Raw genomic sequence first — 59,326 nt, 5'->3', positions numbered from 1 at the left:
TACGTTTACAGACCAAATAATTTAATTTCACGCTCTTTCTTTTGGAAAGCACTCCCCTCCACCTCTGTTTGCTTGTTTTGTGGAAAGCATTCATCTGAAAACCTGATTTATTTATCTATTTATTTACTTTCTTTTGCAGATAAGTAGTTTTTGAAGGAAAACTTTGGTGCAATCCTTCAGTCAACCAACTGAAGGGGGAACGACTGCCCATACTACCATCCGACACAAGGTGGCACACGCGCTACGAGTTCTAACTTACCCAAAAAGAAGCAGTGGCATACAAAAGCTGAGGAAATATGCAACTGTTTAAACAGTGTGGTAATACTGACTTTACAAGGAAGTTAAGAGTGTATCAATTCTTACACATCGCTTATAAAACGCAGTTGGAAATGTCAGAAGTGACAGGAATCCAAATCCTAATAAAATTTATATTGTTTACCTAGATAACACCTGATGATATTCTTTGGATAGGAAAAGTCTTGGGAAAACACTGGCTGTCCGTGCCACTGCCAGAACAATCTCAAGCTTAGCATAAAGAATAGATTGAAGTTGCTGCTCCTGAGCATGAAATGTGCTTCGCCCACCCAAATCCTGGGAATTAGTTGAGCTGCCATTTAGGAAAAGCTCAGTAGTTTGGCTCGTCTTAAGGAAGAAGACAAATATTCTTAATACGAGCTTTGCAGCGTTGTGTTGAGAGGCTGGACCAGACTACATAACCTGCAAAGTTCGTGCCATGCACAGAGCAGGTCTGTGTTACCTGCTATGAGATCTCATTGGAAAGGGTCGGGATTTAATGTGATTCACCATCCAAGCCGGCGCTGGGACGGATTAGAGCGAAGAAGCGCTTTGATGCCAAAGCTGGGAGCTACACGGTGCGGAGGAGCTGCGATGTGGAGGGAGGCGATCCTCCCCTCAGCTCAGCGCTGGCAGCCCGCACCTGGAGCACCGGGCCCGGCTCTGTGCTCCCACTACACGGACACGCAGAGAGAGCCCAGCGCAGGGTGACGGAGGGGCCGCGGGGACTCCTCCCGGAGGACCTTCACAGCGCCTGGACGTGGGCCCTCGCGCCCAATTCCGGGCGTAGGGGCCGCCGCAGCGAGCCCAGAGGCGCCGTCCCGCCCCGCCGCCCCGCTGTACGCCCGTACGGCCGGCCGCTGCCGCGCGGTGCTCCCGGCCCGTCCCCTCCCGGAGGCGGGGGTGTTCCGGGGCCGGGGCGGCGCCGCGCCCGGCGGGGCCGGGAGCAGCGGGGCGGGGAGCGGCGCGGCCCCGACGGCGGAGCAGGGCCGTGCCCCATGGCGCTGGCGGCGGTCCGCGCGCGGGTGCTGCGCTCCTTGAGCCGCTCCCCGCTCGCCGCCCGGCGCTGCGGCGGCTCCGCTCATCTCCCCCCCGGCGTCTACGGCGCTTGGCAGGAACGGGCGGCCCGCGACCCCGCCGCTTTTTGGGCGGATGCGGCGCGGGGGGCTCTGCGCTGGGACAGCCCCTTCCACACGGCCCGCGAGGCCGCCCCGGCCGGCGCCGGAGCCCGCTGGTTCCTGGGCGGCCGCCTCAACGTGTCGGGTAAGGATCCCGCGGCCGCGCATCCCTGCCCCGGCGCCGCTGGGGCCGCCCTGGCGGCGGCGGCCGTCGGCCGTTCTCCGCCCGGTCTGTCCAAGTGCCCTCCGTGACGTTGGGCGCTCGAGCCTTTTTTGAGGGAGAAAACGAGGCGTCGGGGTCAGCGGCAGTGTTGATGGAGGGTGGAGTCCGGTGCTGCGTGGAGCGAGTCTTGGCGGCGTTGTGAAACAGTCGGAAATGAGAAAACTGCGTTCCCAGTCGGACGCGGTAACCCAGCGCTGGGCTGAGGGGCTGCAGCGCACCGCCGTTTCGTCAGGAACCCCTCCTGAGAGACCCCACTGCAGCTCATGCTGTGGTGTGAAGGGAACAGAAGGGGACGGTACGGGTCGTGCTGCTGTCACGTTCAAAGAACGCTCCTGAAGTACAAGGGACCAAAGCCAGCACCTAGAAACGGTTAAATTTCTTCAAGACCTGCTTCTTTTCAACCGTTTCAATGGAAGGCTGAATGTGAAGGGAGCTGGAGGCTGGTCTCTTTTTTTTCCTCGCACCTAGCTTGATGGTGGGGTCTTTCCATAGGGATGTGTATTTGTATATATATTTTTTTAACTTCGTTCCCTAGGAGAGTGCTTGAGTGAGTAGACTGTAGTTCAGTGGTGCAGAAAATTTAACACCGTCAGCCAGCCACCTTGCTTTAGAACAAAAGAGCAAACACTGGGCAGGAGGAGTCCACAGGGAGGGTTCTCAGCCATGGATCCCAAAGGAGTGGAGGGGTTGGCACAGCCCTGCTCCCAGCACCCAGTGGTGGAAGGGAAGTGAGTTTTTAGCCAGATATCTTTTCAGTGATTCCTTTTGCAAGGAAGGTCCTGGCTGAGCACTGAGACTTTTGGGGATTCGCTGTTTCCTCTATAGGATGCGGTCAGCAGCTTATTCTGGATCACATGTGAGTCGAGTCTGGTGATCGTACAGGTACAGAACTGGTTGGGCTGGAAAGGACCTTAAAGCCCAACCAGTCCCAACCCCTGCTATGAGTAGGGCTGCCCTCACCAGCTCAGGCTGCCCAGGGCTCCATCCAGTCTGGCCGGGAGCACCTCCAGGGATGGAGCACCATAGCTTCTCTCGGCAGCTGTGCCAGGGCCTCACCACCCTCTGAATGAAAAATTTCCCCCTAATTAAATCTCTCTTCTTTTAGTTTAAAGCCACCCTCCCTTGCTCCATCACTACCCATGTAAAAACTCTGTTCCCCTCCTGTTTATAAACTCCCCTCAAGTACTAGAAGGCCTCAATGTGGTCTCCCCAGAGCCTTCTCCAGGCTGACCAAGCCCAGCTTCCTCAGCCTGCCTTTACAGGAGAGGTGTTCCAGCTCTCTGAGCATCTTTGTGTTGCTCCTCTGGACCTGTTCCAGAAGGTTCACATCTTTCTTGTGCTGGGAGCCCCAGGCCTGAATGCAGTACTTCAAATAGGGGCCTCATGATCTCTTGATTTGAGCTGAGAAAATATGGCAGCACTGCAGGTCCCTGATTCAGAGCATCCTGCATTCCTGTCTCCAGGCATAGCTGGATTGCAGGTGGATACGTGTTCTGCTTTCTACTTGGCGGAGCTTGCAGTGAGAACTGGAAAAGTGTGAGATTCAGCCCTTCTGAGCTGAACTCCTGGCCTCCTGGCCAGGAAAAGACCCCAATAAGCTTTCGGACTCCCAAGCCTTTGTGTTCTCAGGAGCACATCTCATCAAAATGAGATGCTTCTGTGTTCTTTTCCACGCATTGTCAAGGGGGTGAGGAAATGTCTGGAGAAACCGTTAGAGGGTAGCAGCAGGAGGCAGGTCACAAAATTCTGTTTTCCAAAACAAGTGAAAGCACTTGTATGGTCAGGAAGGAAATAATAGCATTTGGCCCTGTTTCACCTGCCAGCTCTCGCTGAGCAAAGAGTTACAGCTCTCACTGGGCTCAGCTGGGGCTTGCTATAACACAAACACTCACTGAAAGCTCATAGTGCTGCTCACAGGTAGGAAATGCTGCTTGGGAAACGAATCCCTGTGAATGCATTTGACTGTAATGTGGTGCAGTACCTATGGGTATTGCTGCCATGGGAATGGAGGTGGGATTTACTAAAGGTCTCAGAACAACCTGCAGCAGAGCTGATTTCCTATGAATGCGTGACAGAGGAAAGCAGTGTATAAGTGCTGAAGGCATTCCTGACGAGAGCTTTTGTCCTCCTGTGTTATGAGCTGACATAAGGAATGATTTTATCTCCTTTGTTTCTTTGATATTGCTGCAGGAATTTATATTGAAAAGCAAAAGACTTCAAACAACGGAAGGGCTTTTTTTTTCATATTTTTGAGATAAGCAGTTGTTCTTGTAGTGAAATGTGCTGAATTCTGACAGCAGTGTATCTTCTGTTCACCTTCGGGGTCTCATTTTTGCAGGGCTGTAGATCAGTTCTGCTCTCAGAACAGCAGAAGCAGACTCCTGGGCTGCAGTTTGCCTATACTTTACAAATGTTGATAGAACAATAGGCAGCTTTCATTGCACGTAGTTCATCTGGAAAAATAAAATCCTTTCCCACCAGTATTAATATCTCCAGGAAATATGCTCTGAAACTCAGCATTTTCTTCAGGGCTTTCTCCGAGTTGCACAGCAGTGCGCCTGAGTGGTTTTTAATAATTGTCTCTTGAAATATCCTAACTGCCTTCATGAGAATATAATGAAGTACATAATTGTCACTTAAGCTTGGAATTAGTACTTTACAAGCCTAATCTGTAAACAGTGGGCATGTTGGTGCTGAACACACGGGCGAGTTTCCTGAGTGGGTTCTGTAGAAGTTTCCTTACGGTGGGTGCTGTCTGTCAGCTCACTCAAACATCTCTCATGAGGTTCAGAAGCCACTCTGCACTTCATATGGTAGCTGGTATAGCACACAGTTGGAGGTTTCCTAGAGGGATGGTGGTTGCCTCCTCCTGGAGACTTTCAAGGCAAGGCTGGCTCAGGCCCTGGGCAACCTGGTCTTCCCTGTTCACTGTAGGGGAATTGGACTAGATGACCCTTATAGCTTCTTTCCAACTCTTAAGGATTCTATGATTCTTAGATGTGTAGATGTCTGTACTCCACGAGTTTACACCAGTTCCTAAAGTTTTAGATACTTTCAGTTAATGGAAAATCAGCTCTTTCAATTATAAATGTTTTGCCTGAATAGTTTATAGAAAATTCAAACAATGCAATGCTACAAAAGGAAGCTGGGGAAGACAAGTCTGTGACGTTGATGCAGTGAATTGCTGCTCTGAGGAGGAAAACCATGAGAAGAGTTTCTTGTCTTTGTGCGTTGTTTAAACCTCTGCTTTCTTACAGTAAATTGCTTGGACCAGCATGTTGAAAAGTCTCCAGACAGAGTGGCTTTGATATGGGAGAGAGATGAACCTGGAACTGCAGTGCATGTCACATACAGGTACGGCACCTTCTCATGATGCTTTACAGTGCCTGGCAGTGTGATGGGATTGGGAGAAGAGTTGATTCTCTGAAACTGGACTTCTGTGAAACTCTGCATTCTTCCAGTATACTCCAGCATGCGGAACATGCAGCCAGGGCACTGCTGCCAGCTTGGTGTATCATGATGGGTTAGCTTATGAAAAAATGAGGCACGTTCCCAGCTAGAAATGATACTCTTCCTTGGTTTCTTCTTGGGAAGTGCTCCCTGTTCTTAGAGTCCTACATACTGAATAAACTTCTGGGAGGCTGAGGGGTACAGCAGATGCACATTAGTGAAAGTTACTGAAAAATTCAGATTCAGATCTGACATCATCTTCTGTTTGTTCTGTTAATCAGATGTAGATTCCCTCTCTCTGAGTGGGAGCTTGTAGAACAGAAAGACTTGTTCTTTTCCTTGGCTTTTGTCTCATCTTCATGTTTTCTTTTCCATGGGAAAAGTTCTGTGAGCAGCTTTCAGTTTCAGAGCAGCAGCAAGTGTGGTGGTGTGAAGAATTTCTTGTGTTGCTGGAGGGGATTTTAAGTTTTCTGTATTCCTCTTCCACATCCCCACGGCAGTTTAGAGTAATCTTGAGACTGCTATGAGTGGTATCGACTTGTAATTGCTGCTATAGTTTGTAAAGTTTGCTGGAAAATGTCAGAGTTGAAGCATATTTCTCTTCTTCCTGCTGTGTGACCTGAATTAGAGGAAATACCTGCCAGCAAAAATGCCTTTTACATCATCTGTCTCTACAGTCAGATGTTTCCCAGACTTGTATGTTGCTCAGTGCCTATTTCAGGCACCTAGATGTTTGATCTGTGGATCAGAAAGCAGAAGCAACATACAAAGTCCTAGCATCTGATTCCTCTACAAGATACTCTGCAGCATGTCAGTAGTTGGGATTTGTGGAACTTTTCAACTATAAATAGCTCCCCTTGTTTGTTTTCCCTTCAGAATTTATCAAAGCTCCTGAAAACATAATGCATTAGAGTGAAGAAGTTGGTCAGCAGAGAGAAACAGGTGTGCAAATAACTTTGAGAGATTAGTGCACCATACAACGTGTTATAACTAACTGGGTAGCTTTCCTAAACATTTGAGTTTTGTTTATGGCATTCTGGTTGTATGAAGTGAGATGGAATCTGGCGTTTCTCCTAGAGTGTGGGGTGGTATATGTACTTCTACAGCTGTCTTCATGTCTCATGTGTGCAAATGGGAGTATACTGGGTGGGAATTGGGTGTGTTGTGTTGTGATTAACTTAGAAGAGTGGCCCATCAGATAGTAGAGCCTCATTCAAGGCAATTCCAGCCTTCCTTCTAAGGCTGTGCTGCTTGAAATGTGTTGAGCTGCTCTAGATCTTCAAATGGTCTTTTCAGGATCCCCAGATGAATGAAAAACATTTTCTGAACAGTAACAGAACCATTTTTCTCTTGGCCCATGGCGTTCAAAAAATGAATTTGAAGGAAAGCATATTTTCAGCCTGTGAATTTGTGACTGCGGTGGCTTGAAGACAAGTATCCCACTTTTTGCAGTAACATCTTGGTTTCAGTAGAAGTTTTTTGAGGGAAAGCATGTCAGAAAATGAGTTGCCACTGTGGTGTCAATTCAGTAACCCCAAGTGAGCCTTCTGCGGCAAAGTGAGCTCTGCACATTAGCCCCAGCATGAAAAGGAAACTAAAGGAGTGCTAGGTATCAGTAGTTCCCAATTGCTCATATCTGTAGCAGAGAAATTATAGCCCTTTTGTTAGGATTTGGATGCACTATTAACGGGAGAACAGCCCTGAAGTCATGCATGGGGAAGGTAAAGACTTTAATTTTGGCCTGTCTTATACACCGGCTTTGGGGAAGGTCTCAGAATCTGAGGTGGGAGGTGCCCAGGAGTAAGTGTTGAAAAATGCAAGGCTCTAGTTTGTTGCTACCTGCTTTGCAAAGCTCGCTGTTATGAGCTTCTCCTCCTTATAGATACACCTTGGGAGGCCTAAGGAGAAGTGCAGCTCCTTGCATGGATGCTCATCCTTTTCTGTGGATGCTGCAGGAGTAAGAAAACAACTGAGTGTTGGCCCTGTTCCCAGCACAGGCAGTAAAGAAAGTAAGCTGCCGTGCAGGAAAAGGTCATGAACAGGCTTCCTCTTCTGCAATTAAGGGAAAGGCCTACACGAGCCAGGCCTTCTACATGCATTGGTGAGAAATGCAGCTAGGCTGCAGGGTGCTGTCCCAGCTCACTTATTATAAGGAGGGATAAAGGCCTCCATTTGCCTGTACATCCCCACGAACTGCCTTACACTCAGTGAGCAAAGAGCTCAAAGACCTGGGGCTGTGCTGTGAGTCACAATACATCTTTATGCATGGTTGTTGGCAAAGTGGGTTGTGTTTATGCAACTGAGTTGAAAGGCTCTTTGCTACAATTGGAATTCAAACATATCCTTATTGGCAAAGATACACAAAGCCTTGGGTAAAACATTGTAGTTTTATTGAAATGGTGATTGCTATTCCTACAAGCTCAGTTGCGATTAATCCATATCTTCTGTTTAAAGCCTCTGCTATAAAACGGAATTACTCCTTTGGAGTGCCCTTCTGACTCCTTGTCGTTTGCCAGATATATACCAGAGTGGCCCCAGAGGGCAAGGCTACCTGCTGGAGGGTTTCTGGCTCCCAGAGCAGCCTCAGCACCTCTCTCCTGCAGCAAGGAGGCTCAGCTAGCAGATTTCACCAACCACCAGTGCTTGATGCATCCCAGATCCCAGATGCTGAAGATGTGATTAAGTGGCATGAGAGCAGCAAGCTGCTTAGGTCACTGGCTCACACCATTATTGTAAATCATCTTTTTCCACTGGTGAGCTTTGCCCTGTCACTCCGGCTGCTGCAACTCAACTGTTTTTTCCTCTGTGGGTTTCATTTTCTACCCACTTGGAATCCATATAAGTTTCAGGTTCTGAATGGGAAGGTGGGAGATGATTTTTACAGCTTTGTGCCAACAGGGCATGTGTCTCTCCTGAGAGTGGTGGCTGCAGTCAGCAAACTGAAGACAAATCATGCCCTTTTTTATCAAGTGGTCTGGCTAACTAACCATAAATGCATTGCTAGGACACTGGCAAAGTAGCACTTAACCCACAGCATTGTGCTGCTGTGAGCAGAGAGCTGAACCGATTGGTGAAGGGTCCAACCTAGCTGGGAGTGTTTTGTCCTGCTCTGGGGATGTTGTCAGCACCCAGTAGCTTTGAAACCTTGCAGAGGAGTTCCTGAAGGCACTTCTGAGCCTGGGTTTTAAAGTGCACTATATTATCAAGTGAGTTATACAAGCAGGCAGAGTTCACTGCTGGAGCTGCTAAGTCATAGCCCCTGTAAGCTCAACATCAGGCAATGTTAAAAGACAGTAGCTGAAGCTATGCCAGGCATAACTTTATCAAGCTGTTCAAGGCAGTGCAGTGAGTTATGGAGGAACTGTAGTAGTGTGCAGAGAGAGATTTGCAGAGTTGGAGTGGGGGCACAGTGGTCTGAGCAAGATTTAACATTATGAGAATGGGTATTCCCAAAGGCAGCTGTGGAAACAAGTGAGCAGCACTATGCATTAGCCAGCCTGTTCTCACAAAGAGTTGCAGGCTGGGTCTCAACAGAAAGGTTCTTATTTACAAAAGGAGTTCACTCTGGTGCCAAAAATGTTGCAGGCAGAGGAAATGTTTGAGAAAGAATCACAGAATGGTTTGTGTTGGAAGGGACCATTAAGACCACCTCATGCTATAGGCAGGGACACCTCCCTCTAGACCAGGTTGCTCACAGCCCCATCCAGCCTGGCCTTGAACGCCTGCAGGGAGGGGCATCCACAGCCTCTGGGCAACAGCCTCTGTGCCAGGGTCTTACCACCCTCACAGTAAAGGATTTCTTCCTAGTATCTAGTCTAAATCTTCCTTCTTTCAGTTTAAAATAATTTCCCTTCATGTTCTCACTACCTGCCCTTATGAAAAGCCCCTCCCAAGCTTTCCTGTAGGCCCCTTCAGGTACGGGAAGGCTGCAATAAGGTCTTCTCAGAGCCTTCTCTTCTCCAGACGGAAGAGCCCCAGCTCTCTCAGCCTGTCCTCATAGAGGAAGTGCTCCAGCCCTTTGATCATCTTCCTATCCCTCCTCTGGACCCACTCCAAAAACTCCATGTTCTTCTTGTGTTGGGACCCCAGAACTGGACACAGTACTCCAGGTGGGGTCTCACAAGAGCAGAGTAGAGGCACAGAATCACCTCCCTTGACCTACTGGTCACACTTCCTTTGATGCATCCCAGGATACGGTTGGCACTGTGGGCTGCTAGTGCACCTTGCCAACTCATGTACAAATACAGAATGTAAAGTAGGGAGAAGAAAGCCAAAGCTGAGGTGCCAGAAATTAGGGTCTCAGGTAGCTTTTCAACATGCGAGAGGGAGGAATGATTGAATGTCTTTATTAGCTACATCCCTGCTATGCCTTTAATAGGCGCCAATATGGGGGTTCCTGAATTAGAGATGAAGTGGTTGAAACTGTATTAGAGATTACAGTGAGGATGGAGGTTGGAAGGCATGTGGGTATTACCAGGCAATGTAGTGCGGGAGGTGTTTCTCACTGGTAGCAAACTTTCCTTTCTTGCCAGTATTTCTTCGGCTTTCCAAGTTGAGCTTTCAGGTGAATCTTTTGGTGAAAAAATAAATATGTGTTTTCACTGTTTACCAAAAAGTGAGGAATATGGAGCATTAAACTGAGGTGCTGTTCACAGAAGTTGAGTGAGCAGTTAGTACACTTGTGTATTATCCTTTTGGCCAGAACACTGACCCAGGAGAAAGAGATGGGATTTTCTTACAGGGGAATTGAACCTACATCTCAAATGGCAGCATCTTTGGCACATGGATCATGAGGTATAGAGGCAGCTTTGAACTCAGCTGTTCCACAGTAATTCATAGAGAGCAATAAAAAAGAGGTGAGATTAGGCTGTTGGGATGAGAGGTATCCAGTTCTCCTTTTAACATTAAAAGCTGAATCTATTTGGTGCATTTGACCTGAGTTTTCATCTGATCAAACTATAGTTCCATGTAATAAACTGGTGACTCAAGAAGTACTCAACCCAGCCTTGGGACTGAGAAGCCAGAGAACGTGGCTTGTGCTAGATTTATTAACTTAAAAAGGCATTGTCAAAGCCCATATACAGCATTGGCTATATTGACTAGGAAGGTGTCTCGCATTATAGAATCACTGAATGGTTTGGGTTGGAACAGACCTTAAAGCCCACCCATTCCCAAGCCATAGGCAGGGCTGCCCCTCACCAGCTCACACTGCCCAGGGCCCCATCCAACCTTGCTTTGAATGCCTCCCGGGAATGGTGACTTACTGCCCTCTGAACAAGCATCTAATATCCTAAACCATCTCACCTAATCTAACCTAAATGTCCTAACATCTAGCCTAAATCTTTCCTCTTTTAGTTTAAAGCCATTCCGCCCTGTTCTATCGCTATCAGACCGTGTAAGAAGTCAGTCTCCCTCCTGTTTATAAGCTCCCTGTAAGTGCTGGAATGCCACAATGAGGACTTCTCAGAGCCTTCTCTTCTCCAGGGTAAACAAGCAGGAAGGCTGCTTCCCAAAGAAGGTCTTGATGCAATATTTTGGACATAAAAAGAACTAGCTTCCTTTGTTTAGAAAGCTGCAGGCTATTTTGCTGTACTGAAAGATACTATCAGAATTGTTGGAAAAAATGTTTCTGCCAGGCAGGCATCTCTAAAATGTGCCAGAGGACTGCCATGTGTCTGTTAGTGAAGGGTTTTTACTGGAGTCTTTGTTCCAGACATTGAGCAATGGGCTTTGGAAATACAGGCGCCACTGTATCTGGGGAAGGATGTAGGAGAAATGTAGTCTGGCATTCTCCAAACAGGGATATCATGAAGATCAGAGAGGAGTGCTGCATCTGTTAGGTGAAGCAGAGCTCCTGGCCTGAGCAGTGCTCTGCTGATGATGCTGGAGGGCCAGTCTTGCAGTCACTGTACTGAGAAGAGATGATGTGACAGCTGAGGAGCAAAATGTGATGAGTCTCTGGAAGAGGACAGTGTTAACACTCAAAATCTTGTCTGTGGACATAAAGAATCCTTATACACAGAGAGCTCAGAGTTTGTTCTTAGAATAATTGAAACAGTAACGGTCTGATTGTATTAGCCCAGAATTAATTACTTCAGAGAAAGATAGTGCTATGTGTTTTTCTGACACCACTTTTGCTCAGCTTCAGGTCTGCGTTTCTGCTGCTGATCATTTTGTTCCCAGCACTGCCAGCCTGCGCTCTGGCTTTTGCCACCCCATGCTTATCACATCAAATGTGCCCACTTCTCAAGGCCTCTGTTACCATACCAGCCCTCTATTTCTCTGCGTTAGTGTCATAAAACCATAAAAAGATAAAGAAACATAAATAAGTCATAGTTGCTTGGTAAACTAGAAGAGTTGCTGTTCAGCTAATTCACATGAAGCAAGGCTGCCAGAGCAGACCTGGCAAGCTTAATTCCTGAGGTCTTGCAAACCATGGGTCAGGAGGAGAGCAGCTCTGCAGCAGCGTGACCATTGCTGAGGGAGTTCTGTGCAACACAGCCTCTTCCTGACCTCATGTCCTGCTGGCACGTGCTCTGCAGAAGTCTTCTGCGTGTGCTTAAAGCCTGCATTGTATCTTCTGCACCTTGAGCATGTGTGTTGCTGAGTTAAGGCAGAATTTCCCTGTGATTTTGACTCATCTCTGTAGAGGCAAAGTAAGACCAGAGTTGATACAGATCTGTTTGACATACTGTTGCTTCCCAGTTTGTTTTGTACATCAGTTTTTTGTCTGGCTGCATTTATGTGACATTCATATTCAGCAGCTATTTACCTTTACACCTGCAGTACAATGAATAGGTTGAATTTGTCCACATTTTTAGGCGAAAAATACATTTTCTTTTTCTGAGAGCAAGCCCAGAATGCCCTCCATTTGTCATTATTTTCACCTTCCCTGCTCATGTTCATTAATGCATCTTCCATCTCCTGGCCTGTTGTCTATGCTTTGTCTTAAAAACTCCCTTTCTTGTTACATGTTCTCCCATGTAAGCAGCTGCCTCAGCTCCTGGCTCCAACTGGTTGCTGATTCCCCTGTCTCAGCTCACGCTGATGCTTTATCAACCAGTATATGCCTGTATATGGAGAGCCCTGTATATGGAAACCTGCTGCCCTTGCTCTTTCATGCAGAGGAGCAGTAGACATTGTGCATTAACTGACTTTACTGTTTCTCAGCTTTCTCTGCTCAAAGAGGCTGAGTACTTCCTTCTGTTGCAGCACATTTCCTTCTTCCAGCTGTTTGCTCTTTTAAGCCCCTCCCTATTGCACCTAGGCCTGTGTTCAGGCAGCTGGCCCTCCATGGGGCCCTGTGTTTGCCCAGCTGCTTGGTCAGCTTCCTGCGTCTCTCCTGTCTGCTCTGTGCAGAGAACTGAAATCCTTTTGAGAGCATTGCTTGGGATGTTGCCGTGCTTGCTTACCTCACGCTTTGAAGAAGTAGCACACATCTGTCCCGAGCTTTCTGACTACCTCTGTCCATCACTGGTGGCAAAGGCTGAGCCTTTTTAGAGTAGATGCTTTCACTCTAGAACTGTATTTGCTCTATCCTTCATTCCTACCCCATAAAATCATAGAATCGTTTGAGTTGGAAGGGACGTTCATCTTTGGTCATCTAGTCCAACTCCTCTGCAATGAACAGGGGCATGTAGCTGAAGCTAAGCAAGGATGCCTTGTTTTGCACTGTGCCATAGTTTCCAAGGTGACAGTGCCTAGCTCTGTTCAGCAGCTGGTGTGTGTTTTGGGTAGATGTCCCGTGCTTCCAACATGGCCATAGGGTTTGAGTGGGAGGCTACTCCTTTCTTGTATGCAGGCTGGCCATTCTGAATGGCATTGCCACTGCTTTTCTGCCAAAGGTGGGGCAGTGCTGGATGTCAGAATTGCTCTTGGCCTTTTGTGCGATGGAGAAATCTCAGCACCAAGTTGGGCAGCAGCAGCATATGAAGAGAATAGAGGCGAAGTTTCCTCCTGCTCAGTTCAGTTCTCTGGAAAAAGATGGGTCTCTTCCACCCAATTCTGCAGAGCACTGTCCATGCAGGGTGCTTGTTCCATCTTGAAATTTGCCTAGGATCAGTGCTGGAAAAGTCTAACCTGCTCACATTTAGTAATTGCCTGCCCTTGGAGAGGAAAAAGTGCATGAAGCAGTGAGGAATTCTAGGGTAGGATTCTTGGCACAGCATTTCTGCTCACTCCCATTGTTGAGCTGGAGGTGAAGTCAGGATTGCTGCTGGAGGAGCCAGAATACACAACTGATGTTCTGGGATTTGTTTCTGTGATGGAGGTTTTTGCTTTGCTGTCTCTTTGCCTTTGTGCCCACTCCTTCATGTGTTGTACCTCCAGAGGAGCAAAGAAAAACGTGACCTTCCTTTGTGCCTTTTAGAGCACAAAGGATGATGCAAAACAGATCTGGGGATAAGCACTTGACAATTATTGTCTATCAGCATGTTCATACACTCTCATTACCCAAATGTTAAATTTGGGTTAATAATTAAAAAATAAAAAGAGTTTCTGCTGTCATGATCACTAAGCCTTGAATAAACAAGTGAACCTCTGACTTGTTCAGAAAGGACAACCTACCCAGAGCTCTTTGGTTTTTCTGTTCATGAGAAAGAGGTTGCAGCTCTGAAAGCACTTCTTCGTGTTCCATTACAGATAAGTGTTTTTTGTTTTGCTTTCTCACAATTTCCTGTCTGGGGCTTATTGCACTTCCTGCTCCCTGCAGCAGAAGTAAATCTGTTCATGAACGTAGTAAAAGAAAGTAAAATAAATGCAGCTTAGCAGGCTGCCTCCTTAGGTAGTTAGTAGGGCTGTGCATGCTCAAGAAGCACTTGGAAAGAGATACTAAATGTGGTACTTCAGAGTTACATTGATCTCTAGTTGTAAAAGATGAGGATGAAACTCAGGGTAAAGCCACTCCATATCACCTTTCTATAGGGTTGCAGTCTCTCTGTTGTGGCAGCTGTTGCTAACTGCTGCCAGAGATCAGGTACTGCGAGGTGTGAACCCTAACATGGAGCATGTCTGCCACCTCTCTGAGATACTGTGCTTCAGGAGGGATCTATTTATGGAATGCTACAAGAATTGTCTTAAAATAAATAACACAAAGTGCTGTGGCTGGGATTCAAGGCTCGTTTTCCTCATCCTCTGAAGGACAATTGTGGGTGGTATCTCTTCAGCTGTCACTGTATCTGTCTTTGTACTTTGTTTATAGCTACGCTGCTTCGCTGCCCCTGCAATGTAACGGAGTTTTATCCTTAAGTTAGTCTCAGCCTTTGTTTTCGTTAATGACACTTCCAAAGTGGATCTCTTGAACTGCGTCCATTTCCTACATGCATTGATTTTAAAAAGGAAACAATTTTTGACTGACCAGAACAACATTTCGTTTTATTTCCAGCTTAGCCACCAGCTGAAAACTGTTTGTTTGCTTGCTTGTTTTTCACAGCTATGACCAGTTCTGGAAGATAAGGATACATTGGGAGGTTCATGCTTTGCTGTTTACTTGGGTGCGATGACCCCCAAATACGTTTACTTGCTACAGTTTGTACAGTCCCTGATGGAATTACTTGCAGACCCCCAAGCATCTGCAGGTGACAGGCTGTAGATGGTTGTGCTTAGGAGTAGAAGTTCTTTCTGTCCTCTGAACCTTAGTGCTCAGTGAGTTTCTAGACCCAGAAGACAGCTTTACCTGGCATACTCTGGGATTCTTCTTGGAGCTCTTGGCTGGCACCAGACAGTGCTCCTCACCTAGCACTGCACCCTGCCCTTCCCTGGCTTCTGGGGGTATTAACACACAGGGCTGTTCAGTTCATGACAGTGACTGCAGGTAAGCCTGCAATTGTGTTATCCTCCATGCAGACATCAGATGAAATGCACAAGAAATTTCTTGTTCACAAACTGCATTTTTGTTGCACAGAGGAATGTTTCTGCTGTTAAGTTAGTGGGCTGCAGTGGCAAACACTGAATTGAGCCTTTGTTCCTGTTCTCAGTGTTCTGAGTTTCTTTTTGTGAGAAGCCACCATGGTTTTACTGTTGAGAGGGCAATATCCAAGCTCTGCTAGGCAGTTCCACTTGGTGGTATGATGGGGTGAGACAACAAACTGGAAAATTCAAATTACTGACAATCCTGCTCTGATGAGTCTTGTGAAATCTACCACACTAAGGCTTATCTCAGGATTTAATTTCACTTCTCTTTTTCTTCCTTAGGCATGTAAAAGGATTGTTTACCCTTGTCGTTAAAAAGCTATGTGCTATGAAGCAATTTCTGGGAGTTCCTTCACACAAAGTAAACAGTGCTGGGAATCTTTTGACAGCATTTTCCATTTTGTCTTGCATTTATGTCAGCAGTACAGTACAAAAATGGCTATTAGGGTGCATCCAAAGGAGGGCTGCAAGGATGGAGAATGGTCTGTAGGACAAGGTGTGTGATGAGCACAGAGGCCAGTGGGGTTGCTCAGCCCAGAGCAGAGGAGCTGAGGGAGGCCTCATGGTGGCTGCAGCAAAAGTTTTGCCCCAGAGGGCAGTGGGCACAGCCCCACTGCTGGAGTCCCACTTTCTTCTTTCCCCAAGGAAGGAACAGTCTGGCTCCAACCAGATCCCAGGTCACTTCAAGGTGCAGAGGTTGGCATGCCTGGTACCACAGAGGTGACAATATTCAGAGGCACAACGCCTCTCTTAGCTCAGGTTCATCCTTTTTTTGTCTGCCTGTATAAAACAGGTGGTGCAGTCATGTAACAACATTGCTTCTGTGCTGCAGGGAACTTCTGGATCTGACGTGCCGTCTTGCCAACACCCTGAAAAAATATGGGATACAGAAGGGGGACAAGGTTGCCATCTATATGTCCGTGTCTCCCCTGTCTGTGGCAGCCATGCTGGCTTGTGCCAGGATTGGTGCTGTTCACACCGTGGTCTTCGCGGGATTCAGCGCAGAGTCCTTAGCTGGAAGGATCATGGACTGTAAGTAGCTGCAGACCAAGGGAAACAAACCCTTTGGTGCTGACGCCCTCCAAAACATACTTTTGTCCGAATTCCATGTTTTCTTGGCAGAAAAGATCAGGTTCTTTCTTAGCTGGCTGGATAGTTCACTTTCCTTTGCAAAGTACTGTGAAGAGCCTTTTCCTTAGTGGCAATATCTTTTGGCCTTACTTTATAATATAGTACTTAATAAATTGCTTAACATTCAGTCTGCTCTGGGTTACTTCCAGACAACAGTGAACCTGGAGGGAAAACCAGAGCTTATGAATGTGGCCTGATTTGTTCTTTTGAAGCATAGTTGAAGTGCTTCTCTGATCCCTGTGCAGAGTGCTAGCTCTGCAGTCTAGATTGTGATACTATGATTTATGTACAGCAAAAAAATGTTGGCAGTCTGCTCCCACTCCTTTAGACATTGTACTGACACAGAGAGCTGTTCTTAACCCAAAGCAATTGTAATGTGATTAAAGGGAATGCTGAAAATACAGCAGAAGAACAAAATTGCAACTGGCTCATGTTCTAGCAGTTACATCAGCTTATGTATGACTAAACAGCCATTTTCATTTTGTTATTGTTGTTGTTTTTTAATTTATAGCAAATCTACTTAGAGTAAGCACATGTTTTGGTTATCCCTCACTTTTGGCCACCTATATGGAGACAGTAGACTAAAGAATTACTTTTCTGTACCTTTCTATGGAGCTCTGTAATTAATGTAGTGTGACAGAGTGTGAAGTGGTCTGTCCGGGTGCTGCTATGTGCTGTGGCTCCTAAGAGGTTTCCCAACAAGATACAGGTGGGTTTCAGAAAGCTGCAAGAAGATAATGCCTCTGAGAGGGTGCTGAGTATAGTGCCATTCAGGTTGGAACAGATAATTCTATGCAGCCCTAAAGAGAGGATGGCAAAGGGATAAGGGAGATGGCTGCTCACTAAGGCCTACTGGAGTTGATGGAAGCTTTGCACTAGTTTTAGCCTAGAGAAGCCATGAGCATTTTTAATATATGTAACTGGGAAGGATGTTCTGCATATTGACTCTGACAAGTAGAAACTGATGCATTTAAATTAGAGTGAATGATACTTAGCCAAGTGTTGGGAAGGACTTTCTCATATTTGTAGCAGACATTGGAGCAAACTGTTGGCAAAGGAGTAGAATACCCCACACTGTGTTTTAGGCAGTTTAGACTGTCAGCAGTGTTTTAACAGGAACCAGCCTTGCTTTGGGGTGGAGAGGATGGGCTAGATAAGCTCTGGAGATTCCTGCTACACCTACTCTTTGTGTGCCAAGTTTTAATGTGCTTTTATCAGTCACTGTTTTTGATTCATGTAAATTCTGAGTACATGCTGAATACGTCATCCCCCAAACGAATGATATCTTATTAATGAAAGTTAATCTGCTCACCATGTACAAACTGGAAAACAGGTGATGTGTCTGCTGTTTCTCTCTCTTTTTAGCTGAATGCAAAGCAGTTATCACCTACAACCAGGGAGTCAGGGGAGGCCGAATCGTAGAGCTGAAGATGACAGTGGATGAAGCTGTAAAGAACTGTCCAAGTGTCAAGCATGTCTTTGTGGCACAGAGGACAGATAACAAAACCCAGATGGGTGACCTTGATGTTCCCCTTGAAGAAGTATGTGGATGCTGGTAAACCTTACCCATTTTCCTGCTTTTTCTCCATGTTATGTTTACTCTCCTGCCTTTATACGTCTTCTGGAGCAGGTTTTGAGTGTGTATTGCTTTTCCTGTGTACCTCATTTGCCTAATGGTACAGCGTGTTACAGTGACAGCATCTGTATATCCCTTCCATCACGGGGATATCCACCTGTATGCTTGCCCACTAGCACTCTGGTTAACTCCTCTTAGGTCTGGGTGTTGGCTCGATCATCATCTTCTCCATTTGTGCCTTTTGGATCTGAGTTCTGCAGACATAAAGGAGATGTCCCTTATAGCGTCTAGATCCTCATCCTTGAATAGGATGATTATTCATCCTAAAATTACAGTCTGCAGGGACTGTGAGTTGAAGCAGCACCATTTCAGCATTTTTTAAAATCGTGCCACAGTTTAAGGAATGAGTGCTTCCTGAGAGCTGGAGTGTGCTGATATCACTGCTGTTACTGTTATTTTGTGTTTTGTGAGCTCTCATATGTGCTCTCAGACTGTTGAAAGACAGTGCAGAAATAATCAAGTTCCTGGTAGCACTTAATACAGTCAATGGACAGTGTTATGGTTACCCCATGATGGAAGGTCAATCATGGCTTGTGTATATTTACAGCCTGTGCTGTAGAAGGAAGAAAGAAGAAAACAGTGGTCATTTTAATGTGTTCAGCTGCCACACATGAGATTGTACAACCTAATGCAGATATAGTTTTATCAATTCGCCAGCAGCTGTAAGCAAAAAGCACTCATCAGTAATACCTGGAAACCACCCTTCTGCAGCCAAGATAATTACTCAGAGGTTGCTGTGCTGGGGACAGGAGATAGGAGCAACTATTAGGATAAGTTAAACAGATAGGGCAGGTTTTTATTCAGAAATTTGTCTTACTTTTTACTCAGCAAAGCACATTTGAATGTTTTTCCTCAGTCTGCAAACAGCCTGAAGTGATTTTGTGACTTAAGAACTGATCTCAGCTCATTGTCAGTTGTAGGATTAACTCTGAAACATAACAAGAATTCAGCCATTAATGCTGTTAACTATCATCACTGATCTTTACAGCAGTCGTGCTTACGAGCCACTATTCAGTCCTATCTCACTTCCCTGCTCACCGACGGAATCCCAGTTGTCCCTCTGTATTGCAGTTTCATGTCCTCCATACAAACCTCTGAGAAACAGTGAGACTTGAGTGATGGGGGGGGAGATGATTGTAAGATGGGAGAAAACCGTGATGCCATGCTAACAGACTCTTATTTAATTGATTCATGTTACCCACTGTTTTAAGTGAATTACAGCTACTGTGCAATAGCTTACTGCACAATTTAAGTTCATGTTTTAATGGAGCTTATGCAAACACCACTCTAGTTTCAGAAATTGGCAAGTCAGCCTAAGTTTAGTGCTGGCAGGTTACCGTAAATACCTGGGAAGTACTGAAAGTCAGCAGATAAGAATTATGTCTGACCTTATCAGTTCTTATTTTATTAAGCTCTACTTGTCAGACACTTGTAAACATTTGGACCCAGATTGGTAGAATTCACTTGTAAGTAGTTTGTTTGCAGTATGTACTTACAAAAACATAGTGCCTAGAAAGCCCTTCGAAGAGCAACATAATAGCCCTTACAGGGATCATCATTCAGCTAAGACAGCATAGAGCCTGAGAGAAGCAAGCCAGTCTGCCTTTTTATAGCTACTTGTTGAGCAACTGCAGTGCACAGTCATTACCACAAGTTTGTGAACAGCAAGAAAAATGGTCAACCTCTTCATCATGAAAAATTTACAATTTGGGCAAAATGTGCTGTAGACAAATTATGTTCTTTAAGAGTGCGTTTGTGTGGTTCACTCTGCTCTGGAAGAAAAGCCTTCTCTGGTATATTTTATACATGAAAGCTTTCTTATGATGGGATTATACTTTTAATTCACATCTTAATTCTAGCATCATCGATGAAATGCATAAGTGCCGTTATCAGTTAAGGACTCCTTGTCTCTTCAGATGGAGAGAGTGAATACAAAGCTCAGAAGCAGCACTGAGCAAACATCCAGAAGGCATTCAGATATCCTGCCTAAAGTTTTCACTGTCTGTTTTGGTCTGAAGATATTTCCCAGAGTTCTGCTTGTTTTTTTTCACAGTTCTGTGCCAGACCTTAGCAACTTATGTTCTGGTCCCGATACGCTTTCATGCAGTGTCTAAATGCTGATGAGAAGCAACATCTTTTGTAAGTTCTTTGAATGGGGCTTGAGCATTCTGACTGCTTACTGTTGAGCTCTGTTTTGGACGTTGGCCATCCACAAGCTGCATTTACCACAAGCCTCTCTTTCAAAGCACAGTATTTCTCCTTCCCCTTCTTCTGTTGGACTGAGCACACCAACTCATCCAAAAATTTGCTGTGAACTGGTAGGACACTACATCCTTTCCTCTAGTGTTTCTGACACCAGGGGTGAGGAGAGGAGCTAGGTTCTTAGCCACATGACCAGTGGTCTATAAAGAAACAGAGGCAGGAGGGTAAAGCACTGTCCTTCTCGTGAGTAGCAGCAATTTGAATTTCAGCATCAAATTAACAAAACTGCCAGCCTCTCCTGTGGCTAAGGAAGAGAAATGAACACACAACTTAACTACACCACTGCAGTTTTAAAGGGATAAGTTCCTCAACAGTATCCAGCCTTGCTGCAGCTGCTGTGTGACTCATAGATACAGTCAAGCTTAGGTTTTCTACCAGCAAATTACAGAGTCTTGGAATGCAAGCTATTACCTACCTTTTTTTTTTTTTTTTCTTTTCTGCAATGTTGTGTTATCTGGCCAGTTCCTCATGACTTCTGAGCCTGGCAGAGGTATTGGTGGAGGGGCTGGGTGCTATTTGTGCACAGGAACCTTTCCACAAGGTAAGCAGCTATAACCTATGATATGAGGGGAAAGCAGCAGAGGTGGTTCTTATCTCTAGATGCTGCTGACATGCTTACAGATGGAGCATGAATTGGTTTCATATAACCAAAGCTTTTCTCTCATCACCGCCTTTTCTTCTTAGGAGATGGCCAAGGCAGCTTCTGTATGCACTCCAGAGAGCATGGACAGTGAAGACATGCTTTTCATGCTGTATACCTCAGGCAGCACAGGGAAACCCAAAGGAATCGTTCACACCCAGGCTGGATATTTGCTGTATGCTGCTCTCACGCATAAGGTAACTCATAGGAATCCTCTAGAGGAGGTTCACTTACCTTATGATATTAATGATAGGGACTTTGATGACTGTGTTCTGTGTGTGCTACCTAAATGGCTTATTGAGTGTAACCAAATTCGAAAGTTCTGAGAATGTGTAAGTAACATTTTGGGCTTTGTTGCTGGGGAATATAATACTGTGAGAACTAGAGCCTATACTGTATTATTGTCTTAGGCCCATACTTAGAGACATTAAAGTGATGCAGCTGAGGAGATTCAGGTAGGTACTTCATTGGCATTGGTAATGTGACTACTGCTGTAACAGTTTGTAGTGGAGTACTGGCCTTTTCCAGAAGAGAGGATCTGGATTCTTAAAAACCTCTTGCATAATCTATATAGTATGAAGATCAAAAATTGCATTCATGTCCTGTGGTTAAACTTTAGCACTGATTTTTGTTGTAATCTAGGCTAAATATTTTAACACTTGAAAGCAAAATCATGAAAAATATCTTTCTCACAAAAAAAAAAAAAAAAAAAAAACAACCAAAAAAGGAACTGCTTCTTGCAGCTTGTGATCTGAGCTCTGTGTATGAAAAGTCAACAATAAAATGGAGATGGGATTTGTGTGAAAGTTCTCCATCTGACTTTAGTGGTATCACCCCATTTGTAATCACATACAATTCTTTCAAAGCTTTTCTTTCTTTCGTCTGACACAGTTGATTTTTAGAAAGATTTGAATGTAAAAGTGTCAGACTTCTCTGCATTCAGAGCATTTGCAATGTCAGCTTTTCTGAGTGACTGTGTAATTACCAAGGCATCTATTTCTCCATTAGTCCAGAAGGTAGATCTGGCACACTGGTGCAGGGAGGCATTGTATGCAGCTGCAGCCCCCTTAGAGCTGCTTTAGAGCCTGATGGGGAAAAGCACTTGCAAAATTAAGGTGAAGATTAGCTCTCCTAAGTAGAGAGATCAGATAATCTGTGCAACACGTGTGCAAAACCACAGTGACTCTCATGGCTGTACGTTCATGGTTTTTGTTGTTGTGTGGTTTATTTTTTGAGTTTCTGATCCTCTTTCTTTGATTTAAACTGTAAAACTGACTCTGCTTTATGAGTCAGGACCTCTTCACTATGTGGTAGAGGAATTGGATTTATAGAGAGAAGCATTTTCTGAAGGCAAAACAAAATAACGTGTTCTCCTAGGTTTTTATTTGAAGTAGACGAGCAGGGAGAAGGAAGCATCTGGAAAGCAATGCACTGATAAAGGTGCTAAGCAGCTAAGAGCATTTCTCAGGAAATGTTTCATGTACACATATCAATTTCTCCAGCTCTCTTACGGAAAAATGTTCATATTCATGAGGGGTTTAAGCTTCTGAGACCTGCAGTCTCCCTGCTGTTTAGGATCAGCTCTCCCATGTGAGCTGTCTGCAGTGAGCAACTGCAGGTATCCAGAGCTCTGGGCTTTGGTTGTAGGTTTCAATTTGGAAACAGTTGGATTCCTTGCTCCCTGTATGTTGGCAGAAACAGGAGGCTGAAGCCCTGGTCCCTTTGGCTTGTTTCCTCACGTTGGGCTGGCCTTGTGCTGCTGTGTCCTGTGTGAGTGGCACGACTCACCCTACGAGCTCTCTTGCTCCTTTTTGTGTGCATCCCATCCAGCATCTTACTCTTCAGCTCTATGCACCTGCCAACAGGAAATCAGCTGGCCTTACATTTATCTTTGCAGTATGTGTTTGACTATCAGCAAGGTGATGTCTTTGGCTGCGTGGCTGACATTGGCTGGATCACAGGACACAGCTATGTTGTGTATGGACCGCTTTGCAATGGAGGCACCACGGTGCTGTTTGAAAGCACTCCAGTGTACCCTGACCCAGGTAAGGAAGTGATGGGCAAACAGTTGGCTAGGCGTGGCAGTGTGACAAGGCAAAAGGAGGTTAGAAACTTGTCAGGTATAACCTGTCTGTGCAGGGGAGGTAAAAGCTCAATTTCTTTGAAACACGCGTGTATAATGCTCAGGAACATCCAATGTTTAAAAAAATGTATGAAATCTTTCCATTGTTTTTGCTCTGTGCTCACAGTAACCTCAGCCTCAGCTTTGACTGCTAAGCTTCATGCTGAGCTTTGTGGTGGAATGTCAGTGTTGATATGTTTGTGATCTTGCAGGCCGTTACTGGGAAATGGTACAAAGGCTGAAAATAAATCAGTTTTATGGAGCACCTACAGCTATACGCTTGTTGTTGAATTATGGAGACAAGTGGGTGAAGAAATATGACAGATCATCCCTGAAGACCCTGGGATCAGGTAGGAAGCATAAAACTTTCCTGTGGTAAAGATACAGGGTTCTAGCTGATGAGAGTGAAGATACCAGAAGAATATGGTTATAAACAGCTGATAAAGTGGATTCCCCATCTGGCTTTTCAGTTATTGTCTCAGCAGAAGGGGAAACAAACTGAAGTTGGAGACACTGAGCCTACATGATTGTCCTTCTCCTAGCTCATATTGCAGGATTGTATTCTTTGCAGAAAAGGTTTATCCAGTGGTAAATTAACTTTAATGGCTTAGGTGACTCAAGAAATATTTTACTGCTTTTAGGATTTTAGGGGTTCTTATACATGAGTTGCTTTGATTAATTACTTTCTGTGATATTTATTGCTTGCCTTCTAGTCTTTCTGGAAAAAGTCCTTTGTTATATAAGTGCATTGCTGTCCTTTGCACCTCTCAGCGAAAAGGTTTTGAGCATTCTGCTTAATCGTGCAATCTCCATATCGTGCACCAAAAGGCAGAATGAACTGTCAGCAACTCCTTGAGTCTTAAGGCGACTTCCTTTCTTATTTTTGATCTAGTGGGAGAGCCTATCAACAACGAGGCTTGGCAGTGGTTCTACCACGTGGTGGGAGAAGGGCGCTGTACCCTTGTGGACACTTGGTGGCAAACAGGTAAAAGGCATCCTCAGGGGGTGTGCATGGCTGTCATGGCTGTTATGAGTCCAGCAATGGGAGGTCTTTTTGCTGGAGTCCAGCAGTGATAGAACAAGTGGAAATGGCTTTAAGCCAAAAGGAGGGGAAATTTAGGTGAGATGTTAGGAAGAAATTCTTTCTTTTGGGAGTAGTGAGGCACTGGCACAGCTCCCCAGAGAACCCCAGAGAACATGCCCCATCCCTGGAGGTGTTCAGGGCCAGGTTGGATGGGGCCCTGGGCAGCCTGAGCTGGTGGATGGGGGTGGCAGCCAGCCCACAACAGGGGGCTGGAACTGGGGGCCTTTAAGTCTCTTCCATCCCAAGCCATTCTATGATTCTGTGATTCTATAAGTGTGGAGGAAAATTTGTACATTTCTGTTCAACCCACGGAGCCTTATGTAAAGAAAGCAACCTCCTGATGTTTTCGTCAGATTTGGGAAGTCTGGGCAGCTTCAGCACAAAATAACAGGGCAACAGCATCTAAAAGCAATAGCGACGTGTTGCACATTTTTCCACTCTAAATGTTCCTTGATATTTTGAAAGCTGAAAAATCTCAATTGGTTCTAGAAACAGAAAGCAGAGATTGAATTTCGGTGCAGTGCTTGGAGTAGGCAGCTTGAATTTGAAACCTGATTTCCAGTTGTTTATCAAACCATACTAACCTTGATGTGGTCTTAATGTGAAAGGATATCATGAAAGAACATTTATAGCAGCATGTAGCCACAAACTGCACTCAGGTGTGTTTTATATTCTTGTCTCAAGAAGGACAGAGGAAGATGGAAAACTAAGCTGTGTAGACAGAGGTATATATTGCTTTTGCTGATTGGAAAGAAATCAGGAGAGGAAGGCTTTCTGGCTGTGAGTGGCATGGGGACAACAACTGCTGCCTGATTCAGATCAGTCCCTCCCAGGAGAGAAGTAGCATGCTGTAGTCCTTTGGCATTCTGATACTTCAAAAAACAAGTGTACTACAGTTTTGGCTACATGCTTGGCCTAATTGTGTGCATCAGTGCAGTAGTTGTCATTTATAGACTATTCACCATCTCTTGCCTGCTGGACAGAGGGGCTGTCACTTCAGAGCAGGAAAATTGTTCCATCTGTTTCCTGCCTCCTGCTTTTCCTGGTGAGCAGTGCGTAGGACTGCACAGCGCAGCCCCCAGCATTTTGTTCACTTTGGTGTCAGACACTCCTCTGTTCTGGTCACCAACATTCAACAGCTGCTAAGTGCATTTTGAATGCTATTTCCCTGAACATTCACAAAAATACGTCCTCAAGTTGCAAGCCACACAGCTTGCTGTGGAGCGTGCACTTAAAGGACACAGCACAGCTGTGAGCTTCCTGCCTCTGCTGGAAAAAAGCCTCCCCTACTCTTAAATTTCTAGTGGCTGTTGAGCAGATTATCCATTCCCGTTCTAAGCATACTGCTCATGATTTCACTCTTATTTCTGCTACCAAACTCTCTATTCAGGATAACTGTCACCCATCTCAGTGTGGTGAGTTAGCTTCTGGCACACAATCAAGTTCCAGTTAATCTGGATCAGACTCACAGACTCTCTTTATTTTTGGATTTGAAATAGAACAGCAGCAATGTTATCTACTCTGTACTTTCTTAATACCTTAAATCATTTGGGTTCTCACCTTCTTAGCAGGAGAAAGTCTGATGGATTAGGTGCTACACGTTTTCCTCCTCCCTGCTCTGAGATAAAATACTGGTGAAAAACAGTTGATGGCTGTACAGTGATGGAGATGAGAAAAAAATGTTTTTTGACCCAATATTTTTGGTTATAGCTTGTCTTCAGTTACTGATGCATGCAGTTTGGTAGGTCGGTTCTCCCTTATACAGGGTAAGATCTTGTAAGAAGATGTATTTTTTGTGGGTTTTTAGAGCAAGAACTCTCAGGAGAGAGGTCAAAGAACATTTACTGGACAATTTGTAAGTGCAAAGTGCTTGATTCTGAATTTGAACCAACTGTAGTTTTGCATGCAGTTACCAGCTCCTGGAAGCATAATATAATGATAAATATTCATTAAATTGATTTTTTTAGAAAGTAGAATCAATCTTTCTCCACAGTTGATGCTTCCATTAAAGAGGAAGCCAAATTAATCATGGATGCACTATATACACAATTATAAATGCAAAGGGAATATGGAAAGCGATCACAGAAACAGTCTGATGGATGCTGGTTGTGATCCTGCAGTGTCACCTCTCACAAACGATTTCATTATAGCTCGGTAATTGCACTGCTGTGTGCAGTGTCCTCTATGGTACATTGCTCTCCAAAGCAGCAACACGTTGCCAGCTAGTAAAGCCTGGTGGGCGTACAGATCAGCAAATGATGATTTAAGAATCCACTTGAAAGTCTTTGGATGAGTGAATAAGTGAGACAGCAATTACAGGAAGCAATTTTAGTAGTGTTATGTGCAGATGAGAGAGACGGAACATTTCTGTGGCTTTTAGTGTTAAAATATTAGGAATTGCTGGGCTGTGATTGACAGTAATGGAATCAAATCTGTGTTTCAGTTCCAGGCATAGTTATTCACAGTGCAGAGGAAACACTTGGTAGTTCCATTTTTGTTTTTCAGTTAAAAAAATACCCACAAAATACAGCTGTTGTATGCAGCTGTGAACAAAAACTGTTTTTGAGAGACATTTCTAAGTAGGTTCTGGAAACCTTGGTTGTTGGTTTCTTACAGTGCCAGTTTAAGACAGGTCTTTCCCATACAAATAAATTTTGAAGCATCCCTGCTACCATTTATTTCTGAAGCATGCATTTCCTCAGAGGCCCTTCCTTGTACCCCCATCAGGGTAACTGATGGATGCAAACTCAAGGTCAGATTCAGCCTTTCCAAACCTTGATTTCAGTTTCCACAACCTCAGCAAAGCTGGTGGAGCTCAGCACTCTCTAAGTGGCAGAACATAGCTTAGTTTCTACAGCTATATTTATTAAAGCTTAATGTTCCTATGTTTTTTGTCTCTCATTTGTGTTTTTGAATTACTTTCAGATTTTATTAAGGTTGGAATCTGATTTAATGTTCATCCCAGCAGGCATGAAAAAAGAATGATTAAAGGGTTCAATTTTGAATAGAAGATGATCTCAAATTGCTTGTAAGGGGTGGGTTATTCTCATTCTCTGTAATAACAGCAATTCAGACTCCTGAAGTGCTTTTCCTACTAACCTTAGACAGCTGTAAAAACAGCACAGGGAGATAAATCCCCTTTCTCTGTAAAATCACTACTAGGGTAGGAAATGGGGCTGATGAGTATTGTCCCTGCTGCCAAGCAGCCCCATTCATGTGAAAAAAAATCTTGGAAGGGTGTGCATATGCATTAGAGCTCCTTGTATTCATTGCTAGCTGGTAGCTAGAGGAATTGGTTTTTCCATGAGCTGATTTAGTGCCAGGCTTCTGGGCAGAGAGCACACGGGCTGAATCAAGACACCTCCTCGTGCCTGGTTTGCTGTGGATATGTCCATGGAAGGGTGCTGGATGCATGCACAGTGTTTTGACACTGCAGGGTCTGCAGGCCTTCGGTGCAAAGCCAGTGCTGCAGCCCATGCAGTGCTTCCTGAGAAGAGCTAAGCGGGACATTAGTGGTCCTGATGCTCAGTGCCATGGAGAACTGCTCTTACCTACCTGAGAAGGCTGTACGGTCCCACTCTGTGCCGTGCTACTTGATGTTGAATAATTCCTTCCCAGTGGCTTTTACTTGAAGGTGGCTTCTGTATTCTCTTTAACAAAGAGGAGCTAGCATTTGCTTTCATCCAGCATTGGATGAATCTCAAATATTTTATTTTTCATTATTTTTCCAGAAACTGGTGGCATCTGCATTGCCCCACGGCCTTCAGAGGAGAAAGCTGATATCATTCCAGCTATGGCTATGAGACCCTTCTTTGGGATTTTCCCTGTTCTGATGGATGAAGATGTGAGTTGTGGCTGTGACGGGTGCTGAGAAGAGAAGCTACTGTGTTTTCCTGCCTTAATCACCTTTCCAATGGGAGAGGAACAGGATCTGGGAGGACGTATGTTCCTCCATTAAAACAGTAGAATAAAAGAGCAATTTATATATCTGAGCATATCTCAAATATCCATACAGACTTCCAGCTGGGCACTGAAAGCTATCTGCAAATCTCTAAAGAGATTATAAGCTGCTTCTTCCATTTCTGAGAGCAGTCAGAAGTCATACATGTCTTGGAAACCAGGGAGATGAACAGCTGGCACAGTGCATACAACATCCAGTGACTTAGCAAGACTGGTGAAGTCAGAGATGAAGTCTTCCAAGGGAAATGCAAGGCATGAGGCCCTGCAGCAGTGCGTGTCTGTAAGAGAACAATGCTGATCTCTGAAGCTATGCTGAGCAGTCCCCATCAGCTCTCCAGTGCCCAGTAAAGCATGTAATCTCCTCATATACAGTTTAATAAGGGAATGTGGCAATTAATGTAAGTGAAAGGAAAAGGTAGCAGTCCAGGCACTTCCCTCTTAGCCTCACCCCAGGCATCCTCTGGCTGCTTAGCATGCCTTTGTTATCATCTTTTCCAGCCTTGCCTTCTGCAGAATCACAGGATTGATTGTTCTTTGAGACTTAAAATTGTTTTATCTGCAGTGCTGCAGGCCTTGAGGAGTAAGGAATGCCCAGCACAGATGGTGTGTTCACTAGAGGATTCATCTTCTCCCCATGTGGCCAACCATTGGCAGTCTGCACTGAGCAACAGGGTGATTCTTACTATATCAGTGAGTCAGAGGCACTTGTTATTCTTATTTTGCTCTTCTGATCATCCTTTTTGTGCTTGAACCTGCAGGGAAAGGTTTTAGAGGGCAATGATGTGTCTGGTGCACTCTGCATCACGCAGCCGTGGCCTGGCCTGGCAAGAACAATCTACAGAGATCACCAGCGATTTGTTGATACATATTTCAAAGCCTATCCAGGTAAGGAGAGTGTCAAGGGAGTGTGGTTTGCACTGCATTATAAGAATGCTGAATATTTTCAGCAGTGCTTTGTGATATTTCTATTCAAGCTAGATCTTGGGGGTTGCTGGAATTTGGTGGGTTGCCTGTTGTAAGCATGCAGTAATGGTTCTAGCTGTCACATGGAAATGCATTTACTTATAAAAATGTAGTGCCTAGAATAAAAATCCAAGGACACTTTCCTGGGGCCATTTTTGTCTCATTTGGAAATAAGCATGTAGGATGAGAAAGTACCTCCTGCATCACTGAATCTTGCCTGGGCTGTCACATGCTGTTACACCTGCCCCTTTTTAAGCATGGTCACGTTGTACCTGGCAAGTAATTGCCAGTGGCGGAGAAAACATTTTATAGGAAATTGGACAACACCACTGTCTTCACTCAAGGCAAAGGGCTTGGGAAGTCACAAGGTAGAGAAAAATTGGAAAAATGGCCCGGCAAGTTGTGCAAAATTGTGTGGAAAATAAGAACGGGAAATTGATGAAGTTGAATGAGCCCCTGTTCCCTTATTATTCATTTCATATCTGCTTCTGAAATCACAGTGATATTTAACATAGGTTGATAACTCCTATCAATAGATAATTGATTGGAAAGGCAAGAAGCATGACTGAAAATCCATGAACTGGACAGTAATGGATCCTGCCAAAAGCTGCCTTCAGAGCTTGCAGCATTAGCTGCCAGCTGCTATGCCGAAGTGCCCCAGGAACAATTCTCTCCTGGACATGGCTTTGTTTGTTTACCTTTCAACTAACCTGGTAGCATAGTTTCTACCATGGTCATATGCTGAAAAGGGATCATTTTCTGGGACCTGAGTCTTTGTTAGTCAAGAAAAGAAGTGGCTTTTTATCAGACCCAACATAAGTGATTAAAAAAATTGGCAGTATTCCCATATACAAAATGTAATAGAACTGTTCACTTTCAGCTGAGCATTTGCAATTTTCATTGAGCACTGAGGTGAAGCTAGCAGCAGACCTGAGTTTGACCAGCAGCCTATGGCATGATGGCACATGGCATTTGAACTATTTTGGGGCTGTATGCATTAGCCTGGGTGAGCAGTTGCTGTGCATCTGTAGGAGCGTAAAGGACATCTGAGTGTAAAGGAGATCTGAGAACCCTTTTTGTTTTTGTAAATCCAACAGAGCATCACTATGTTGTGTTGGTGGGCTTGGTTTTATTGCAGGGACATCAGCTATTGGTTGCTGCTGGTTGCCTACAATGATTGTAGGCAATTATGCCTACTATTGTCTTGCTGCTGCCCAGATGATTTAGCAGCCAATACAGCCTAATGATAGCAGCCAAAGGCTGAGGATAGCAGAAGGAAGTGGAAAATGATGTGTGGCCAATCATGCATCTGTAAGCTTAGTCTGCAAACTGTCTGGTCCACCCTGCCTTACTTGTCATCCTAGAGCATTATCTGTCCTGAACCAGAGTCCCCAGGCAATAGGCTGGCACACTTCCTGCTAACAACCACGCACATCTCTTTCCATTAGGTTACTATTTCACGGGGGATGGTGCTTACAGGACCAAAGAAGGCTATTACCAGATAACAGGGCGCATGGATGATGTCATTAACATCAGCGGACACAGGCTTGGAACAGCAGAGATAGAAGATGCAATGGTAAGCTGCAAGCAGGCACACATCTATGGGGCAGGGTAGCCCTTGAAAGAAGCTGTGTGAATTTAAACAAGTGCAAAATCTGATTTGTTTGTAGTAGCAGTATTGCCTTTGAACCTCTGCCCCTACTTACATACAGCTGTAATTTTAGATGCTGGTAGAGTCTTTGTAAGGGATTGGCTCTCGCATTCCTTCCTTTCCCTCTGCTAACACTTAGCCCTTACTTCCCAAATCAGCGGTTCATGCTCATCTGGACTAGCTGAATATGGCTGAGAATTCAGTAGCACTGAAACAACCTTGATTCACATTAGCTGCAAAGATAGATAGCTTGTCATTCTGAGAGAAAATAGTATTAGCTCAGAGGATTGAAAACAAAAAGTCCTCAAAGCACTTACCTTCAAAGCTTGACCTGGATATTTATTTCTGTGTTATGTGCCTTGCCTGCAAACAGCACTTAAATGTAACATCTGATAAACCTGAATTTATATGGCACACAGGATTCTGTTGTCTCCTCTGTGAGAAAATTTTTTTGTCTGGATGAATTTATGATCATGGATATAGGATCTGGTTCCTCCCCCACTTTTTATATATGTATATGTGTGAATATGCAAATATATTTGTATGCTGTATTGCTCTGTGATGTTTTTTCCTATTTTTAATCTTATTTAAGACATAATCCAGTCTTTGGTGTGAGATTCGGGTACGTGAGTTCTCCCAGCCTATACACCCAAACTGTCTCCTTACTGCCAATGAGAATCACTTTCACCCAAAAAGTGTGGCAGAATAAATCACTGTTCTGGAGCGTAATAAAAATGTGCATTCAGCAAATAACCCTTTAATGCTTCTAGGAAGAAGTGAAGGCCGGATTCTTTCTTCTTTCTGGTGTGCTTTGGTTGCTGATAAACACTGATCAAGTGTTGACTGTGATATTAGCAGCTTCGCATTTGTTCTGCTGGAGACAGACCTCTGGCACAGAGGCACAGAGCAATGCAAAACTACTTTTGTGTGTGACTTGGCTATGGCCAGACATCACTTGGGACTGTAGCCTTACACACACAAAGAGAAAGTGTCACTGAATCACAGACTGGTTGATGTGGAAAGGCACCTATGGGTTTATCTACTCCAGCCCCTGCTCCAGCAGGGACACCCAGAGCTGCTCACCCAGGCCCCTCTCCAGGCAGCTTCTGAAAGTCGCCAAAGAGAAAAACTCCATAACCTCTCTGGGAAACCTGCCAGTGCTCCAGCACCTGCACAGCACAGGACTGCTTCCTGATGTTTAAATAAGGCCTATTGTGTACCTGTTGCCTCTTGCTGGTGCAAATTCAGCTTGGTGTGCTTTGGGTCCAACGGTGTATGTAAAAATGCTTATTAGTGTGTTTGAAAGCAGGACCAATCCAGTGAGTAAATGCTACTCCCAGAAACTGGTGCCTATGGCCACCAGCTGACTATGGAGTAGGGAGGTGGAATCCAGCTTTCCTGTTTTGCATGCAACAAAGAGATGGCAAGATAGTGCAGATACTGCAAAAGTAGCTGGCACAAATGCTGAAGGGCTTTACGCTCTGATTATTTTTGTTTTACTTTTTGTGAAGGCTGATCACCCTGATGTCCCTGAGACAGCTGTGATTGGGTATCCCCATGAAATCAAAGGAGAAGGTATGTGAAAAACAGCATCCTGGCTTGACACATAAATACAATCAGTTTCTAACCTGGACTCTGTGCTAAGTTGTGTCTAGGGAATAGGCTGGTTACTATTGGTTGACTGGCAATACAGTCCTAAGGGGCAAAGGCAACCTTTGAAAATAACTTCCTAAGCTAGGTGCAGGTATTGCTCCCTTGACTGTTTTAATACATGGTGTTTATATATGTGATAGAGCTTTCATAAGTAGGATTGTGCTCAGAAAAATCCTTTGAACAGATTGGTTTGTGTTGATATTGATCCCAATGACTCTGCTAGTCATTGTTGTGCTATCATTGTTACTGAGACCAATCTAGTCTATGGATGCTAAGACAAGGCTGGACCTTTATTCTAGAGGCTTGAATGTGGCTGCTTTTGTAAACATGACTGATGGTTTTCTTGTCAGTCCCTAGATCGTGCCTAGGAATGATTTAAAACCTGCCTTGGCATTCAAATGAGTAGTTCTGCCAGCCAGGACCTAATATGAGGTACTCATATTTCATTTTTCTCATTTTTCTTCTAGGTGCCTTTGCTTTCGTAGTGCTGAAAGAGCAGACAGCTCGTATAGACCATGTCAAAGAAGAACTCAAAACTATTGTGGCTACCAAAATAGCAAAGTATGCTGTGCCTGACCACATTCTGGTAAGTGGGAGACTAAGGGAGACTGGGAGCAGGAACAGCCACATTTAATAAGCCTTGCCTTTCCTATCTGCTGTGTTGCAGTTGTCTCTCTCTAGCAGGACAAAGGAGAGGAAAAGAGAACTTGCTGGAGGGATCTGTGGGTGGAGGAGGCAGGTGCAATGGTCTGAATGTACACATCCATGCACAGAGAGTACTGAGAGTACCTTTCCTGGCAAGAGTTCTGGCAAAGAGGAATTTTAGGCACACCTTGTGCCTTAAGCGGCATTTGTCATCCCTTCTTTGACATGCAGCAGCATTACTATTTTAAACTAAAAGAGGAGAGACTTAGATTATGTATCAGGAGGAGTTTTTTTACTCAGAAGGCAGTGAGGCCCTGGCACAGCTGCCTATAGAAGCTGTGGTGCCCCGTCCGTGGAGGGACTCAAGGCCAGGCTGGATGGGGCCCTGAGCAGCCTCAGTTGGGGGGGGCTGCCTTGTACATGGCAGGGATTAGTACTGGGTGTGCTTTAAGTTCCCTTCCAATCCAAGGCATTCTACTGTTCTATGAGTTTTCAAGTGTTTGTAGTTCAACAGTTAATTCAGCTTATTCAGGGCCTGAGTCTCCAAAAAGCTTCATACTCAGCAGCACCCAGCCTGGAGTTACACAGCAATGAGTGAATGAGGAGCAAAGTCTAGTTAGATAAGAATACATTTTATAGCACAAGATATTGATGCAAGCAATATTCCTTTGTTTGGACACAAACTCCTGTGCTCAATGAGTAGCCCCTAGGAGTCTCCTAGGAGTTGTAGCCATGAGATAGCGCCAGGCTTAGGATAGTTCAGCTAGATTTCCACATGGTTTCCAGCAGGATCCAAGTTCTGATACAGGTGTGTCTTTCTCTTTTCTGCAGGTGGTGAAACGCCTTCCTAAAACCCGATCAGGGAAGATCATGAGGAGGCTGCTGAGGAAAGTAGTCACTGAGCAATCAAGTAACATGGGAGACGTCACCACACTTGACGATCCAAGTGTCGTCACAGAGATACTGGATGCATACCAGAAATACAAAAAGGAGAAGAGTTCCTCATAGCAGATGCCTTTGGAACATCTCTGCTCTGGAAATGTGGAGGGTCTCGAAGGATGAGCCAAACAACATGGTTCTCTCTTGGTGCATTCTGCAAAAAACTCTGTTCCCTTCTAGAGAAATAGGATTTCTTCTCCACAAAGTGTTTTGAGTTGTTCAGAGCTAGGAGCCATCTGCTTGCACAGTCAGGGAGCTCCTTTTCACTGCTTCTAGGGCTGATGTAGAACAGCCATTGGCAGTTTCCATTAGCTGTGGTGAAAATAATATGAGGTAAAACAAGATGAAGATATTAATATTTCTCATTTCAATGGTTTTATACAAGGAAATGTTTTTATACTATACTTTCGCTTTTTTAAGAGCAGCCTTGGAATACATTCCTTCTATTTTTCCTTCAGCTTGGATATCCAGGTTCAAGTTGTTTTTAACTGCAACTGTGGTGCCTTTTCAGCAATGCTGGGTTTTTTAGTAGATATTTCACATGTATTATTAGGGAAATGAGAAGGACATGGCTAATCAGATATTTATCTCATGTTCTGATAATTCCTGTGGCTTTCCTCATAATGACTTGTGCCTTCCACTATATTTCCAGAACTTCCCTGAGATCATGAGCCTGTGTTTCATCATGTCACACCTACACAACCTAGCGTTAGCACTTCCAGCTACAAAACTGAGCCACAAAGCCTATCTCTGAACTCTGCACATCCTCAGTGCATTGCCAGTTGTGTATGAGGGAACTGGCTAGAGGTGTTTTCATTCTGCTTTAAGAAACTGAGATCACCAACTGGGATTTTAGAGCAACTTTCCTCTTCCTCATTGGTGATGATAATTTCTGTAGTTTTCTTTGTTTCTTCAAGTCATTATGAAAAGGAAACCATATTTACTTTGCTGTCTGTTAGAGGAGCATGGAGGAGTAAAATCCCAAAGTGCTCAAGAAACGTTTGAAGCTAAAGAGATGTGCTAGAAGGTTTGTTGTGACTTGCTGAGTTCTATGATTTCTAGTCAGTGAATGGCTATTTTAGCCCACTCCCAAATGATCTATAATCAGACAGGCAATCAACAAAGACAGGCACCCAATTTGAAGGTAGGTTGGTTCTTTCATCAGAAGTTGTCTTAACGCTTGTCATTTCAAGATGTGCCCTGTCATGTCTGTCACTTCCATATGCTGCTGTGCTGATCTTCCAGCACATGCCATGCTGGTACACACAGATTGCACAATCCACAAGAAGGAAGTATGTCTTAGATGCTTTCTGGGAAATGATGGTTGTATTCCAGACTAGCAACCTCAGAATAACAGGAAACAATAGTCTTTGTCTTTCATATGCTTTCCAAAGCAAGGAGTGGTGAGTTTTTGGCCAGCAGAGATTGTTGTTGGATTTTTAAATCTAAATGTTTCCAGGGTCTGGGTAATACAGCAGGGAAGATCATACTTTGTTGTGATTCCCATCCTTCTGACTGCAATCCATTTTTGCCTAAGGGAAGTATACAGCCTGTGGACTTTGTGGGAAGTTGAGGATCAAAAAGTTTGACATAGCTGACAGACTGTTAATATTTCAGGAGACGGCCACTACATACATCCTCTGTTGCCACTGCAGAAATAAAACCCCTCTTCCTTAAGTGATTTTCAAGTGGGAAGCTGACAGTAGTTGATGCTTTTGACAGAAAAAGTAGACTCTCTTGTTTAGACAGGCTGTCTGCACACACACAGTCTCCCCCACACAGTCTGAAATATAGGGTGGAGAAAGAGAAGTGGTCTTTGAACAAAATCATACACTTTATTTTTAATCAAGAAAGCATTTTCTATGTTACAGAATTTCCTTGTCCTTTGGACCTGAAATTTCCATGTGAAGTTCCAGTATTCACTGACATTTGATCTAATTCATCTGAACTGCCTCACAAGGACTGGCTGTGTGAGGAGCTGTGTGCTTTGGTGCACTGAGACACTGTTATCCAATTCATCTGATAAGGGAAAAGGGGAGATAAGAGTACTGCTTCACCTGCATCTGTGTATTCTGAGGCCCCTTTGGATGCTCATAGAGAGCACATGGTACTGTCATAGAATCATAGAGTCGTCATGGTCAGAAGAGATCACTAAGATAATCATGTCCAATCATCACCACTAACCAGGGCTCTCAGTTCCACATCTCTACATCTGTGGAACGTGCATTAAGTTTTCCAGCCTTAGAAGTCCTCCTTTCATCTTTTTTTCTGTAACCTCTAATTGCAGTGGTTGCACTACCGGTGCTAGTCTGAGTTGAGCTGAGCATTTTGCTATTTCCTGGATGTGGTGAGCACCAGCATTGGTGTGTTTGTCAATAGTGCTTTCAGCTTCATGTGCAGCTGTTTCATCCCTCATCCGGACTTTGCTTTGAGGAGGGGCTCAGCCTGTAGAACTGGCACCGAGATCCTCAGTTCTTGCAATACTAGGAGGAAGATGTCACTAGCAAAAGACTTCAGGCCTGTTGTCTTTTGAGCTGATGCACTCTCATCTGTGGAGAAGGTAGCTGTACTTGGAATAGTTCATAGTGGGATCATGGGGATTCTCTTGTGTGTGGTTGCTTCATTTGGGAAAGCAAAACTGATGGACCTTTGTGCATCCACGATTAACGTGGGGGTGATGTGCTAGATTGCATTTGTAACCTCATCAGAAGAGTTTCAGAGTTAGTTTTACCTGCTGCAGTCTGACACAAAGGGCAAATGAAAACATTCAACAAGGGACACAAGGCCTGCTAGGGGAGCGGTGCCTCTATGTCTGTTGTGGCAGCATCTAGTAGTAATATAACCTTGCCGTGCCCGTCCATCATGTTCTTACCTCATTTTCCCACTCAGATGTACCCATGAAACCTGATCTTGGTGTCTTTTTTCCCACCCGAGAGACCAGACCACGATTTTCTTAATTTTAGGAAACAAAAAGGCATCTCCTTGTTGTACAGATTAATGCTTCATTTTGCTGCTGTTGTTGTTTTAATTACCATACTTCGCATTTATTGTCATTGACCGAAATCCGCGATCTCCGTATTCAGATTTTCATTAAAAGAAGCATCCACTTCTCCGTGATGTTGGCTTTGTGCCGCGGGCGTCTGACTCCACGTGTGCGGTTTCGCTCCCAGCAGCCAGAAAACCAACTTCGCACTCCGCACCAAGCTCTGCCCCCCGCCCGTTTCACGCCAGCCCCAGCGCAGCCCCCTGCTGCCACCTGCTGGATGGAGCGGCTCCTTCCCGGAGCATCAGCGGGGATGCGCCGAGCTCCGCTCCTGAGCACGGGGCCGCGGCGGCTCAGCGGCCGTCTGGAGGCGGCGCCCGGACACGGCGGGGCCGAGCAAAGCCCCGTCCCGCAGCCTTCAGCGCGCCGCAGGAGGCCCGCCGAGGGAGCGCGACGCAGTGCGCAGGCGCGGCCGCGCCGCGGGGCGGGGCGGGGGGCGGGCAGAGGCCGGGGCCGGAGCTGCGGAGGATGAATGAGGCCGAGGGGCTGCGGCAGCGCCGGCCGCTCCGCCCGCAGGTCATCACCGAGGACAGCCCGGCGCAGGAGGCCAAGGAGGGCAGGTGGGAGGCCCGTCCGGCGCGGGGCTGCGGGCCGGTAAGGCACCGCTGTGCGCTCGGTGCTGCTCGGGCAGCGCTCGGGCGGCCCCGTGTGTGCCCGGCGCTGGGCTCTGTTCATCTGTCCATCTATCTGATGATGTTGGGGCTGTTTAAACGCAGTTCGCGTGCGGCTCGTGGAGCGGTGCCGCTTATCCCGTTGTGGCTTGCGCGGATCTGCTGTGGGTGTGACTGGCTGTTGTGTAATGCTGTTAGTTTGTTTGGGGCTGGCGGTGGTTCAGAGAGCTGACGGCACGCCTCTGTGTGCCTTATAAACACTGCATCGGTTTGAGGTTCGGTTAAGGACGATCTCCTATACGGCTCCCTGTGTACCGCTTCCATTCAAAAACTGGCTTCTCTGTAGCTGCAGCGGCAGTAAGAAAGCAGTGTTTGCTTTGCCTTCCACCAAAGCACGATCTTCAAGGTCCCTTCTGAACTAAATCACTCTTAGGCTGGCACTGATTTGGTTTGCCATCACTGATGTCTTTTCCTACTTGAGTACCCCTCAGATTTTCCTCCCTGCCCCTCTGTGTCGCCAGGGTGCAAGAGGTGCTTATTGCTGTACTCACAGCCCCGTTAACAAGGGAGACTATCAGCACCTTTCAGTTGTTCTTTCCAGCGTCCACCTCTCTTGCTAATTTTTCTCACATCAGTTGTGTTTCTAGGACTCTGTCAAGATCCGGAATATCCACAGGCCCCGCTCTCTCGAGGCTGTCCTGCATGAAGTACTTCTGAAGGATGCCTGTGTTCCAGATGGGAGCCGTGCAGAAACTCTTGCTGACGGCTGCCCTCCCTGCTGCCACTCCTGCCGTTCCCCTGCTGAGAGTGCTATGCTGGCTGTGCTGACCTCTAGTGTCTTTTTTGCCAGCCTGTCTCCAAGAGCTGTGTGACAGCATCTCGTTTTAGTTCTCAGTGACAACAAACTTAGTGTTGTTATAGCCAGAGGATTGGGAGTTGTTTGATTTTGTTGATGTGCATTTGCTTTTATTTAAAGTCTAGTATTTCAGCAGTATCTAAAGTAGGTCTTGCAGTTTGCAGGCTGGAGCGGGGGTTTGCATGTTGCCTCATTCTTCCTGCCTGTTTCCTTTATTAACAGTACATTGCAAGTTTGATTGATGCTCAGAAGTATGACCTTTACCTATGTTATGCTTTCAGAAGCTTTAATTAAGTTGACTTGGCAAATGAGTTCTCATTCACCTTTATCAGCTTCCTTTTGTGTGAGCTGTTCTCAGCTGTCACAAAGGTGCTTCTGTGGCTGCTGACAGCACTTTCAATTTTAAAGTATTGAGCCAACATTTTCTGAAGGACTGTGGAAGGGTGAGGTTGGCAGCTGAAGTTTTTGCGCAGACTTAGAGACCACCTCATATCTCTGTCGCTCTCTCCATTCCAAGGGCAAGGGGAAAAAGACTGGGATGTTGCTTTCTCGAGACATCTGCTGTTCCAGCAGACAGTGCTGAGATCTGGTGCCTCATCACAAGGGCAGTCTGGCCCCTGGGAATTGCAGAGAGGTTGGTCAGTGCGGATGAGAAAGCTTATTTGAAGCAGCTTCATGATCTGATTACGTCATCTTAGAGATAGGCTTATTGCTGTAACATTGCTGATGTGCCCAGAGAGGACTGTTGTCTGGCAGGAGCTGTGATGGGCAATGAATATTTTAGCATCAGTTTGTTGTTGGTGCAGGCATTGACCAGATCCAGGCCTGGCTGTGTCCTTCCTTTCCCAGCAGATAATCCCAGAGGTTACCTCGAGGCTGATAGCAACATGCTGTTAGCTCCCCAGTTGTACTGTTTGTGCTCTGGGCAGCAGAGCAGGTGCTCTGTCCTGTTGTTTGGATGGCAGGCTGGTGAAGGACAGCACAGTGGAAATGGTCCAGGTTACACAGAGGTGCCATTTGCCTATGTGTAACTGATATTGAGTGGGGCCTGGCTGCCTGTGTCAGTGAGCATTTGGATGTAGCTGAGGTTTGGGAGCTGCTTTTCTAGTTCAGGTCTGGGATTTGTTGGGCATGGCTCCGTGCTTTCCTCTGTAAGCGCCTGATTGAGGCTTATCAGCTTGTTGAGAGGAAAGTATGCTTTTTTTTCCTGTGAAAAAAACAGGTTTTGCTGTTCGTTGTGTGTTTTGCTGGATAAGTAGGAGGTGCTTAATTGCATCTGCATGCTGGGGCTTGAATTTCAACCCAGTCTTCACTGTGTTAAGAAATCATTCAATTAATCTCCTCTAATCTTGTATTCGTTGTATTAGTTGCTGGGACTCTTTCATCTGCAATTAGTACTTGCCTCATTTCTGCTTCTTGAAAAATTCTGGAAGGTGGAGATTTAACTTAGAGCTGGGAAGGAAACTGCTGCCAAAACATTAATTCAATTTAAAAGAACGAAGTGTTGGGTTTTGGTCAACTGTAACTTGCATGAAACCTGTATGTGATGCTACTCTCATAGCCTCATGTGTTGCCATTGTGCAGAGACTGCATACATACCCCTTTGTTTTATATTAACCAGGCCAAAATGGGACCTTAAAAGTATTTGAGAAGTTAATTGAGTAAAAGTATATCTGCCTCTTTTGGTAGAGGAAATGGACTGTTAAGGTTTGTGGATTTCCTTAATTATTACATGCTGAAATGGCATCCCATGTTAATCCTATTTCTTGTGTGTTTCTGACAGTGCTTACAGCAGCAAGGTGTTCCGTGTTACCTTCTTGACTTTGGCTGCGTCTCTGGCTGTGCCCCTGCTCGGAGCAACTGTTCTACTGGACTGTCCTATAGATCCCCAGCCTATAGGGTACGTTGTTGCTTTCTTTTAAAGTAGATATATGGAACTGTGACTTTTGCTATGTACTATTTTTTTGATGAGTGAGGCAACTGTTTAAAGTGATTCCAACTGGATTAGGAAAATGGGGAGTGATTGCATTTTTACCCATTGCCAGGGCTTGCTTTGCATACCCAATCTGAGTCACCTTTGAGTTGTGTCAGCACTGATCAGTGAAGGAGCTGAATTATTTCCTTTGAGCATTAATCTCAAAAATGATTTTGTTTTTTTTTCTGCTGTCCAAGCTGTCAGTAAAGTTTGTGCTTGCTCACATGTGCTCTTGCCTTCAGGGAGACAGGAACTACATTTTCACTAGGGGTCAAGCAGTACAGTTGAACCCAAGCTGTACCCATTTCTGACAAGAGACACTAATCATATGAAGACATAAACTGAATGGATAACCTGACTGGGTTGATTCAGTGCTTTGTACCAGCTGAACCATATGGCGATGTTATATTTAAATGCACATCTTGTGAAATAAATGCATTTACTTGATTTGTGTCTTGAACTGTCTGAATTAATATAAAATACGGGATGTAACAGTGAGCCAACTGCACGAGAAGATATGACCTGCATTGTGTGTGAAACAGTCTGCTAGTGTAGTCAGGTGATTTGGTGCTTCTGGCATTTTGAAGTAAGTGAAAATGCTAACTTTGCTGAAGATTTAGGTTCAACTTGACAATTCTGTAATGAAAAGGAAGAACAACATTGTGAACATCTCTAGGGTTTAAAGAATCTGTTGATGTGGTAGGGTAGTACTTACAAATCTTGCCAAAAAGCTATTAGACCTAAGCCGCTTGCTTGCAAATCTTAATAAAATAATTTCTACTGTGTTGAGTTTAACAAAGTATTCCCTGAAATACATTGCAAATCAATTCTGGAACCTAGTAGGACTTGTCTAAGGAATGTTTCCTATTATATTGTTCTGGTCTATTTCTCATCCAGGACGTAACAGTATTCTGTATGCTTACATCTCTTACCTTAAGTTCCTTTTGCCAGGCCAGGACAACCATTCCTGCCCAAATCAATGACTTGTATTGCTTTAGATTCTTGAACTGAAGCTAAAAAGCTAATTAAGGTGTGGCTTAGGTCTGTACAATATGAAGGATAATTCTGTTGGTGTTTCTGAAGTGTTCTGAAACAGCTGAGGTAGATGGATGCTTTTTGAAGCAGTGACTTCAGTGGAAGAAAGTGTAGAATTTGCATTCATAGCGATATTTCTCTGAAAATAAGGAGGGTTAAGAGGGCAGGGGGAAGGCAGGTGACATCTGAAATTTCACGTGAAACATCTGCAGCTGATTTATTCTGAATTCTTTCTCTATGAGCCTGTATTGCAAGATATTGATCCTGGGAAGGATTTTCTACGGGAAAACATAACCGTCCAAAGTTCTTGGCAAATGATTGAGTTCCTTATCTGAATCTGATGTTATCTTAATCCAGAACTCTCTAGCACTTGAAAAAAGGGATGGAACACTATCTTGTCTTAGCACTGTGAAAACAACTCTGCTGTAAATCTTGTGTGGACAGGACCTAGTACTCAAACTAGAAAGTTTGCTATCTGTAACCAAACAGATAAAATGTGTATCTCTCTCTCTTCTTACATTACTTGTATTGTGGGCTTGTTCTCTTCAGTTCTCGTAGTTCTTACAGTTTGCAGATCCAGCTGACTTTTTTTTTTTTACCCCCAATTGCTAAATACATAGAAATTTCCACAACTTTCACTGTAGGAACAATGTGGTTGCAATGTTGCTGTTCCTGGGGAAGTCCTGGATCCTGTGGCAACCATGGCAAATTTTGGAGTCAAGGCATGTCTTTAGAGATGCTGCAGGTGGAAGGCATTTGCTTGTTGTCTATATATAAAGAGTTCTTTGAATTTAAACATTATTCCAGAGCTTTGCCCTGGGAGCTTTAGTGTGCTCCTGTGACTGAGCAACTAATGAGCTTACCACCTTGAGCAAGAATGCAGCTTCATTAATGGCTTGAAATCATGGAGACTGTAGTGGTTGATGTTTGTGTTTTTAAGAACCTAAGAGTGTGGCTGGGACATATTTGCATTTATTAGCACAGTTGGGGCTGAATTTGGAGCACAGTGCTCTGGAGTGTGGTATTTGATTTGAAGTTGTGTTGTAGACATCTTACTAGTACTTTTCTCCATATTTCTGTACTTCACTAGAACTCCAGTTGACTTTCAGGCTATTATGTGAATAAGGGCTTGCAAAATTGGACCCTATTTTATAGTTTTCAGATTTCAGTGCAATTCCCTTTATGTCCTTTGAGCTTTGTCCTTTGAGTTGGTCTTTCTCTATGGGAATGCATTCAAGTTATGAACAAGAATATACCCTTCAGTATGGTATGAAGATATGCATGTTGAATGCGGGAATGTTTTCTGTCACTAGTAGTATGTTAGTTAATAATTAAAAGTTATTTATTTCCCTTATTGAAGATGTCAAATGGAGTCAGATCTTAGTGTATTGTTATACAATATTGTTATGTCTTTTTGTTTTGTAATATGCATCTGTCTTTCCAGGAAAAATGGTTTGTTAAAAACAGCTCCTTCAGCTGAGTAAGAAAAGAATAATTCTATTATGCACTGGAACAGGTTGCCCAAGGAGGCTGTGGATGCCCCATCCCTGGATGCATTCAAGGCCAGGCTGGATGTGGCTCTGGGCAGCCTGGTCTGGTGGTTGGCGACCCTGCACAGAGCAGGAGGGTTGAAACTAGATGAGCATTGTGGTCCTTTTCAATCCAGGCCATTCTATGATTCTGCTGTGTCGTGGTGCTGAATCCTTTGCTTTTCTTTAAGGAAGATGGACGTGGAATGTGTTGCTGGGCTTAAAGCTGACTTACGGACACAATTTAAGAATACATGATCAGTCTCTTTTCAGATCAGCAAAACAAGAAAATTTTGATATTTGATGAACAAGAGTTACTTTTTCAGCTCTCCAGCTGTGTTTTCTCTTTAGAAATACATTATATATGAAGCATAGGTCAGTTTTCAGGAGTTGGCAAACTAGGAAAAGGTGGATCCAACTCATTGCTCAAGTGTGTTAGCACATTTGTGCGAAGGGTCATGAGTTCTGTGTTCTGTTTTTGCAGTCTGAAGGAACCACCCCTCCTGACGGGTGTGCTAGAGCCCAATAACAAGTTACAGAAAGCTGAACGACTATGGGAGAATCAACTGGTTGGGCCAGAATCCATCGTCAATATTGGCAGTAAGCACTGACAAAAGGCGCTTAGCAGTTGTATCCTTTGTTTTCTTCCTGCTAAATCTTCTCACGAATTATTAGAGTATTAAAAAATATATATGAATCCACAGCAACAAAGCATTCTAAATTCCTTCTTCAGATTAATGTCATGCTGAAGTGACTTCTTGAAGCCACTGATGCTTTTCTGTTACCTAGTTTGGTCAGAATCAACAGAAATTCTTTAGGAAACCTTCCTGTTTGTGACAGCTGAGCTATGGGTGAAATGAATGATGCAACCAGGAGGAAGTTTTGTTATTCCCTTTGAGAAGTATAACTAGCACATGTAAGACTTCCGATAAATTGAAGATAAAGTCCTACATATGGGCTCTACTAGTCCAGTCATCTTTCATTTGCTACTTAATCTGCATGTATGGTGAAGTTTATGTGTTGTTTATATTCAGTTTTGTGATCAAGTTAATCATGCCAGTTATTTTTGCAGATGTGCTATTTACTGGGACAGCTGATGGAAAGATTCTCAGAATTGAAGATGGGGAAGTACAGACAGTAGCCAGAATTGGCCATGGTCCTTGTGGTAAGTGACAGTTTCTGAGCATAGTGTACCCAAAAACAGGTACTTGTGTTGATTGACTTGGCGTTCTGTCTGGATTTCTTATGCGAGTACATATCTTCCCCTATAGTCATCTGTAACAGAAATATTAGTATATGTACGAATGAAATATGAGTGGAAGTAATTCTATAAGTACTGGAAGGAACAGTCGAGCAAAGAGCTAAAAGAATGGGAATGGGTGCTACTAATAACAAAGGACACTGCTGCTAGCAGTAAAATTTGGGAATTTAGTTTCTTTTATGCCACAGCTGCAAGGGCCTGCACTCTGATAATGCTTGCAGCATGGATGACCTGTCAGTAGAAGATCCTGCATCTTAACCCCAGGAAGTTGAGGTTGCATGTATCACAAATAATGTTCCTTTTCCTGTTGGCCCATCCAGAAATAGCATATACCCCAAAAAAGAAAATGGCAACAACCGGAACTAATGTTTATGGAAAGTGAAGTCAGCAAGATTGTGAGGTGAAGGGCCACCCTGTAAAAACTGAAGACCTCAAAGCAAGTGTTAGTGAATGAACTCTGAGATAATGTGTGAATAGTTAAAAATCAACTTGTTTGGAGATGTTGTAAATAAATATAATATCTGCTCTATAGAATTTTACCTTGTGTTTGTTGTACAATTTCCCGTCCTCATTAAGTGTGCTAGAGGATTGTGGTAGCAGTTATTTCTTGTTGAATTCCACACATCTTTTCCAGCCGCTCATTTGCTTCACTTAATGAGTTTTCTGGAAGTGAGTGAGTACAACTGGTAGTGGATTGTTTATTAGTATTTACCAATTATTGAGGTCTGCACCCTTATTTTTGTCACTGGTTAAGCAGAGATTATAGGCTGGTGTTATGTAGCTCTCACTAACATGCTCAGCACTGTAGGTATTTTAAATGGCTGTTGACAAAACCAGGCTCTGATCTGTTTTGGCTGCCTAACAAGTAGGGAAGCCTTGGCACTGACAGCAAACAGTCTGCTGCCAGCTGATACAAAGCTGGACTTTGAGCTTCTGTTCAGGCATGAATGTGGGGGAGGATGGATACAAATCCTCCCCCCCAAATCACCTTTTCCATTGGACTTGCACAGCATGCAATATATTCTTGGAAAAGGTGGCAAAATTATGCTGTCCTGCTTTTTTGGGGCCAAAGGGGCAGTGAGGACCCTAGATTCTTGTCCTTTTGAGGCTGTGGAGGGAAGTGGTGATAGAAGGACTGACTGCTTTCCCCAGCAGAGTGTCTTGATAACATCTCAAATTAGAGATGTTCTAAATGCCACAGTTCCTTAGGATTCAAGTGGACACAAATGTTTCATGTTTATGGTGTTCTTCCTAATATACAAGTTAGTAGTTGTAAGAAAACTATTCTTTCATCAGAACGTTAGCTCTTTCCAGTTAGAGATACTTCCAAGGAGTGTGTACACTTTATTATGAAAATAACCCTGCAGTAAGACTGATTCTTCTTAGGAAAAAAGTGTTCATTGAAATCCAATTTTCTGACATTCAGCCCTAGTTGGGGCAGCTGTTATCATTTGTCAGGCTACTTACTAGCTAAGTTTATCTCTAGACTTGTCATAACATGGAGCGATCTGTATCACTCCCACCCAGGCCAGTAAGAACTGTTTCTTTAATGATGAATGGCATTGGCACTAATGTCTTGTTAAGCTGTAGTTCAATCTAATGCAGCTAGCTTGAATGCCCTGTATTTATTTGTATTTGGAAAACCATTTAAAACATTTTTCCTAAGGAACTCCTGCAGATGAGCCAACTTGTGGACGACCACTTGGTATCAGAGTGGGACCAAATAACACCCTTTTTGTGGCAGATGCTTACTATGGACTCTATGAAGTTAATCCAAGCACAGGTATGACTTTTCTATTCAGCAGTTCTCTTCCACTGACAGATCTGCTCTTCATTTGGAGTTTTGCCAGACACTGTAGGCAATGCCTGTCTTTTCTTTAACGCAGTTTGGAGCTGTCTGGATGAAACGAGGCATGTAAGAACTTTATTTTCTTGTAGCAGTTACTTCTCTGTGTCTGTCTAGATCAGTGTTAACAGTTGCTTATCTTGTGGTAAGCTGTGTTTTCGACCGTCAAAATAGATGCCTTGGGACTCATGAGCTCTGTGCAGCTGTTAATTTTCATAAAGGTAGAAAAATAATCTTGCAGTTACATAAGCCTTTTGCTATGTTTAGTATCTCTTTATTTCTGCCTAAATCTCGCAGTGTGGTAGTGAAGACCTCTTCTCTGTAACCCCAATATATACAAAGTGAAGAAAGGCATAGCTTGGTGTGGCTGAAGATCAAATGGCTTGTTCCTGCTGAGACAGGCACTGCTGCTTTGTGTCCTTCATTGTATGTCCCTGAGCCAGATCTCAGTTTCAGGAGCTGTGTCATCAGAAATCTATGGTTTGTTTTCTTGAAGGGTTCACTTTCTTTACAGTTTGTTTCCAAATTGGCTCTGGGTCAGGGGAAGGAAGCTTGGACAAATGCCATATTGGATCAATTGGAAGGGTTTAGACTGTGTGGCTCTGGGAGAGTGTAATCAAGATCTCACTTACTGATGGTAGACAGCTGCCATATTAATTCAGTCATAAAAAAAAAAAAAAAAAAAAAAAACCCTTGCCCAAATATGACTACAACAGATTTTCATCAGTTGTGTTAGAGGCTTGGCCATAATAATTTACCTCATGATGTCTCAACTGTGCCAGAGCAGTTCAGTGAACCTGCCAGTGCTTTAATGTTTAAAAAGTACTCTTCTTCAATCCTACAAATTGATGGGGAAAGCGAGTGATAATTGGTTTGCTTGAACTCTACAATGCTGGGACCTGCACTCACGTTTGGTTTAATATGAGCTTCAGAAATGTGGCAAATCTGGTGCCTATCAGAAGGAAACATCTTCTGTTTCAGCTTTTATGAAGAGTGTTTTCTCCTTCTCACTTACACTGTGTTGAGTTATTCCATTGCAATCCAAAACCTTCTTACTTAACAGAGGCAAGAATGGAAGAAACGTGAAGTGCTTGCTGATTTTCTGTTAGTATTGAACTTGCTGCCCAGGCAGGACATATAAAAGCTGGCCTTATATGTGTGTCTTTTTTCTAACCAGGTGAAACGAAAATGCTTGTGTCAACCAAAACACTAATTGAAGGTCAGAAGTTGTCATTTCTGAATGACCTTACAGTGACCCGGGATGGCAGGAAAATCTACTTCACAGACTCCAGTAGCAAATGGCAAAGAAGAGACTACTTATTCCTGGTTATGGAAGGCACAGATGATGGGCGGCAAGTATCCCTTCCCCAAAGCATTTAGCTTACTTTAAGCTCACCAGTAGGAATGGACTTGGACACTTTCTTGGTCTCCAAGTTTTTCTAGTTATAAGCCACCTGTGCAAGCACTGCACTGCCCAGGATAGGGTGGAAGATGATGTGGATGAGACCTGCAGCAAAGTAAATGAGATTGCTTTTTTTTTCTCCTTTTAGAAGAATCAAAAGGAATGTGCTTTTTAAGAGGGAGGGTGTTTCTAACTAAAACTTTAATGGATAGACCTCTTGAGATTGGCAGCAGTATTTCTCCTGTCCTCGTAAGCAAGTGCTTCCTTGCTATTCATCCTCTTTAACTTAGGTGAAATGCATGTGCAAGGAGGTGAAAAGTGAAAAATGAAATCACAATGGGTAAATATTTGTCTTTACAAACATGTATAATACTCTCTTTTTAGCCTGCTTGAATATGACACAGTAACAAAAGAAGTGAAAGTCTTAATGGTGGGACTGAGATTTCCCAATGGTGTTCAGCTTTCTCCTGCAGAAGACTTTGTCCTGGTGTTGGAAACAACCATGGCTAGAATCAGAAGGTGAGTGTGACTTCACTGAAACTATTGATTCTGTCTACTTAAAAATTAAATGACTGAGCTGAATGACAAAAGAAATCCTAGACTCTGTGTGGAGTTATCAACATCAAAGAAGACTTTCCATTGGAGTTATCTGCACTGCATAATCTTTCTATCATGGGCTTCTTGAGCACAGTAGAGTAAGCTGACTTTTTCTGACAAAGAAGGATGTCTGTGCTTTATTTCCCTCTGCCAAGCTAAGGAAAAAACATTTTTAAGTAAATTCCTGTTTATACTTTATTAATTAGAGTGCTTGATTTAAGGTATTATAATCCTATTATTTATAACTTTCAGGTATTATGTATCTGGGCTGATGAAGGGTGGAGCAGATATGTTTGTTGAGAATATGCCTGGTCTTCCAGATAATATCAGATTAAGCAGCTCTGGTGGATATTGGGTCGCTATGCCAGTTGTCCGTCCCAATCCTGGATTTTCTCTGTTAGATTTTTTGTCTGAAAAACCATGGATTAAAAGGATGATATTTAAGGTAAGAAAAAAAAGAATGACCTTTAGTATGGGAATGGAAGTGACTAAAAAAAAAAATTGGTTTGTTCTGTTTCTTCCCATTCACAGGAAGATTAAACTAAAAAATAATGCTGTGTTTAAAACTGTTGTGGTTGTCTTTTGTGTGGAGCAGTTTGTGTGATTCATGGATGGAGAAGCAAATGTTAGTTTTAATGAGTAGCAGACAGACATCTCTTTGAATTGCCTTCCACGCTGATCTCAGAAGAAAGAAAGAGGAGTTACCTCTGCCCTAGCCATGCAGCAATACAAGATCTGTATTTGGATATATGGAAGAAGACTCCACCTCTATACCTGAAGTGCCTGAAGTACTTATTGCCAAGTGTTTGGAGAGGTTTTAGAAAATTTCCTCTATTCTATTGGCTTCCCTAGGCATCCTAGGAGACAATGTGTATGCTGCATGTACTGCTACGTGGCACTTTGTTCTAACTCAATATGCACTCCCTTTTGATTAAAGAAATAGCAATAATAACATATTTTGTGAAGGATATCTGATGCTGAGTAAATGGAATAGTTCTCCTTACACAATATGAAGACTTGAAAATGCTTCCCTAAAAAAAACTAATTAAAATCACTGGCAGCATTTAGGATAGAAGTGGCAGTTCAGCTAAATGAACTCTCATCTGTGCTGTGCTGTCTTTGCTGGTGCAGTGCAGATGCCTTAACAGAGCAGTGCTATGGGTAGCAGAGCATGTCTGCAGCTTAGCATTTGCTGTGCCAGAAGAAGCTGCTGCCTCCTGTGAAGACATTTGTTCAGTCCAATTTCAGAGTGCATTTCTGATGGCTAATCTTTAAAAAATTTTTTTTGAGCTGTCACATTTTAAGCCTGTGTAATACTGTTTACTCAAAATGTGTGCTTTTGTTCTTAGATGCTTCAGTGGAGGGGTGTGGAATGGTTTTTGGCTGCATATCTGACTTCCAATCGTGTACAACAGAGTCTTTTGATAATTTTCCTTTTTTTTTTGTCTTCTAGTTACTGAGCCAGGAAACTGTGACAAAGCTTGTGCCCAAGCATAGCCTTGTTGTTGAACTTAGTGAGACAGGATCCTACAGAAGAAGCTTTCATGATCCCACTGGAGCGACAGTACCTTATGTTAGTGAGGCACATGAGCACAAAGGATATCTTTACCTGGGCTCCTTCCGGTCTCCGTTTATTTGCAGACTTAATCTTCAGCATGTTTAACCATCCAGCCATGATAAAGTGTCACAGTCCTGAAATACTCTAGAGGTATGAAGGAAGCATGTGATTGAAGCAGTGTGTGACTGAGGAGGAAAAGTGAAGACAGCCTGTTAACAAGTGCACTTAGCACTGCTCTGTTGCCACAGGAAAATGTACAGCTTGCTGTATCTGCCCTTGGTTTGACTGCTCTTGCTTTGGAGTTGGCATGCATAATACTAATGTCTGAGGAATACGGTGAGGCATCTTTGTACTTGCTTGTTTGCTCAAGCAAAATCCACTGCATTTCCAAACCCAACACTGGAGTTTTCTTAAACAGGCAACATCTGTCACCCATAATGCAACTGTATGTTTATCTTACTATTGAAGCGTATGGAATTTAAACATGTATGATTTGGACTGAAAAGGATATCTTGCATGTGTTTATACTTCAAAGCCAACTGTTTAGGAGTGATTACAGTGCATGTTCTCATTGCATACAGTGGTGCTGTGGTATAGGCAGCAACATCTGGAACATGCCTAGAAATCTAATTATTCCACTTGGGTTTTTTCTTATGTAATCAACATTGGAAACTACAATTAACATCTAATCAACATGCAGAATCTGATTTGATCATTATCTATGGATTCTTGTGTGGTTTTTTTTTGTTTACAGTTGGGTGAAAGTTTTTTTTCTAAGTTACCAAAGACTGGTTCCAGGGGTTTAAGGTGGATCACTTGGAATGTTACCTCCATGTTTATCAGGTCCTGTAAGTTTCCCGTTCACTGTGTAGGTGGCCATTCCTGAGGGTCATGGGAGGGAAGAAGGCCAGCTGCAGGAATCCTCTTCAGCATGTGTGTTATGGAGAACAGGTAAAGGTTTTGGGAAGGGTCTGTGTCTGAGCGTGGATGTGGATTGAAAGAGCCCCTGCAGCACCTGGTAATAGTGGATGAGGAAGACTTTGGTGGAAAATATTGGAATATAGTAATTGCTCATGGGTGCTTCCTGGTATTTCTGGGTGATACAATGTTGTTCCTGCATTGACAGGTACTCTGGTGAATCCAAAATACTTTTCTGTAAACTACTGCAAAGGAAAGGCCGTTCTGTTTACATTTTCACTAAGAATTTTTTTCCACCTTGGATAGGAGCTTAGGGGAGTTATTTCAGCAGTGTGATTTAGTGAGAGGTAGTAGGGATTCCTGCTCTGGCACTGAAGATTGCTGCTTGCTCTCTACTGCCTCTTTCTACCGCTGGGTGATAGTCAAACATAGACTTACTCTGTTGCTCAATTTTCTCACCTTCAAAAAGGAAATAACTATGATTTGCTTCATTATATAATGAAAAACACTGGAGAAAGGAAAGATGATGTTGAAAATGTAATCTGCTTTCACTGTCTATATTTGCATTTCCCTTCAGTAATAAAGACAGGCACAGAAAGTGGTTTTTTTACTGTCGGTGCTCTGTCACCATATGCTGCAGTACTACCTGCAGCAGCCCTGTGGAAGTAGCTGGTGGTTGCTGGATCGGTCTGATTTGCCTCTGCTGTGCCTGTGCTCACAAGGCTTTTTACTTGTTTCAGTGGTGACTAGGTCTGGGAGGAAGATCAGTGAGAGAAGAAAGAAGCCTGGTAGATAACTTGCTGCAGGTTCTGACCTTTGGTCCAGCTGAGCCCTATCTTAATTATTTGTGGGCAGAGACTGAGTGATTCTGTGGTAAGTTTCAAAGACTGAGAAGCTTGACCTGCCTGCCAGACTTGCACTACAGGAATTCTGGAGAAAGGTTGAGAGTGGGACGTTCTTGCAATACATTTTCCTGGCAAAAGGGCTGGCTAAACAAGCAGCATCTGGCTAGTATTGCTGTGGCAGCCCTTGTAGCTGTTTTTCATGGAATTTGAAAACGGAACTTCATGTGACAGGGGTGCAAAAGCAAGTTCTCTATGGGTCTTGCTTCATTAGTGCTTCAGTAGCCTTGAATCAAGCACAGCTTTGCCTGTAGTTGCACAGCTACCTCTAGTGTTTCATTTCCAAAAGTATCTTACTGAATAATTTAATGCTATCTTTCATGGGGAAGTAGACCTCAGATGTTTAGACATGCCAAATGTAATAGCTTCTCTGTGATTAGTTCTCTTCTAAGACTGTATTCCTGAAGCTGGTAAGTGGGAAAGAAAATAGGCTGTGCTGCTAATTCTCAAGAGGATTAAGACACAGAAAGCCTCTCAAGACACTCTTCTTGCATTTATCCTTTCTCTTCTTTTACCTCCACTGTTAGAGCAAAGCCTTGGCCCTCCTTTAATTTTGAGTCTGCTTTGTGGCAGTGACCTTTGCATATGGTGTGGTGAGCTCCTGAACTTCTGGGACTGTCTGCTCAATGATTACAGCAGAGATCTTGTGATGCTGATGTACAGACTTTCTCATCTAGTTTGCTTAGAAAAGCCAGTGCAGTAAGAGAAAAGTCATATGGGACTGCAGCTCATTTTACTGCTTTGTTTGAGGTAGGGACTGAAAAATTTGGCAGTAGGTGATCAAGTGACGTAAATGCAAGCAGCTTCCTCCCAGCCAGCAGAAAGCCACCTCTGCTTATAGAGCTGCTGCCAGCTGAACTTTGTCTTGGCTCTGTGCAACTGCATGCGTGACACCCCAGCCACCAACAGACAGGAACAGATTCCTCTGAAGCACTAGCTTTGGCTGTCCTTGGAGCTCTTAATGCTGCTGCTCAGATTGTTCCTTTTTCTCCAGAGGGTGGATTGACGGGCACAACCTTCCCCTCTCTCCTTAGGACCTAAGTTTTATTGGGTATATTTATTCTTTCAACTGCCTTTTGTGGCCTGGAATAGGTCAGAGTCTCAGCAAGTTCTGCAAAGGTGTGAACTCCTTGGAGTGAACTGGTGAACAAGTTAACCTTGGTGTGAATTTTAGCAATGATGTGTGTTGGGCAGAGACATCAGCTTGACTGCTGTGTGTTATTGTGATTCAGTGGTACTTAGCTGCAGTTCTTTAGGTCAGTGCTAGTAGTGTCCTCTTGACTCAAGGCTGCTTAGTTGCTGAAATCTTTCTCTAGCAAAGTGCTCAAGAATGTACTAAGAGCTCATCTGACTTCTGCTCTGCTCTTTTCAGTGGAGCTCATGGTAACTCTTACCTGTCTGGAGATGATGGATTATCCTACTCTAGCATACCTTGCTTATTGTAATGATACAATTGATACTTTGCAGTTGTAAATTTTAAGATTTATTTGTCTTTTTCAGAAGCTTTTTGTCTGAGTTGGTTGCAATGAGCTCAGCTTTGTTGCAGAAAATGCTGCCTATAGTTTTATGCAAAATGTGTAGCTGTACTTTGCTTCCAGATAAGCCTATTTAGATAGAAATGTCTGAATCTTGCTGCATTTTCCTTAAGACAGCAGCATGAGCATGCTGGCTTTGTTGACCTGCGTGATGCCAGATGTCTGGCTTAACTCTTGCTTTTTAACACATGGGCAATTAATTCAGTGGTGATTCTCCTGTTTGCTAGGAGCTTGCAAGATCATTCACGGGAGATCATTCTGTTTTGTGCTGGCTGGAATATTTACACAGACCTGTGCTGATTGTGTGCCACCTACATGTGGAAAGGCTGATGTTTCTGAGCATCAAGCTGTCCTGTTGGTTGGAGGAAGAAATGTTTGTCTTGCCTGCTCTTTAGATTGTCTGGAGCTACAGCTTGGCTGGGAACCCTGAGCATTGCTGCTATGTGGAACACCCAGCTGAAATGAAAGAACTGAAACCATTGTAACCCCTTTGGGTTTCAGACAGCAACTTCTTTTGGCTCTTCTTTCCTCTAAAAACTTTGCTGTGGCTTGGGTTTTTTTCTGCTTTGTGGACCACTAGGACAGCTGTGGTTAGGTCTCTTCATTGTCTTTGGCATCAGGCTGCCAATGGAGGCTTGTGTGGTGGATTAATGTAGCACCACATCCAACCATGGAACTCCCAGAGGTTTCTTCCGAGCAAGCAGAGACCTCTGCTATGCTCTAACAGATCTGTCAGGTTTAGGAGTTCCTGTACCTTGGCCTAGAGCCTGTCACTGGCTGTTGTAGACAAAATAGACATTATATAAGGCCAAAAGTGAGATGTTGCTGCTAATAGGAGGTACAATAGAGCAGTAGAAAAGCAACAGCTCTCAGAAGGAAGTGTGTTTGTGGAAAAAAAAAATGTTCCTTATAGCTTAGGTCAGGGCCCTAAGCTTTTTTTTAAGTGTATGAATGAATGTGGGCTCAGGCTTTATTGCTATTTTAAGTTAATGGTTACCCAAATCTTTCCAAATGAGAGACTTAGTACAGTGTAAGTGATAATCTGCATGAAGAGAGAAGACTTAAAGTGGTAGGCACACATGTAGACAGGACCATCATTCTGCTAACCTTGACTATAAGTCAACCAGGAACTGAGTACTGAATACTAACCTAAAGGAAACTACATTGTTTAACCTCAGCAAAAATATGCTTTGGGAAATGACTGAGTTTATTTTTCTTAGCATTTGCAATGATGCCCTCTTGGAGTAGAGCTTTTGATTAAAATAGACTCTATTTAAACTGTGCCATTTCTGGGTTGTGGCTGTGTCTTAAGACAGGCTTATCCATCCTCATGTCTTGAGGCAAGAAAAATTCTACCTTATGCATTCCTGGCAAATGTATCTAAGGTTTTATCTGGCACTGCAGACCCTTAAGACTGTGTGTGTATCCCCATGCATACTATCTCGCTGTAAAGCTTTCCACGGTGTTGAAGCTGTGTGTGCTGTGGTTTAGGCTTTTTATATTGTAGTTGTACAAAGATTCATCACAGAACAAAGCAGTCTAGCAGACCTTCCTGGGCCTGTTTGCACTGCTTGGAGATCTCAGCCAAAAAGATAAATTACTCTCTGGTGAACAAATGACAACATGTTCTCATCTGCTGTTTAGTTTTAGAAAAAGAGATACAAAGCTGGATAGCAATACATTCAGTCAAGGCAAGTCTTTTCTTTGTCACTCAGATCTTGAGCATCTTCCTTAAAGGTCCACACCAGCAAGCTTTGAGAGAGAGGTTTTGTGGTGAATTTATGCAGGTGTTCCCGACCTCAGTTTTGGCCCTAAAGTCCAGACGAAGAAGAACTCATGCGTGGTAGATCCTCTGAAAATCATGACAGAATCATGACGGAAGTTGGGTCAGTGACAGAGAGCAACAGGAACATCTGCTTTATGCAACCAAGGTGTTATCCAGACCTCAAAATAGCATTTCAGCATCTGCAGATAGAAAGAAAATGGGTGATAAAGTTCAGCTGCCTGCTTGGTGTTCCCAGCATTATGGGCCATGGTGTGGGAAGAGAGAATGGCATCCTTCTGTGCTCTGTCCCAGCCAGAAAACATTGTTTGTCTAGTGCTCTTATATTAGTGAGAAAGGCCGTGTAAGAATTTTCTCCTCTCAGGAAATTTCTCTATGTAGCATCCATCTACTGTATATGTAGCATCTGGTTCAGCTCCTTTTAGTCAGGAGCTGACCCTGTATTCGGGAGGTAGAAACCTGCCTCACCATAGCTGGCTCTGCACAGAGGAGGCTCGTACATCTGTGGGAACATAACAGAGCTGGTTGGAAGGTGACAGCACAGCTACAGACAGCCAAGGATCACCTGTGATTCCTGGGTACCTCCCAGAGGAAGTATTACGTACCTGTTGCAGAGTTTTCTTCCTCTGGAAGTGACAGTTGTCCAGGTTGGAGTGCCCCCTCTTCTCACACACTGTGCGGCCAATTTCCACTTGGAGCATGTATTTCACACCTCTGACGATCTAGAGAAAGTTTCCTCCTTTAAAGTAGGGTCAGGGAAAGGGATGTTGAAATGAAATTCTGGCTAGGGATCAAGCGCTACATCTGTCTGTTGTGTGTGGTGTTGTAGATAGATGTGTTTTACGGGGATGGGGGGAGTGCCTCATGTGGAGCAGTTAAGTGGGATAGAGGGACTTGTGCTGCTTATGTTAGGGCACTGTAGAGCAGTCCTGAGGAGGATCAAGGCTCCTGTGTCTCAGGTGCTCTGTAGCAAGGGTCGACAGATGAATGCTTGGAGGACCGCCAGAAATGTGTTCTCTTCTTACCTGTACCATAGCTTTGTTTATTTGCCATTCTTTAAACAGAAATAGGTCGTTGGAACTGTTGTTGTATTGGTAAACCCCAAAGCGAGCTGCCTTGCGAACGCCAGGATTGTTGGTGTTCATTGGGACCGGGAAGCCAGGATTCACGGTTGAATGAGGTGGTGGTATGTATGTAGCTGGAAAAGCACAAAATGTAATCACAGAACATATGCAGTGGCTGAAATAGTGGGAGGTTATTCAGGACTCTGAACCAATCCTAAGCCTTCTTACTTGTCCCATGCACTTCACAGAATCATCACAGAGTGGCTTGGGTCAGAAAGGACCTCAAAGATCATCTAGTTCCAACTTCTGTGCTGCAGGCAAGGTTGCCAACAACTAGATGTGCTTTAGGAAGACTTGTCATCTCCATTAAAAAATAATTTTCCTTTAGATGTTTGAAATAGCAAAGCAACCCATGAAATGGTTGCAGAGCTAAGACTGCCTGAGGGAAGCCTGGGTATTGTAAGTACTTAGGAAGTTTCTGGCCCAACACCTATCTCAAAGCAAGGCTGGGTTTGACTCTAGCTATAATCTAGACCAAGTTGCTCAGAGTATGATGTGATTTTGATAAAATATCAAACAGTGACTGGCAGAACCCTACTGGTTTTTGTTGGCATACCAAGACATAAGCATACTTCCCCCTCCACCTCCCAGTAGTTCTGATGTTTTGGTTTTTGTTTAGGGAAATACAGATTAGGATATCTTTCAGTTCCTGAAATACAAGAGGAAGAGATCCTCAGCCTGTACAAGTTGTTGTGCTGCTGCCAATGGAAGACCTGCTACTCCAGGAGTTGCCTGTGTGTGTAGGCAGCAAGCATGTGCACGCAAACTTGCACTCAAAGCTTGTACTAATTTTCTGCAAAGCTCAAGCTCTTTGTCACCTCCAGTGTTTTTTCACAGCTAGATGTCAATAACAGCTGAGCCACGGAGCATAACCTGTGCATGTAAGCCAGTTTCTACTGAGAAACATAATTTAACTTTCTCCACAGTAGAACAGAGCCAATCCAGTGACCCAGTCTGCTTGAAAACAAATGAAACAAAAAACCCCACCACCCAACAAAACAGGGCATTACATGCCATCACCAGTACAGGAGTCATAGAGGCTCATAGGCCTTGCAGCCGAATTCTGGAGGTATTCTTCAGGCAGGGCATCTTATCCTCTGCTCAGCTTGTGGGTAATCTTTTCAAAGCATTTGTTTGTCCTTTTGTCCAAGTGGAGTTCGCTGTAGGGCTAAGATGGTGGAACCAACAGGCAGTGCTAGGGGGAGCAGCTGTACAGACCTACCCAAAAACCAAAAAGAGGCTTGGAGCAGAGCAGGACCTTGATCTGGGCTTTGTCCACATGGCTTTCCTCTTCCTCAGAGATGCAGTGCTCTTTCTTGCATCAGCAATACCTATTAAATAGCTTATTGGATCCTGCTGTTTCTTGAGCCTTCTGAACTAGCAACTGAGACAAGCTGTCCAGTTGAGAGGAGGTCTCTAGCTTGGGTTCTCCTGCCTACTCTCCAGGACCTTGTTTGAATTTATGCCCTTATGTCAGCTGGAAAGGCAGATGTGACAATGGTGGGATTGTTGACAGCACATGCTATCCCTTGTAGATGGAGGAAATAAAATCATTTTTTTCAGTCTTAGCACAAGGTCTCTGTGGCTTAATAGCTCTGAGCACCTGTTGAGTCATAGTGACATCCCTGTTAGGTGTGGGATGGCAGTGTGGGGGCAGCTGAAGTCACACTGCATGTATGGGAAGGAAACAATGAAATGTGTTACTCAAACCAGTGTCCAGAGTGCCCTTGTTCCGATGACTGTGGTGCCTCATAGATACAGCAGTCTCACATGTGGCAAGTACTCTGAAATGCAACATCTGGAGAGGTGAGTTTAGTCTATCAAACTGGACCTGGTGTGGTCTAGGCATGTAGCAGGCTGGTAGGACTTGCACCATGTGTCATAGGCAGATGATAGGCTGCTGTATTTTTGCTCCAGCTTTCATTAAGGGGTACTAGGCATCTTACCTCCTTGACCCAAGGTGATTTTCTATGGAGTACGATTCACACTGCGGTAAAGTGAATATAAAATTGTGCACACAGTGGTCTGAAATAAATTTTGCTGTTCAGAATAATTTGCACCACTTTATTTTTTACAAAATCCTGAAACTCTCTGGTGTGAGGCACCTGTAGTTCTCCTTACTACAAACTTTCCTGACAGGAATCCCAGCCTGGGTGGGGGGAGAGGCACTGTGTGACTTGGCCAGGCGCTTACAGCTCTCTGAGGATGTGGTCTCATGAGGTGGGAAACAAATACTGCCTGTGGGGGGAAGCTTAGGGTCAGAGCACTTGTTTTACAGACTTCTTCGTACTTCTGTGTTTGAATGTGGGGAAATCTAGCTTCCCTCCTCCTACTTCTATAGGAGAGTAGTAGGGTAGACTTTTCTTGCTCTGAGTTAGCAGGCAAGTGCCTGTTATTGAACAAGAGAGGGCTGTTCTTGCAGATGTGAGCCAAATGTTTTATCAAAGAATCTCTCCTGTGCTTTCCTCATTGAGAAATAACTTGGAGGTCCTGTTCCTGCAGTATGAGAACAATCCTATGGATGTTCCCTCCCAGCCTGCAGGGTAGCAAATAGGGACGTTCTTGCAACAGATATTCTTTTCTTTCCCCTTCATGAAGTACTTTCAGAACCTCTTCCCCCATTACTAGGAGCATGGCTGGGTTTTATCTTTACATGTAAGACGCGACAGAGTTCCTGCATGCCTCTGCAACCCCCAGAGGAAACCACAGCCGAAACAAAAAGCTGCTGGCTAACCGAAGGCCTGAGTGCATTCATAGTTTCTGCATGTAGGAACCGAAGTAACACTGTAGTAGAGCTAAAACCTTCAGAGAGAGAAAATGTTCCTGTCTGCTGCTTTCATTCCAAAAATCTAAGGCTAGCTGCCATCAAGAGTGTTTCTTTGCTCAGCAATGAAGGAAGTGATAGGGAATAATGTGACACTAAAGTCATCTAATCAGTACCTATTCAAGTGCCCACCTGTACTTACCAGACAAATTGTTTCCCACAGTCTTTAGATTTAGTAATTAAGGTCATGCAGAGTTTGACAAATACGTTAAAACCATAAGCTGACTTTGACACTGTTAGATGATGTTCCTGGATAAGGTGGCTTGCTACAGGGAGAGAAGGTCTTTTAAGTGGGTAGAGTTTCAGCTGCAGTTGAAGGGCAGCAGATAGAGAAAAGCCAAGCTCACAGGACCTGAAGCACAAGGAAAACAAATGATTTCCAACTCTTACCATCACAAGTGCAGGTGAAGCCCCAGAGTGCTAAACAGCAAAGCGTGGCGAAGCTGCGGGTGAAGTTTGCTGCCATCTCCACTGCATCAGAAGAGGAGCCTGCCAACGTGAGCAGTGACCGCCCTGCTTCCTGCAGGGGAAGATGTCTCTGCAAGAGCTTTTTATTGGCTGGGAGGGAAGAAAAAAAAAAAATCATTCAAAACTCTAAAAAAAATCACCCTGAATGATCACAGCTCTGAGACTGACTGTATCCTGCTCATGACTGCACGTCTCACAGCCCTGCCGAAGGCTCTGCTCTGGCGACTGCAAGTCCCATCTCAGATGGGAACTTTTGCAAAGGGTTCTGCAAGCCTCAGAGGGTTGTGCAGAAACGTGGGCAGATATGTGTGATGTAATACCATTCTGTGCTCTGGGACGTGCTGTGGGGTAATAAGAGTAACGGTCATATGCTTTAAGT

At 44.2% G+C, this 59,326-nt stretch overlaps 3 protein-coding genes across 4 annotated transcripts; 2 read left to right on the top strand and 1 right to left on the bottom strand.

The window, feature by feature from the left end:
- Positions 1-1,270: 1,270 nt before the first annotated feature.
- On the top strand, positions 1,271-36,791 carry ACSS1 (acyl-CoA synthetase short chain family member 1). Its single transcript, XM_031597436.2, has 14 exons — positions 1,271-1,557; positions 4,893-4,989; positions 15,827-16,026; positions 17,491-17,666; positions 20,708-20,860; positions 22,561-22,708; positions 22,998-23,135; positions 23,678-23,770; positions 27,601-27,713; positions 28,588-28,714; positions 30,241-30,368; positions 31,955-32,018; positions 32,564-32,682; positions 33,573-36,791. Exons 1-14 carry the CDS (start codon positions 1,293-1,295, stop codon positions 33,747-33,749), a joined length of 1,998 nt encoding a protein of 665 aa, XP_031453296.1. The 5' UTR covers positions 1,271-1,292; the 3' UTR covers positions 33,750-36,791.
- A 333-nt stretch (positions 36,792-37,124) lies between these two features.
- On the top strand, positions 37,125-50,111 carry APMAP (adipocyte plasma membrane associated protein). 2 transcript variants are annotated; one of them, XM_031597459.2, is made up of 9 exons: positions 37,125-37,283; positions 39,974-40,090; positions 43,214-43,329; positions 43,802-43,894; positions 45,657-45,773; positions 47,014-47,188; positions 47,623-47,757; positions 48,088-48,280; positions 49,289-50,111. In XM_031597459.2, the coding sequence occupies exons 1-9, from the start codon at positions 37,192-37,194 to the stop codon at positions 49,496-49,498; spliced, it is 1,248 nt and encodes a 415-aa protein (XP_031453319.2). In that variant the 5' UTR covers positions 37,125-37,191; the 3' UTR covers positions 49,499-50,111. The 2 variants fall into 2 exon arrangements, with proteins under 2 accessions (XP_031453319.2, XP_031453310.2); XM_031597450.2 differs by having other exon boundaries at positions 37,140-37,317.
- A 4,261-nt stretch (positions 50,112-54,372) lies between these two features.
- CST7 (cystatin F) lies at positions 54,373-59,065 on the bottom strand. The gene is made up of 4 exons (XM_031597474.2): positions 58,870-59,065; positions 55,557-55,729; positions 55,137-55,253; positions 54,373-54,713 (listed from the first exon to the last, which is right to left on the bottom strand). Exons 1-4 carry the CDS (start codon positions 59,063-59,065, stop codon positions 54,636-54,638), a joined length of 564 nt encoding a protein of 187 aa, XP_031453334.2. The 3' UTR covers positions 54,373-54,635.
- Between the last annotated feature and the right edge of the window lie 261 nt (positions 59,066-59,326).

The sequence above is a fragment of the Phasianus colchicus genome, chromosome 2 (genome assembly GCF_987193195.1).
Source record: "Phasianus colchicus chromosome 2, bPhaCol1.hap1.1, whole genome shotgun sequence".
NCBI lineage: Eukaryota > Metazoa > Chordata > Aves > Galliformes > Phasianidae > Phasianus > Phasianus colchicus.
Note: the sequence above shows the minus strand (reverse complement) of the source record. Positions and strands in the feature narration are given on the sequence as shown.

Coding starts and splice junctions, on each gene's coding strand:
- CST7 (XM_031597474.2), bottom strand. CDS start 59,065: ATGATTTTTTTTTTTTCTTCCCTCCCAGCCAATAAAAAGCTCTTGCAG. Junction 55,254..55,556: donor TAAACAAAGCTATGGTACAG/GTAAGAAGAGAA, acceptor AACTTTCTCTAG/ATCGTCAGAGGTGTGAAATA. Junction 54,714..55,136: donor GGAAGAAAACTCTGCAACAG/GTACGTAATACT, acceptor TTCTATCTGCAG/ATGCTGAAATGCTATTTTGA.
- APMAP (XM_031597450.2), top strand. CDS start 37,196: ATGAGGCCGAGGGGCTGCGGCAGCGCCGGCCGCTCCGCCCGCAGGTCA. Junction 43,330..43,801: donor ATCCATCGTCAATATTGGCA/GTAAGCACTGAC, acceptor TTATTTTTGCAG/ATGTGCTATTTACTGGGACA. Junction 47,189..47,622: donor GAAGGCACAGATGATGGGCG/GCAAGTATCCCT, acceptor CTCTCTTTTTAG/CCTGCTTGAATATGACACAG.
- ACSS1 (XM_031597436.2), top strand. CDS start 1,293: ATGGCGCTGGCGGCGGTCCGCGCGCGGGTGCTGCGCTCCTTGAGCCGC. Junction 23,136..23,677: donor CCTGAAGACCCTGGGATCAG/GTAGGAAGCATA, acceptor TTTTTGATCTAG/TGGGAGAGCCTATCAACAAC. Junction 28,715..30,240: donor ATATTTCAAAGCCTATCCAG/GTAAGGAGAGTG, acceptor TCTTTCCATTAG/GTTACTATTTCACGGGGGAT.